The following is a 72089-nucleotide window of genomic DNA, read 5'->3' on the forward strand; positions in this document are numbered from 1 at the left end:
AAACTTCTCTCACAAGCAAAACATGATCACACCTTAGTACTCTTTGGGCGTTAATCACATAGCGATGTGAACTAGATTATTGAATCTAGTAAACCCTTTCGGTGTTGGTCACATGACGATGTGAACTATGGGTGTTAATCACATGGTGATGTGAACTATTGATGTTAAATCACATGGTGATGTGAACTATTGATGTTAAATCACATGGGAGACTGAAGGAAATATGCCCTAGAGGCAATAATAGAGTTATTGTTCATTTCCTTATATCATGATAAATGTTTATTATTCATGCTAGAATTGTATTAACCGGAAACATGATACATGTGTGAATACATAGACAAACAGAGTGTCACTAGTATGCCTCTACTTGACTAGCTCGTTGATCAAAGATGGTTATGTTTCCTAGCCATAGACAAAGAGTTGTCATTTGATAAACGGGATCACATCATTAGGAGAATGATGTGATTGACTTGACCTATTCTGTTAGCTTAGCACATGATCGTTTAGTTTGTTGCTATTGCTTTCTTCATGACTTATACATGTTCCTCTAACTATGAGATTATGCAACTCCCGTTTACCGGAGGAACACTTTGTGTGCCACCAAACGTCACAACGTAACTGGGTGATTATAAAGGTGCTCTACAGGTGTCTCCAAAGGTACTTGTTGGGTTGGCGTATTTCGAGATTAGGATTTGTCACTCGGATTGTCGGAGAGGTATCTCTGGGCCCACTCGGTAATGCACATCATTATAAGCCTTGCAAGCATTGCAACTAATGAGTTAGTTACGGGATGATGTATTACGGAATGAGTAAAGAGACTTGCCGGTAACGAGATTGAACTAGGTATTGAGATACCGACGATCGAATCTCGGGGAAGTAACATACCGATGACAAAGGGAACAACGTATGTTGTTATGCGGTCTGACCGATAAAGATCTTTGTAGAATATGTAGGAGCCAATATGGGCATCCAGGTCCTGCTATTGGTTATTGACCAGAGAGGTGTCTCGGTCATGTCTACATAGTTCTCGAACCCATAGGGTCCGCACGCTTAATGTTCGTTGACGATATAGTATTATATGAGTTATGTATGTTGGTGACCGAATGTTGTTCGGAGTCTGGGATGAGATCGCGGACATGACGAGGAACTCCGGAATGGTCCGGAGATAAAGTTTGATATATGGGATAATAGTGTTTGGTCACGGAAGGGTTCTGGAATTCACCGGAAGGGGTTCCGGATGTTTCCCGAAATGTTTGGGTACGAGAACACTTTATTTGGGCCAAAGGGGAAAGCCCACAAGGTTTTTGGAAAGCGCAAAAGGAAGTTTTGCGGAGTCCATGGGCCAGACGCCAGGGTCCCTGGCGTCTGGGTCCAGACGCCAGGAACCCTGGCGTCTGGCCCTGGAGTCCGAGAAGGACTCTTGCCTTTAGGGTGAAACCGACTTTGTGGAGGCTTTTACTCCAAGTTTCGACCCCAGGGCTCAACATATAAATAGAGGGGCAGGGCTAGCACCAAAGACAGATCAAGAAACACCAAGCCGTGTGCCGGCAACCCCGACCCCTCTAGTTTATCCTCCGTCCTAGTTTTCGTAGTGCTAAAACGAAGCCCTGCAGAGATTGTTCTTCACCAAAACCGTCACCACGCCGTCGTGCTGCCGGAACTCATCTACTACTTCGCCCCTCTTGCTGGATCGAGAAGGCGAGGACGTCACCGAGCCGAACGTGTGCAGAACTCAGAGGTGCCGTGCTTTCGGTACTTGGATCGGTCGGATCGCGAAGACGTACGACTACATCAACCGCGTTGATATAACGCTTCCACGAACGGTCTACGAGGGTACGTAGACAACACTCTCCCCTCTCATTGCTATGCATCACCATGATCTTGCGTGTGCGTAGGAATTTTTTTGAAATTACTACGTTCCCCAACACCTTGTTCCGTTGAAGGCTATTCACGCCTACCGGAACCCTGCACTAGCCGTGGAGCCAGAGCCGGAACCACAAGTTGATCCTTCACGACAGTCTAATTACTAGTGAGATCCGGAGATGATTGTCAGCCAGTGGCAATTGGAGTCTTCTTCTTCTTCTTCTCAGTGCGACCCCAGCTATTATTATGGATATCCGCCAGGCCAGCCGTGGCCATAGACCAACTTAGGCCAAAAGCCTAAGCTTGGGGGAGTATGTATTTCACACACTCATTGCTAGTCGGTGCTCATACTTTTTCATTGTATCATCCATGCTAGTTTAATTTCCTTTTTATGCTTTCTTCTTGTGTGTTTAATAAACCTTAAGAAAAACAAAAAAAAATAGTTGTAACTTTTAATCAGTTTAATTTCCATGCTCGTAGTAATAATTAAAAAGAAAGCCCAAAAAGATTTCCTGTTCTTCTTTTGCTTGTTGGGAGCTTTCCCGTGTAAATAGTTTTACTTCTTTTCTTTTCTTTGGGGGTCGATAGGAGAAGACCATAATTAAATTGTTGAAGTGGCTCTTATATGCATTATTGTTGATCTGACAAAAGAGCCCATATTGCCTTGTCTTCTCCTATTTATTGAATGCTTGTAGATTCCATCTTAGTCCAATGCACGTGCACTATTATTATTATTCACACTATTCAGTCGTGCAAGTGAAAGGCAATTATGATGATATATGATGGACTGGCTGAGATGAGAAAAGCTGGTATGAGCTCGACCTCTTTTGTTTTTGTAAATATGATTAGTTCATCGTTCCCGATTCAGCCTATTATGAATAAACATGTTTGCAATGACAACTAGAAATCATAGTTTCTTATGTCATGCTTGATTTGCTATGAGTTATAATGGTTTACCTTGCATGCCAACACGCTATTAAAATGGTTATGATGTGGTATGATAGGGTGGTATCCTCCTCTGAATGATTTAAGTGACTTGATTTGGTGCATGTTCACGCATGTAGTTGAAACAAAATCAGCATAGCCTTCACGATATTTATGTTCATGATGGATTATATCCTACTCATGCTTGCATTCGGTGTTGATTAATTTTAATGCATGTTCATGACTGTTGTCGCTCTCTAGCTGGTCGCTTACCAGTCTTTTGCTAGCCTTCACCTGTACTAAGCAGGAATACTGCTTGTGCATCCAAACTCCTTAAACCCCAAAGTTATTCCATATGAGTCCACTATACCTACCTATATACGGTATCTACCTGTCGTTCCAAGAAAATTTGTATGTGCCAAACTCTAAACCTTCAAATAAATATCCTGTTTTGTATGCTCGAATAGCTCATGTATCAACTAGAGTTGTCTGTATCTTCCATGTTAGGCGGGTTATTCTCAAGAGGAATGGACTTCGCTCCTCACTCACGAGATAAATGGCTGGTCACCGGGATGCCCAGTCCCATTCTTTATGCAAACTAAATCAAAATAATTGCAAACAAAACTCCCCCTGGGACTCTTGTTAGTTGGAGGCACTCGTTGTTTCGAGCAAGCCATGGATTGATGCTTGTTGGTGGAAGGGGGAGTATAAACTTTACCATTCTGTTTGGGAACCGCATATGATGTGTGTAGCATGGAAGATATCGCCATCTCCTGGTTGTTATGTTGACAATGAAAGTATACTGCTCAAAATATTATTCACCTCTATTTCAAAACCGAGCTCTGGCACCTCTACAAATCCCTGCTTCCCTCTGCGAAGGGCCTATCTATTTACTTTTATGCTGAGTCGTCATTCTCTTATTAAAAAGCACCAGTTGGAGAGCACCGCTGTCATTTGCATTCATTACTGTTAGTTTACATTGAGTATGACTTGACTAGATCTCTTTTACCAATGTCTAGTCAGTCCTTGGTCTTTAAAGGTGCTCTGCATTTATGTTTTGCGGTCTCAGAAAGGGCTAGCGAGATACCACCTTGTTATATCATATTATGATTGTTTTGAGAAAGTGTTGTCATCCGAGATTTACTATTATTGCTCGCTAGTTGATTATGCCATTGATATGAGTAAACTTGAGACCTATGCGTTATTGTGAATATGGTTAGTTATAATCTTTGCTGAAAACTTGAATGCTGGCTTTACATATTTACAACAACAAGAGCAAACAGAGTTTGTAAAAGTTTTTCTTTATCACTTTCAGTTTATCAACTGAATTGCTTGAGGACAAGCAAAGGTTTAAGCTTGGGGGAGTTGATACGTCTCCAACGTATTTACTTTTCCAAACACTTTTGCCCTTGTTTTGGACTCTAACTTGCATGATTTAAATGGAACTAACCCGGACTGACACTGTTTTCAGCAGAATTACCATGGTGTTATTTATGTGTAGGAGCAAACGTTCTCAGAATGACCTGAAACTTCACGGAGCCACTTTTCAGAAAATAAGAAAAATACCTGCAAAAGATGAAGGCCAGGGGGCCCACCACCTCTCCACGAGGGTGGGGGCGCGCCCCCTACCTCGTGGGCCCCCTGTTGCCTCTCCGACTCCAACTCCATATATTGAGTTTCGGGGAGAAAAAAAATCAGAGAGAAGAAATCATCGCGTTTTACGATACGGAGCCGCCGCCAAGCCCTAAAACCTCTCGGGAGGGCTGATCTGGAGTCCGTTCGGGGCTCCGGAGAGGGAAATCCGTCGCCATCATCATCATCATCAACCATCCTCCATCACCAATTTCATGATGCTCACCGCCGTGCGTGAGTAATTCCATCATAGGCTTGGTGGACGGTGATGGATTAGATGGGATCTATCATGTAATCGGGTTAGTTTTGCTAGGGTTTGATCCCTAGTATCCACTATGTTCTGAGATTGATGTTGCTATGACTTTGCTATGCTTAATGCTTGTCACTAGGGCCCGAGTGGCATGATTTCAGATCTGAACCTATTATGTTTTCATCAATATATGAGTGTTCTTGATCCTATCTTGCAAGTCTATAGTCATCTATTATGTGTTATGATACGTTAACCCCGAAGTGACAATAATCGGGATACTTACCGGTGATGACCGTAGTTTGAGGAGTTCATGTATTCACTATGTGTTAATGCTTTGTTTCGGTTCTCTATTAAAAGGAGGCCTTAATATCCCTTAGTTTCCGTAAGGACCCCGCTGCCACGGGAGGGTAGGACAAAAGATGTCATGCAAGTTCTTTTCCATAAGCACGTATGACTATGTTCGTAATACATGCTTACATTATATCAATGAACTGGAGCTAGTTCTATGTCACCCTAGGTTATGACTGTTACATGATGAACCGCATCCGGCATAATTCTCCATCACTGATCCATTGCCTACGAGCTTTCCATATATTGTTCTCCGCTTATTTACTTTTTCGTTGCTATTGCTATCATCACTACAAAATACCAAAAACATTAATTTTACTACCATTACCTTTTGTTACCGTTATCACTACTATCATATTACTTTGCTGCAGATATTAAGTTTCCATGTGTGGTTGAATTGGCAACTCAACTACTAATACTTGAGAGTATTCTTTGGCTCCTCTTGTGTCGAATCAATAAATTTGGTTTGAATACTCTACCCTCGAAAACTGTTGCGATCCCCTATACTTGTGGGTTATCAAGAGGGGGGATCGAGCTTCAAGAAATTGTGAACGGTCTTATCAATACACAACTGTAATTTCCTTAGGAATTTCTATTGCGCCATCACTGTAGGACCTGGGTTTAAGCTTTCCCCAACCCCTTTTCATCAATGGACTCCTGACGTCTACGAAGGAGTGTGGTTCGTTCGACAAATTCCTACCTCTATATCTATCTCTGAGGTGTTTGGGTTTTGGCCTGAACTTGGACAAAATAAAAGGAAATTGTCTTTTCAAAAAACTAATACACCTTACATTTTGGAACTGAAGAAATATTTGGTTTGGCGAGTGGGGAGATGATGGAGTGTGTTTTCTCTTTATTTATAATGCAATGTTTTAGTGGGCTTTTCGTGGTGTGATTATGTGTTATCTGCTAATGAATTCATATTTATGTGGAAAAGTTTTCTGCGTCGGTGACTACATGTACTATAGTAGTGCTACGGTATCGTAGAAGCTTTTTTTTCTAGATGGTGGGAAGGTGCACGGGGTTGATATGTTTTTATGCTGCCAATTGATTTGAAAAAAGTTAACCGGTCAAAATGTGAACCAAATCCAAAATTTTGTACCCCAATCAAAATGGAAGAGCTTAAAGTTAGGAAGCATCGTGAATTAAAAGAATTGAATGAGAGTGCTCACTGAGAAATTGTCCACCCGATCGAAATCCGGTGGCCAAAATTTAAAATTGGAGACCTTAATTGATTGTTAAGCATTAAAAATTAGGAAGCTTACCGAAAAATGCTTTCATCATGCTTTATAAATAAAGCAAATCACCACAGCCACAAGGTACAACAAGGTTCACACACATAGTAGCAGCACGACAGATAGTACAAAAAGGTTCTGCTGAGGACACAGCTCAACAAGCCTAAAAAATAAAAAGAAAAAAAGACAAAGCGGACGAGCCGCAACAAGGAAACTAGTCCGGCTCAGGTGGTGACGGAGGAAGCGGCGACGCCAAGCGAAGAGCCATCGCACGAAGGTCAGCAATTAGGGAGCTTAAGTCTTTGGCTAGCTTAATAACAAGAGGCTATTACACCTGAATGTGTCTTCTTATCGTCTTGTAGGGACTTTGGAATTGCAGGAATGCTCTGTCTTCACTAATCTATTTTTCTCAACATGCAATCATTTAAATCCCCACAAAAGAAAATGCAATCATTTATAGAGAAAAACACCTTAACATGCGAACATTCATGAAAAAATTCGGGTGTTGCTAATAGTGTATGCATCCAAACATATATGCATGACAACGTGCAAATGGTGCATACATCCAAACATGCATGGCAAAGCCCGAATCTGTGAGGGGCCAGCAAAATTCGGGTGTTTTAGCTGCCGCCAACAACCGGTTTGTGCTTGGCCACAAAACACACCAATGCGGATTAGACAGCCCCTTCTATTTACAAGCAAAAATCCAAAGTGCAACAATCGAATTGATAGGACCATTCATGATTCATCACATATCCGAATCAGAGAAATATGAGAGCGCTCCTGTCGCCCATTCGGATCCAATCCAATGCTGCATGCATGCAATTTCCACCCTGTCTCAAGGTGTCAGCTAGCGCACTGCACCATACCATACACGCTACAAATACAGCTTTGTCCGTCTCCTCCTGCCTCTCCTCTCATCCACGCCCCCTCGCCATCCGTGCCGAGCGACGGAACGAGACGAAATGGCGCAGTGGGACGCGCTTGTGGATGGCGCGCTCGCGAGCCTGGCCGCTCGGAGACTGCTGTTCAACACGCGCCTCATCGCCCTCGCGCCGCCGCCGCCGGCGCCCTCCGAAACCAGCTTCGCCGGACCGGGCCCCTGGGACCGCGCCACCGTCGAGATCCAGGTCGACCGCACCTCCATCCAACAATGGCTCGCCGCAAGTCAGTGCCCGTATACCTCTGCCTCTCAGCCGTGCAGGAAAATGCATGCCACACTTTTTGCTTGCTTGGAACCATACTAAATGAACGGGTTACGTACGTCGTACATGCGTTTGTTCTGGTTAGATGGCGAGGTGAGCAGCCAAGAAGACGACGAGGCGAGCCGGGAGCTGATCCTCTTCTCCGGGAACGACTACATGTGCCTCAGCTCGCATCCGGCAGTCCGCGAGGCTGCAGTCAAGGTTCTTACTATTTCATTTGCTATTAGGACTGTAGCAGTACGTACTCTGAACAAGCTACCTGCCTGGCAACTCTAATTTGTGCATGCTATGCTTGTCAGGCAGCTCAAGAGTATGGCATGGGGCCGAGAGGCTCTTCGTTGATCTGCGGGTACACTACTTATCACAAACTGGTGGAGGAGTCACTGGCGAAACTGCAGAAAAAAGAGGTACAGCACGAAACAAAACAGATATTATTACGCTGTTTTATTAAGTGTTTTCTTTACCTTTACATCGATTGATTTTGGTCACTTCTACAGGATTGCCTTCTTTGCCCCACCGGATTCTCCGCAAACACGGCCTTGATGACCGCACTGGGCAGCATCAGCTCTCTCCTGGCCGCTGGGAGGAAACCCGCAGAGGATGAGAGGATCGCGATTTTCTCAGACGCGCTGAACCATGCCTCCACCATTGACGGGATCCGCCTCGTGGAGAGGCAGCACCAAGCAGTGGCCTTCGTCTACAAGCACTGCGACATGTCGCACCTTGATTTCCTGCTGTATGCATGCGTCTTCTCTCCTTTAATTCCATCACCTGGCAGTATGCAGTAGATGCAACATATATATACATACATATTTAGCCACGCCTCGATTTTGTGTACCGTTACGTACAGGTCCAGTTGCCCGATGGAAAAGAAAGTTGTTGTCACGGACAGGCAAGTAACCTGCCACTGAATAAGTACTGTTGATATCTCCGTCAGTATTTACACCTACTAGTTCTTGCTTGTTCATACACATGCATATTGTGAGGGTACTACTGAACTTAAGCCATATTTTTAATTACAATGTGCGCGCAGTCTGTTCAGCATGGATGGGGATTTTGCTCCGTTGCCTCAACTAGTCAAATTACGCAACAAATATGGATTTTTGTTGGTCGTCGATGATGTTAGTATTCATTTTATCCTCTCGGTTCTTAAATTTTTCCAATCTTTCTATTGACAAATAATGGTTATCACTATTGCGTTTTCAAGGCACATGGAACGCTTCTTTGCGGCGAGAACGGTGGTGGCATACCTGAGCTGTTTGGATGTGAAAATGACATTGACATATGTGTTGGCTCCTTAAGCAAGGGAGTCGGTTGCCAGGGTGGTTTCATAGCATGCAGGTAATATATGTTATCTATACTGTACTCTTTAAGCACGTTGTGTACAGATGGATAGGAAACATGCTTATCATCACCAAGAGTAATGCTGCAAATTAGGTTATGCCATACAACTGCAAAATTAGGATTGTAACTGACACCCGATTTTCTCAAAAATATTTATCTAGACCCGACTCTTATGGTCTGAGCCTTACGACTAGCTGTTTGCATTGTGGTGATCGGGCAGCACTAGATGGAAGAGGCTGATTCTATCGCGAGGCCGCTCATTCATATTTTCGACAGCCTTGCCGGTCCCCGTGGTTGCTTCTGTGCATGGTACTGTTTGCCGATTTTCCATGCTTACTGAACTCAACTGAACTGAGCATCCACCATCAGTTTTCCTTTTAACATGAGAGAATAGCAACCATGATTCAGCTGCAATCCACGTCTCGAGGAAGGAGAGATGGCGAAGGTCGGTCATCTGGGAGCACGTGCAGTATTTCGCTTCTCTGACCAAACTCAAGGTAACCAGCCCCATCATCGTCATCCTCGTCGGAAGCGAGGAGGCGGCGGTCAAGGCTCACAGGTTCCATCTCCCGCCGATGTTTTCCTACCATTTGCCTTCATCGATGTGTGCTCCGCTTCATGTTTCTCGATCATGCTTCCCGTGTTTGAAACTCCATGCAGGCATCTTCTGAGATCTGGATTTCTCGTCCAGCCAATCAGACCGCCCGTGGTGCCACCCAACTCAAGCAGGTTTCAAATTTCGCCTTTTTCCCTTGGCAAATATACTGTATGTGAACCAGATAGGCAGAGTCTATTTCAAGAGAAATTGACTGATTGTTGAACTACTGGTAGGTTGCGAATTACTCTTAGCTCAGCTCATACCTCGGATGACATCAGAAGGCTTGTTGACGCGCTCGCTCCCTGGCTCCCGGCTCAACATGCTGAGCAGGGTTGCGCTTCAGTTTCAAGATTATAATTATAAGCAACGACCACTATTCATGATATAATAAAGATATAATCGTGTCACCACTATATATGTTTTATGCTATTCGAATTATGTGTATTGTGTAACACGGGGTGATATAATTGGTTTGATGCCCAAAATTGGCTTACCAATGTTTGGTGTTGTGCCAAATATTGGCTACTATTGGTTGATTATCAAGTTGTCTTGCCTCCTCCCCCTCTCACCCCTGCGCCGCCACCCCCGCGGGCGGCTCGGGTGGCGCCGCCGTCCCCCGCCTCTAACCCCCTCCCCTCGCCCCCTCCCCCCCCCCCCCCCCCGCCGCCGGCGGCCAGATCCGCCAGGGCAAAGCCCCTGCGGTGGCTGGCGGCGGGGGCTTCTTCCTCCTCCGCTCGGATCTGGGCGACGCGGGGTGGCCTGCCCGTCGGAGGCGTCAGGCGCACGTGGGGCCGGGCGGCGCTGTGGCGGTGGCTCCGGTCGGCGTCCTGGCGGCTGCAGCCCGCAACGTGTCGGCTGCGTGCCCGTGGCCGCGTCCTGGACCAGATCTGGGCGAGGTGGGCTGCGGGCGGCTCGGGAGGACCTCTGTTGGTCTTCTCCAGCTTCGGTTGGTTCTCTGGGGGCGGATGGTGGCGGTGGAGCTGAGGCTTCGGGTGGTCGCGTGCCCGGCCTGGTCTCATGGCTGGATTCCGGCGGGCGGCGCGGGGTGGGGCAGTGACCCGTCTTGGTTGCTGCTCCGGCCATGGGCGGCCGCGGTGTTGTATGGTCCAGCGGCGACCGTCCGGCGGCGCGGCGGCTACACGGTGGTTCGGCGGCTCTGCCCGCGGCGACGGCTGGCTTTTCTCCGGCGTCGGCTCGTTTGCGGTCGGACCGTGTCGACCTTTGCGTCATCTCCTCGTCGTTCGGGCTCTACTTCTGTCGAAGGGCTGGCCTTCTTCCAGTTGCGGTCTGTTGGAAATATGCCCTAGAGGCAATAATAAATTGGTTATTATTATATTTCCTTGTTCATGATAATCATTTATTATCCATGCTAGAATTGTAGGAAACTCAGATACATGTGTGGATACATAGCCAACACCATGTCCGTAGTAAGCCTCTAGTTAACGAGCTCGTTGATCAATAGATGGTTACGGTTTCCTGACCATGGACATTGGATGTCGTTGATAACGGGATCACATCATTAGGAGAATGCTGTGATGGACAAGACCCAATCCTAAGCGTAGCACAAAGATCGTGTAGTTCGTATGCTAAAGCTTTTCTAAATGTCAAGTATCATTTCCTTAGACCATGAGATTGTGCAACTCCTGGATACCGTAGGAATGCTTTGGGTGTGCCAAACGTCACAACGTAACTGGGTGGCTATAAAGGTGCACTACAGGTATCTCCCAAAGTGTCTGTTGGGTTGGCACAAATCGAGACTGGGATTTGTCACTCCGTGTGACGGAGAGGTATCTCTGGGCCCACTCGGTAGGACATCATCATAATGTGCACAATGTGACCAAGGAGTTGATCATGGGATGATGTGTTACGAAACGAGTAAAGAGACTTGCCGGTAACGAGATTGAACAAGGTATCGGGATACCGACGATCGAATCTCGGGCAAGTACAATACCGCTGGACAAAGGGAATTGAATACGGAATTGATTGAATCCTCGACATCGTGGTTCATCCGATGAGATCATCGTGGAACATGTGGGAGCCAACATGGGTATCCAGATCCCGCTGTTGGTTATTGACCGGAGAGTCGTCTCGGTCATGTCTGCGTGTCTCCCGAACCCGTAGGGTCTACACACTTAAGGTTCGGTGATGCTAGGGTTGTAGAGATATTAGTATGCGGTAACCCGGAAGTTGTTCGGAGTTCCGGATGAGATCCCAGACGTCACGAGGAGTTCTGGAATGGTCCGGAGGTAAAGATTTATATATGGGAAGTCCTATTTTGGCCACCGGAAAATGTTCGGGATTTTTCGGTATTGTACCGGGAAGGTTCTAGAAGGTTCCGGAGTAGGGCCCACCTGCATGGGGGGACCCACATGAACGTGGATAGTGGGGGCAAGGCCCCACACCCCTGGTCAAGGCGCACCAAGATCCCCCCTTAGAAGGAATAAGATCATATCCCGAAGGGATAAGATCAAGATCCCTAAAAAGGGGGGATAACAATCGGTGGGGAAGGGAAATGAGGGGATTTCTTTCCCCCACCTTTGCCAATGCTCCAATGGACTTGGAGGGCAAGAAACTAGCCCCTCCACCCCTATATATAGTGGGGAGGCGCATGGGAGCCGCACCCTAGCCCCTGGCGCCTCCCTCTCCCCTCGTAACACCTCTCCCTCTCGCTGAGCTTGGCGAAGCCCTGCCGAGATCCCCGCTGCTTCCACCACCACGCCGTCGTGCTGCTAGATCTCCATCAACCTCTCCTTCCCCCTTGCTGGATCAAGAAGGAGGAGACGTCTTCCCCAACCGTACGTGTGTTGAACGCGGAGGTGCCGTCCGTTCGGCGCTTGGTCATCGGTGATTTGGATCACGACGAGTACGACTCCATCAACCCCGTTCTCTTGAACGCTTCCGCTCGCGATCTACAAGGGTATGTAGATGCACTCCCCTTCCCCTCGTTGCTAGATTACTCCATAGATTGATCTTGGTGATGCATAGAAAATTTTAAATTTCTGCTACGATCCCCAACAGTGGCATCATGAGCTAGGTCTATGCGTAGTTTCTATGCACGAGTAGAACACAAAGTAGTTGTGGGCGTCGATTTTGTCAATTTACTTGCCGTTACTAGTCTTATCTTGATTCGGCGGCATCGTGGGATGTAGCGGCCCGGACCGACCTTACACGTACACTTACGTGAGACAGGTTCCACCGACTGACATGCACTAGTTGCATAAGGTGGCTAACGGGTGTCTGTCTCTCCCACTTTAGTCGGATCGGATTCGATGAAAAGGGTCCTTATGAAGGGTAAATAGAAATTGGCATATCACGTTGTGGTTTTTGCGTAGGTAAGAAACGTTCTTGCTAAGAAACCTATAGCAGCCATGTAAAAATTTGCAACAACAATTAGAGGACGTTTAACTTGTTTTTGCAGCATATGCCGTGTGATGTGATATGGCCAAAAGGATGTGATGAATGATATATGTGATGTATGAGATTGATCATGTTCTTGTAATAGGAATCATGACTTGCATGTCGATGAGTATGACAACCGGCAGGAGCCATAGGAGTTTTCTTAATTTATTTATGACCTGCGTGTCAACATAAACGTCGTGTATTTACTTTACTTTATTGCTAAACCGTTAGCCATAGTAGTAGAAGTAATAGATGACGAGACAACTTCATGAAGACACGATGATGGAGATCATGATGATGGAGATCATGGTGTCACATCCCTTGTCTGGTATGACCTAGACTAGCTAGTCATTTGTGCATCATGTTTATATTCCATTTAAATTTGAAATGAGGATTGGTGGAACCCTCACAATCATCTCTGGAAATGACCCAAATAAAAATTGTTCCAAAAAGGTCCAAGGAAATGTTCATGTTGCCTCTGAAAATATTGGACAGAGATAAAAATCAAACCAACATTTTTAGGAGCTCATAAGTATTTATTTTGGCCATTTGGAATTAATGCATAAATATTTGCATTGGAAATATATTAGTTATATATATTAATATATGTCCAAAAATTATGCCACCTGTTGGGGAGCTCTGGAATAATATAGTTAGCTCCTGCAAAAATTGGCATAAGATAATAAAATGATTTAATATTTTAATTAAATCAAAACAAATGTCAAAAAAATAGAAAAGAAAACAGAAATAAAAAGGGAGACTTACCTGGGCCTCCTCCCTGCGCAGCCCAACAGCAGCCAGCGCCGGCCCAGCCCACTGGCCCCCTCCTCTGTCGTCTTCGTCCTCGACAGGGGGATGGGAGCGTGCCCGACGCGCGCGCGCTCCGCCGCGCCACGCCACCTCCCTCTCTGCCTGCCTGCCTCTCCCCTCCTCGTCTGGATGCTCTGGAGACGCCACGCGCCGCCCCGACCTCTCTCGCACTCTCACTCGCCCTCCTCCTCTTCCCCTGCTCTCTCCCTCGCACACCCGAGCGCCATCACCGCCGCCGCTCGCCGTTGCCGCGGCCACCGGCCTCCCCTCGCCCTCCGCCCGAGCCTAGAAGCTCTGCCTCGTCGTCCGCATCATCCTCGACGAGCCAAGTGACCAGGGACGCGCCCCATCGCCGACACCGTCGTCTTCTTCATCGCCGGCCGCCGTGGATCCCCATCGCCGCCCCGCCGTCTCCAGTGCGTCCCCAAGCCCGCTTCGACGCCTCCTGCAACCGCGGGGAGCTCCGCCACCGTTTCCCCCTCTCCGCTTAGTCACCCGCACGCCGTAGCCCTTTCTCCACCATGGCCGAACCTCCGCCGCCGCCGAGCTCGCCGTCGACGCAGCTCCGGTGACCATTTGGTCACCCCGGCGAGTCCAACACACTCGTAAGGCCCCGTAGAGCATCCCTAGCGCTTTTCTTCGCTTGTCTCCGAGCTCCAAACGCGTTTTCGTGCACGACCGAACTCCGGCAGCCGCAGCCGAGCTCGCCGCCGTCGACTCCGGCCACCCCAGGCCCAGCCACGGCCACCGCCCGACGCGCCATCGAGCTGGCTCTCCAACGCGCCTAGCCGCGCGCCATTTGGAGCACCACAGAGGAAACCCGGGGCACAAGTACGCCGCGGACCTCGCCGGCGACTAACCGCCAGCGGGTTTGACTTGTTTGACCTGGGGTTTGACCCCCCCAGGGTCACTGACGCGTGGGCCATGCCCCTGTTTAGTTTCGGTATTAGTTTAGTTAGCGCTAATCAACTCAGTTAATTAGTTGTCTCACTGACAGTGGGCCCCAGCGCCACTAACCTTTTTAATTAGGATTAAACTAACCCTGTTTAACCCCCTGTCACTGACGTGTGGACCCCACACGTCAGGTTTGACCCAGTCAGCCGCAGTTGACTTGCTGACGTCGTGCTTACTCAATGCTGACGCAATTATTTATTTTCTGGAATTATTTTAATTCAGGAAATTCCAGAAATTGATTTAAACTTCAAAAATTCATAACAATTCAACCGTAGCTCAGATTAAAATAATTTATATATGAAAAATTATCAGAAAAATATAATCTATCCATCTGTACTAGTATCATGCATGACAAACCAACTTATACATGCTGAATATGGGAAAACACATTATGGCATATATAAGAGCCTACTTTGGAAGTGCATTTGAGCTTTTGGGTTCAAATGGATTTCAAACCAAATGATTACTAGTTGCATTAGCTCAAACAACATCACAACGTCATGCCATGTTCATGCATCATATTGTTGCATATGCTTGTGTATTGATTGTTGGCACCGTCCCTTCTCGATAGGTCCTGCTCCGGAGACGTTCCAGAGTACCTGTCTGTGAAGCAGTGCCTCCCTTGTTGATTTACCAGGCAAGCAAGCCCCCTTGTTCATTTCGATAAAACCCTACTCTCTCGCTCCTGCTCTCAGTTATTGCATTAGGACAACAATGATTCATCTGCTACTTTGTGCTGCGGTAGTTGAACCCATTCCTCTGCATGACCTGTCATTGCCACAGTAAATAGTTGAAACCCACTAGCATGTGTAGGAGTTGATTGAAGCCACTGTTGTGTTCCTACCATGCTATGCGTGCTATTGCTTAGAGTTGTGTCAGGTCTGATTCATTGGGAATGAATTGGAGTGTTACGATATGTTCTGGTGCTGAGAGTTAAGTGTGTGAACATGATTTGGTAAAGGTAGCGGTGAGAGGCCATGTAGGAGTACATGGTGGGTTGTCTCACTGGAACCGTCCTTAAGCCCTGAGTTCTATGTATGTTGTCCAATGACTCGATACTACCACACATTGGGCTCCGGGCGCTCCAAGCCCTCTCGACTTATTAACCGACTTGATCTCTGTCCAGGAGTCGCAACTAGTTTCTGGTGTTTGTAGGTAGTGCTATTTTTCTACCGAGTGGCACCCGGCAGGGTGGGCTTGGGACAGACTAGGCACAGGTGGCACGGTGTACCAAGTGGCACCCGGATGGTGGGCTTGGGAACCCTGCTCACATCGTTTGGGGCCGTGAGCGACACCCCGGCCGGATCTCCTTGCGGATGGAACCCGAATAGGCGATAAACCTGGACTAGAGTCGTGTGTGGTTAGTCAGGTCGTGGCCGACACCCTCGCCAGGCTTCCGCTTGAAGGTTGCCGAGATACATGACGTGTACATGGCGGTAAGTGGCGAGAGCGTGTGTGAAGAAGTACACCCCTGCAGGGTTAACATGATCTATTCGAATAGCCGGGTCCGCGGATATGGACTTCTTGGATGCTTACATGGTACATAGACAACTTGAAGTGGATACTATGAAATGCTCAAGACAAGTGTGAGGGCTATGGATGGCCTTCTCGTAGGGAGACGGGGATGAATCCATAGTAGTGTATTGTGTGGTGATTAGTGGACTCGTGTGCGCGATATCACCTCAAGAAGTTCTGGTAGTCGTAGAACAGGTTAGCCACAGAGTCAAAGCTGGCTTGCTGCAACTAAACCCCACATTACCCCCTTGATACACATGCATGTATGATAGGATCTGATGTAAGTCTTGCTGAGTACCTTTGTACTCATGTTGCTTTATTTATGTTTTTGCAGCGGAGACTTCGGTCTTACTAGTGTTCTCATGGACTTCGACAAGTAGCTTGTACCTCAGCTACGATCTTGATCGGACGTTATAGATAGTCAGGCTTTCAGCCTTTTTCATTTATAGATGTCTGTACTCAGACATGTAATGCTTCTGTTTGTTGCTTGATTGCTCTGAATGTTGGGTCATGTGACCCCTGTTTGTAATAATGCTATGATGGCTCTTTGAGCCTTATCTATATGAGTTGTTGAGTTATGCTGTGATGCCATGTTGTACAGCACATACTTGCATGTTATGCGTACGTGTAATGTGTATTGCTATGTGTGGGATCTGACTATCTAGTTGTTTATCCTTAGTAGTCTCTCTTACCGGGAAATGTCTCCTAGTGCTTCCACTGAGCCCTAGTAGCTTGCTACTGCTCCGGAACACTTGGGTTGGCCGGCATGTGTCCTTCTTCGATCCTGTGTCTGTCCCTTCGGGGAAATGTCACGGATGAATACCGGAGTCCTGTTAGCCCGCTACAGCCCGGTTCACCGGAGTCCTGTTAGCCCAGTGCTACAGCCTGGATTCACTCGCTGATGACTGACACGTTCGATGTTGGGTCATGGATGCCTGTCCCTGTAAGTTAGTGCCACTTTGGGTTTACGACTAGCCATGTCAGCCCGGGCTCTTTATCATATGGATGCTAGCGACACCATCATATACGTGTGCCAAAAGGCGCAAACGGTCCCGGGCAAAGGTAAGGCGACACCCGTGGGGATACCGTGCGTGAGGCCGCAAAGTGATATGAGGTGTTACATGCTAGATCGATGTGGCATTGAGTCGGGGTCCTGACAGCCTTGGTATCAGAGCCTGACTGCCTGTAGGATTACCAAGCCAAACTGGTCGAAGTTGAGTCTAGAAATTCGTTAGTTATATAAGGGAATTGATTGTGGGAAGGAACGTAAGGCTCTTTTTACTCCTTATACCTCATGGCCTTCTGATCCGAGTCATTCTATCTTTCCTACGGGGTTAAGGAACTAGGCTTTCTCTTCCGTCTATCAGGATCACGTGTTACTACTCCGTAGTCCCATAGGGTTGGTTGATCAGAGTCATACCCCAGTTTTGAGTATTTCCGGTGTAGTCTGTTTAGTATGATCTCAGAACCTTGAGTAATGCTGATGAGTATGTTACCACCCCATTTTTAGTAGGATGTCTCATTCTGAGCATTTTACTGCCGTTATGCTGCCGGAATTTTCCTAGGAGTTCGAGAGATACTAATTCCTTGTCCTACATTCTACAGTCTATAGTTGATGCTGACTCCGTCCCTGGTTTCGTTTCTCAGGATGTCATCAAGTTCTATTATTCGTAGCCAGAACCATGATGATGGTAGGGATGAGGATCCTCCCGACCCGCCTTCGTTGACAGAGTTCATGTTAGAAATGGAGAGGAACAAGCGTGAGTCTAACCGTTTGTTGGCACGTATCGAGGAGAACACCGCACATCGGCCCAATAAGTCTGCGACCATTCATGACTTCATTCGCTTGCACCCACCTACCTTTCATCATTCCATCGAGCCACTCGATGCAGATGACTGGCTCCGTAGCATCACTCATAAGCTGCGTTCCGCGAGCGTAGCTGAAGATGACAAGGTCACCTATGCCACATACCACCTGGAAGGTCCTGGTAGTCTTTGGTGGCAGAACTATGAGGCTATGCTTCCAGCTGGCCAGAATCCTACCTGGAGAGATTTCACTGAGGCTTTTCGCGAGCATCACATTCCCCAGGCCCTCATTGATCGCAAGAGAGAAGAGTTCTGTAGTTTCACCCAGAATAAGATGGCTGTTGATGCTTACAGCAGAGAGTTCGAGAACCTTGCCCGCTATGCCACAGAAGAAGTGTCCACGGACGCCAAGAAGCAGGCTAGGTTCCGGAAGGGTCTCAACCCCAAGTTGCGACGTGATCTCCACCTACATCATTGTGATACATTCCAGGCTCTTGTGAACAAGGCCATTAATGCAGAGACAGCTCAGCTCACTTACGAGGAGTCTCGTAAGCACACCCGTGATTTGGGATCTTCCTCTGGCTCTAGTTCTCAGAAGCGCCGGATTTGGGTTCCAAACTCCGCTCTTCCTTCCGGTTATGCACCGAGGCCATCCCATGTGGTGCCTCCTCCAGCTCAGTCATATGTTTCACCCAGGCCTACTGGTAGACCGCTTGTTAGTGCGGGTCCACGTCCAACCTCAGGGACTTGCTTCACATGCAGGAATCCAGGACACTATGCACGTGACTGTTCTTAGACTAGTTATGCTCCACCCCAGCCCGAGAAGACTGTTGACTGTGTTAAGCCATCACGCAAGATGATCAGTGTCAAGTCAGCCCCCACTGAACGTGGACGTGTGCATCACGTCTCAGCTAAAGACGCTCATGATGATCCGGATGTCGTTCTTGGTACATCCTTGTCAATTGTCACCCAGCATCAGTTCTATTCGATACTGGAGCATCTCACTCCTTCATTTCTGAAAGCTATGCTAACTTGCACAACCTGTCATTTTGTGATATGCCAACTCCGCTAGTCATCCAAACTCCTGGATCCAAATGGCAAACCTCTAGTGTAAGCCATGGTAACGAAATCCTGGTTGACAGACTTGTATTCCTTGCATCACTTGTAGCCCTCAAGTCCTCGGATATTAACATCATCTTGGGTATGGACTGGATGACAGCTCATCATGCCAAGATTGATTGTTACACCAGATCTGTTCAGCTTACACACCCATCTGACAAGATAGTCACCGTCTCCACTAGAGTTGCAAAGCGTCAGCTCTATTCTCTTAATGCCAGCCCTCTTCTAGACCTTGAAGATATCCCGGTAGTCCGTGACTTTCCGGATGTCTTTCCAGAGGAACTGCCAGGTGTTCCACCTGACAGAGATGTAGAGTTCGTCATAGATCTTATCCCAGGAACAGCTCCAATCTCCAGGAGACCTTACAAGATGGCACCCTTAGAACTAGACGAGCTTAAGAAACAACTTGATGAGTCCTTGCAAAAAGGTTTCATCCGTCCTAGTTCTTCTCCTTGGGCTTGCCCCGTCCTCTTCGTCAAGAAGAAGGATGGTACGGACCGGATGGTTGTAGATTATCGTCCCATTAATTTGGTCACGATAAAGAACAAGTATCCGCTCCCCAGGATCAACGACCTGTATGATCAGCTCGCTGGATCCTCAGTCTTCTCCAAGATGGATTTGAGGTTGGGATACCACCAAATTAAGATCAGAAACGGGGACATTCCCAAGACAGCTTTTGTCACCCGTTATGGCCAGTACGAGTACACCGTCATGTCCTTTGGCCTAACCAACGCCCCAGCCACATTCTCCCGCTTGATGAACTCGATCTTCATGGAGTACTTAGATAAGTTCGTCGTGGTTTACCTCGATGATATTCTTATTTACTCGAAGAACGAGGAAGAGCATGCCGAACATCTTAGACTTGTGTTAGAAAAACTCAGAGAGCACCGCCTTTATGCCAAGTTCTCCAAGTGTGAATTTTGGTTGCCAGAAGTGACCTACTTAGGCCACGTAATCTCTGGTAAGGGCATTGCTGTCAATCCCGAGAGAGTTAAGGCCGTTCTTGATTGGACTCCACCTGAAACAGTCAAACAAGTTAGGAGTTTCCTTGGTCTAGCCAGCTATTGTCGCCGCTTTGTTGAAAACTTCTCCAAAGTAGCCAAACCCCTCACGGAACTTCTCAAGAAAGATAAAAAGTTTGAGTGGTCCCCACAGTGTGAATACAGTTTTCAGGAACTGAAAAGGCGCCTGACTTCTGCTCCCATACTTGTGCCACCGGATTTCACTAAAGACTTTATTATCTACTGTGATGCCTCACGACAGGGACTAGGTTGCATTCTTATGCAGGATCGTCATGTGTTTGCCTATGCATCTCGACAGTTGCATCCACATGAGGAGAATTATCCTACACATGATCTAGAGCTTGCAGCCGTAGTCTATGCACTCAAGACCTGGCGACATTACCTTCTTGGTAAACGTTGCGAGATCTACACCGATCACCAGAGTCTCAAGTATATTTTCACCCAACCAGATTTGAACCTTAGGCAAAGACGTTGGTTGGAGTTGATCACAGATTATGATCTAGGAATTACCTACACCCCAGGCAAAGCCAATGTCATGGCTGATGCTCTAAGCCGTAAATCCTATTGCAACAATCTCATGCTGCAGCAAGGCCAACCACTTCTCCATGAGGAATTTTGTAAGCTTAATCTTCACATTGCTCCTCACGGATTCCTTTCTACCTTGGTGGCGAAACCTGATCTTGAAGATCGGATTGTCGCTGCTCAAAAGCAAGACACAGGAATCTCTCGGATCAAGAGAAACATTAAGAAGGGAGTTGGTGGATGTTTCTCTATGGATGATCGTGGTGTTGTTTTCTTTGAGAATCGCTTGGTGGTTCCCAAGAATCAACATCTGTGACAATTGATTCTTAAGGAGGCGCATGAATCTCCTCTCACGATTCATCCCGGTAGTACTAAGATGTATCAGGACCTACGCCAGAAGTTCTGGTGGACTAGGATGAAGAGAGAAATCGCTGAGTTCATTGCTAAATGTGATGTTTGTCGTCGCGTTAAGGCAGAGCATCAAAGACCTGCTGGCACCCTTCAGCCTTTAGCTATTCCTGAATGGAAATGGGATAAAGTTGGTATGGACTTCATCACCGGCTTTCCCAGGACCAAGAGAGGGAATAATGCTATCTTTGTAGTCATTGATCGTCTTTCCAAAGTGGCTCACTTCCTACCTGTTCGAGAGAGTATCACTGCTAGTCAGCTCGCTGACTTATATATTTCTCGAATAGTATCACTCCATGGTGTTCCACTAGAGATCAATTCAGACCGTGGCAGTCTTTTCACTTCTCATTTCTGGGAGAGTTTCCAAACCGCCATGGGAACCCATCTTTCCTTCAGTACCGCTTTCCACCCTCAGTCGAGTGGTCAGGTGGAACGGGTCAACCAAATTCTCGAAGACATGCTTAGAGCTTGCATTATCTCATTCGGTATGGATTGGGAGAAATGTCTTCCTTTTGCCGAGTTTGCTTATAACAATAGCTATCAATCCAGCCTCAAGAAAGCTCCTTTTGAGGTTCTCTATGGACGAAGATGTCGAACACCTTTGAACTGGTCAGAAACCGGTGAAAGACAATTCTTTGGACCGGACATGATCCAGGAGGCAGAAGAGAAAGTTCGCATCATTCGTGAGAATTTGAAAACAGCCCAGTCTCGTCAGAAAAGCCAGTATGATCGTCATCATAAGGATATGACTTATGAAGTTGGCGACAAGGCTTACCTTCGGGTTACTCCTTTGAAGGGTACCCATCGTTTCGGTATCAAGGGCAAGTTGGCTCCTCGTTACATTGGTCCCTTTCGCATTCTCGCTAAACGAGGGGAGGTTGCCTACCAGTTGGAACTACCCCCACATCTTTCTCGAGTTCATGATGTCTTCCACGTCTCTCAACTCAGGCGTTGCTTCTCGGATCCTATCCGTGGAGTGGACCACGAAACGCTTGATCTCCAAGATAACCTCACATACCGAGAGTACCCGGTTCGCATTCTTGATCAAGCAGAGCGTGTTACCCGATGTCAGAACATCAAGTTTCTCAAGGTTCAGTGGTCTCATCATTCCGAGAGAGAAGCTACTTGGGAGCGAGAAGATCGTCTTCGACTGGAGTACCCCGCTTTCTTTCCGTCGACCCCTGAATCTCGGGACGAGATACTTTCAAGTGGGGGCGAGTCGTCACATCCCTAGTCTAGTATGACCTAGACTAGCTAGTCATTTGTGCATCATGTTTATATTCCATTTAAATTTGAAATGAGGATTGGTGGAATCCTCAGAATCATCTCTGGAAATGACCCAAATAAAAATTGTTCCAAAAAGGTCCAAGGAAATGTTCATGTTGCCTCTGAAAATATTGGACAGAGATAAAAATCAAACCAACATTTTTAGGAGCTCATAAGTATTTATTTTGGCCATTTGGAATTAATGCATAAATATTTGCATTGGAAATATATTAGTTATATATATTAATATATGTCCAAAAATTATGCCACCTGTTGGGGAGCTCTGGAATAATATAGTTAGCTCCTGCAAAAATTGGCATAAGATAATAAAATGATTTAATATTTTAATTAAATCAAAACAAATGTCAGAAAAATAGAAAAGAAAACAGAAATAAAAAGGGAGACTTACCTGGGCCTCCTCCCTGCGCAGCCCAACAGCAGCCAGCGCCGGCCCAGCCCACTGGCCCCCTCCTCTGCCGTCTTCGTCCTCGACAGGGGGATGGGAGCGTGCCCGACGCGTGCGTGCTCCGCCGCGCCACGCCACCTCCCTCTCTGCCTGCCTGCCTCTCCCCTCCTCGTCTGGATGCTCTGGAGACGCCACGCGCCGCCCCGACCTCTCTCGCACTCTCCCTCGCCCTCCTCCTCTTCCCCTGCTCTCTCCCTCGCACACCCGAGCGCCATCACCGCCGCCGCTCGCCGTTGCCGCGGCCACCGGCCTCCCCTCGCCCTCCGCCCGAGCCTAGAAGCTCTGCCTCGTCGTCCGCATCATCCTCGACACCGTCGTCTTCTTCATCGCCGGCCGCCATGGATCCCCATCGCCGCCCCGCCGTCTCCAGTGTGTCCCCGAGCCCGCTTCGACGCCCGCTGCAACCGCGGTGAGCTCCGCCACCGTTTCCCCCTCTCCGCTTAGTCACCCGCACGTCGTAGCCCTTTCTCCACCATGGCCGAACCTCCGCCGCCGCCGAGTTCGCCGTCGACGCAGCTCCGGTGACCATTTGGTCACCCCGGCGAGTCCAACACACTCGTAAGGCCCCGTAGAGCATCCCTAGCGCTTTGCTTCGCTCGTCTCCGAGCTCCAAACGCGTTTTTGTGCATGACCGAACTCCGGCAGCCGCAGCCGAGCTCGCCGCCGTCGACTCCGGCCACCCCAGGCCCAGCCATGGCCACCGCCCGACGCGCCATCGAGCTGGCTCTCCAACGCGCCTAGCCGCGCGCCATTTGGAGCACCACAGAGGAAACCCGGGGCACAAGTACGCCGCGGACCTCGCCGGCGACTAACCGCCGGCGGGTTTGACTTGTTTGACCTGGGGTTTGACCCCCCCAGGGTCACTGACGCGTGGGCCATGCCCCTGTTTAGTTTAGGTATTAGTTTAGTTAGCGCTAATCAACTCAGTTAATTAGTTGTCTCACTGACAGTGGGCCCCAGCGCCACTAACCTTTTTAATTAGGATTAAACTAACCCTGTTTAACCCCCTGTCACTGACGTGTGGACCCCACACGTCAGGTTTGACCCAGTCAGCCGCAGTTGACTTGCTGACGTCGTGCTTACTCAATGCTGACGCAATTATTTATTTTCTGGAATTATTTTAATTCGGGAAATTCCAGAAATTGATTTAAACTTCAAAAATTCATAACAATTCAACCGTAGCTCAGATTAAAATAATTTATATATGAAAAATTATCAGAATAATGTAATATATCCATCTGTACTAGTCTCATGCATGACAAACCAACTTATACATGCTGAATATGGGAAAACACATTATGGCATATATAAGAGCCTACTTTGGAAGTGCATTTGAGCTTTTGGGTTCAAATGGATTTCAAACCAAATGATTACTAGTTGCATTAGCTCAAACAACATCACAACGTCATGCCATGTTCATGCATCATATTGTTGCATATGCTTGTGTATTGATTGTTGGCACCATCCCTTCCCGATAGGTCCTGCTCCGGAGACGTTCCAGAGTACCTGTCTGTGAAGCAGTGCCTCCCTTGTTGATTTACCAGGCAAGCAAACCCCCTTGTTCATTTCGATAAAACCCTACTCTCTCGCTCCTGCTCTCAGTTATTGCATTAGGACAACAACGATTCATCTGCTACTTTGTGCTGCGATAGTTGAACCCATTCCTCTACATGACCTGTCATTGCCACAATAAATAGTTGAAACCCACTAGCATGTGTAGGAGTTGATTGAAGCCACTGTTGTGTTCCTACCATGCTATGCCTGCTATTGCTTAGAGTTGTGTCAGGTCTGATTCATTGGGAATGAATTGGAGTGTTACGATATGCTCTGGTGCTGAGAGTTAAGTGTGTGAACACGATTTGGTAAAGGTAGCGGTGAGAGGCCATGTAGGAGTACATGGTGGGTTGTCTCACTGGAACCGTCCTTAAGCCCTGAGTTCTATGTATGTTGTCCAATGACTCGATACTACCACACATTGGGCTCCGGGCGCTCCAAGCCCTCTCGACTTATTAACCGACTTGATCTCTGTCCAGGAGTCGCAACTAGTTTCTGGTGTTTGTAGGTAGTGCTATTTTTCTACCGAGTGGCACCCGGCAGGGTGGGCTTGGGACAGACTAGGCACAGGTGGCACGGTGTACCAAGTGGCACCCGGATGGTGGGCTTGGGAACCCTGCTCACATCGTTTGGGGCCGTGAGCGACACCCCGGCCGGATCTCCTTGCGGATGGAACCCGAATAGGCGATAAACCTGGACTAGAGTCTTGTGTGGTTAGTCAGGTCGTGGCCGACACCCTCGCCAGGCTTCCGCTTGAAGGTTGCCGAGATACATGACGTGTACATGGCGGTAAGTGGCGAGAGCGTGTGTGAAGAAGTACACCCCTACAGGGTTAACATGATCTATTCGAATAGCCGGGTCCGCGGATATGGACTTCTTGGATGCTTACATGGTACATAGACAACTTGAAGTGGATACTATGAAATGCTCAAGACAAGTGTGAGGGCTATGGATGGCCTTCTCGTAGGGAGACGGGGATGAATCCATAGTAGTGTATTGTGTGGTGATTAGTGGACTCGTGTGCGCCATATCACCTCAAGAAGTTCTGGTAGTCGTAGAACAGGTTAGCCACAGAGTCAAAGCTGGCTTGCTGCAACTAAACCCCACATTACCCCCTTGATACACATGCATGTATGATAGGATCTGATGTAAGTCTTGCTGAGTACCTTTGTACTCATGTTGCTTTATTTATGTTTTTGCAGCGGAGACTTCGGTCTTACTAGTGTTCTCATGGACTTCGACAAGTAGCTTGTACCTCAGCTACGATCTTGATCGGACGTTATAGATAGTCAGGCTTTCAGCCTTTTTCATTTATAGATGTCTGTACTCAGACATGTAATGCTTCCGTTTGTTGCTTGATTGCTCTGAATGTTGGGTCATGTGACCCCTGTTTGTAATAATGCTATGATGGCTCTTTGAGCCTTATCTATATGAGTTGTTGAGTTATGCTGTGATGCCATGTTGTACAGCACATACTTGCATGTTATGCGTACGTGTAATGTGTATTGCTATGTGTGGGATCTGACTATCTAGTTGTTTATCCTTAGTAGTCTCTCTTACCGGGAAATGTCTCCTAGTGCTTCCACTGAGCTCTGGTAGCTTGCTACTGCTCCGGAACACTTGGGCTGGCCGGCATGTGTCCTTCTTCGATCCTGTGTCTGTCCCTTCGGGGAAATGTCACGCGATGAATACCGGAGTCCTGTTAGCCCGCTACAGCCCGGTTCACCGGAGTCCTGTTAGCCCAGTGCTACAGCCTGGATTCACTCGCTGATGACCGACACGTTCGATGCTGGGTCATGGATGCCTGTCCCTGTAAGTTAGTGCCACTTTGGGTTTACGACTAGCCATGTCAGCCCGGGCTCTTTATCATATGGATGCTAGCGACACCATCATATACGTGTGCCAAAAGGCGCAAACGGTCCCGGGCAAAGGTAAGGCGACACCCGTGGGGATACCGTGCGTGAGGCCGCAAAGTGATATGAGGTTTTACATGCTAGATCGATGTGGCATTGAGTCGGGGTCCTGACACATGGTGTCATGCCGGTGAAGATGATGATCATGGCGCCCCGAAGATGGAGATCAAAAGGAGCAAAATAATATTGGCCATATCATGTCACTATTTGATTGCATGTGATGTTTATCATGTTTTACATCTTATTTGCTTAGAACGACGATAGCTACAATAAGATGATCCCTCGCAATAATTTCAAGAAAAGTGTTCCCCCTAACTGTGCACCGTTGCGAAGGTTCGTTGTTTCGAAGCACCACGTGATGATCGGGTGTGATAGATTCTAACGTTTGAATACAACAGGTGTAAGCCAGATTTACACACGCAATACACTTAGGTTGACTTGACGAGCCTAGCATGTACAGACATGGCCTCCGAACGCGGAAGACCGAAAGGTCGAACATGAGTCGTATAGAAGATACGATCAACATGAAGATGTTCACCGATGATGACTAGTCCGTCTCACGTGATGATCGGACATGGCCTAGTTGACTCGGATCATGTATCACTTAGATGACTAGAGGGATGTCTATCTAAGTGGGAGTTCATTAAATAACCAGATGAACTTAATTATCATGAACATAGTCAAAAGGACTTTGCAAATTATGTCATAGCTTACGCTTTAATTCTACTGTTTTAGATATGTTCCTAGAGAAAATTTAGTTGAAAGTTGATAGTAGCAATTATGCGGACTGGGTCCGTAGACAGAGGATTGTCCTCATTGCTGCGCAGAAGGATTATGTCCTTAATGCACCGCTCAGTGAGCTGACCCTCGAACGTCGGTTATGGATGTTGCGAACATCTGACATACACGTTTTGATGACTACATGATAGTTCAGTGCGTAATGCTAAATGTTTTAGAATTGAGGCACCAAAGACGTTTTTTAAAACATCGCAGAACATATGAGATGTTCCAAGGACTGAAATTGGGATTTCAGGCTAGTGCCCACGTCAAGAGGTATGAGACCTTTGACAAGTTTCTTAAGCCTGCACACTAAGGAGAAAAGCTCAATCGTTGAGCATGTGCTCAGATTGTATGAGTACTACAATCGCTTGAATCGAGTGGGAGTTGATCTTCCAGATGAGATAGTGATGGTTCTCCAAAGTCACTGCCACCAAGCTACTAGAGCTTCATGATGAACTATAACATATCAGGGATAGATATGATGATCCTTGAGCTATTCGCGACACCGCAAAAGTAGAAATCAAATAGGAGCATCAATTGTTGATGGTTAGTAAAACCACTAGTTTCAAGAAGGGCAAGGGCAAGAAAGGGATACTTCATGAAACGACAAATCAGTTGCTGCTCTAGTGAAGAAACCCAAAGTTGAACCCAAGCCCGATACTAAGTGCTTCTGTAATAAGGGGAACGGTCACTGAAGCAGAACCACCCTAGATACTTGGTAGATGATAAGGCTGGCAAGGTTGAAAAAAATATGTATTGGACATGCATTATATTAAATGTGTACTTTACTAGTACTCCTAGTAGCAGCAGGGTATTAGATACCGGTTCGGTTGCTAAGTGTTGGTAACTCGAAATGAAAGGCTACGGAATAAACGGAGACTAGTCAAAGGTGAGACGATGATATGTGTTGGAGGTGTTTCCAAGGTTGATGTGATCAAGCATCGCACGCTCCTTTTACCATCGGGGTTGGTGTTAAACCTAAAAATTGTTATTTGGTGTTTGCGTTGAGCATAGACATGATTGGATTATGTTTATCGCAATACGGTTATTCATTTAAGGAGAATAATGGTTATTGTGTTTATTTGAATAATACCTTCAATGGTCTTGCACCTAAAATGAATGGTTTATCGAATCCCGATCGTAGTGATACACATGTTCATGCCAAAAGATATAAGATAGTAATGATAGTACCACATACTTTTGGCACTGCAATTTTAGTCACAATGGTATAAAACGCATGAAGAAGCTCCATGTTGATGGATCTTTGGACTCGCTTGATTTTGAATCACTTGAGACATGCAAATCATACCACATGAGCAAGATGACTGAAAGGCCTCATTTTCAGTAAGATGGAACAAGAAAGCAACTTGTTGGAAGTAATACATCTTGATGTGTGCAGTCCAATGAGTGTTGAGGCATGTAGTGGATATCGTTATATTCTTACTTCACAGATGATTTGAGTAGATGCTAAGTATATTTACTTGATGAATCACGAGGCTGGATTATTGAAAGGTTCAAGTAATTTCAGGGTGAAGTTGAAGATCGTCGTGACAAGAGGATAAAATATCTATGATATGATCATAGAGAGGAATATCTGAATTACGAGTTTGGCACAGAATTAAGACATTGTGGAAATTGTTTCACAACTAATACAGCCTGGAACACCATAGTGTGATGGTGTGTCCGAACATCATAACTGCACCCTATTGGATATGATGCATACCATGATGTCTCTTATCGAATTACCATGATAGTTTATGGCTTAGGCATTAGAGACAACCACATTCACTTTAAATAGGGCACCACGTAATTCCGATGAGATGACACCGTATGAACTATGGTTTAGAGAAACCTAAGCTGTCATTTGTTAAAAGGTTTGGGGCTGCGACGCTTATGTGAAAAAGTTTCAGGCTGATAAGCTCGAACCCAAAGCGGATAAATGCATCTTCATAGGACACCCAAAATAGTTGGGTATACCTCCTGTCTCAGATCCGAAAGCAATAAGGGATTGTTTCTAGAATCGGGTCCTTTCTCGAGGAAAATTTTCTCTCGAAAGAATTGAGTGGGAGGATGGTGGAGACTTGATGAGGTTATTGAATTGTCACTTCAACTAGTGTGTAGCAGGGCACAGGGAGTTGTTCCTGTGGCACCTACACCAATTGAAGTGGAAGCTTATGATAGTGATCATGAAACTTCGGATCAAGTCACTACCAAACCTCATAGGATGACAAGGATGCGTACTACTTCAGAGTGGTACGTAATCCTGTCTTGGAAGTCATGTTGCTAGACAACAATGAACCTATGAGCTATGGAGAAGCGATGGTGGGCCCGGATTCCAAAAATGGCTTGAGGCCATAAAATCCGAGAGAGAATCCATATATGAAAACAAAGTGTAGACTTTGGAAGAACTACTTGATGGTCGTAAGGCTATTAGGTACATATGGATTTTAAAAGGAAGACGGACACTGATGGTAAGTATCACCATTAAGAAAGCTCGACTTGTCGTTAAGATGTTTTCTGACAAGTTCAAGGAGTTGACTACGATGCGACTTTCTCACTCGTAGCGATGCTAAGAGTCTGTTGGAATTATATTAGCGATTACTGCATTATTTATGAAATCTTGCAGATAGGATGTCAAAACATTGTTTCCTCGACGATTTTCTTGAGGAAAGGTTGTGTGTGATACAACCGGAAGGTTTTGTCAATCCTGAAAGATGCTAACAAGTATGCAAAGCTCCAGCAATCCTTCTAAGGACTGGAGTAAGAATCTCGGAGTTGGAATGTACGCTTTGATGAGATGATCAAAGATTTTGGGTTTATACAAAGTTTATGAGAAACTTGTATTTCCAAAGAAGTGAGCGGGAGCACTATAGAATTTCTGATGAGTATATGTTGTTGACATATTGTTGATCAGAAATGATATAGAATTTCTGGAAAGCATATAGGGTTATTTGAAAAGTGTTTTTCAATGGAAAACCTGGATTAAGCTACTTGAACATTGAGCATCGAGATCTATAAGGATAGATCAAAACACTTAATGGTACTTTCAAATGAGCACATACCTTGACATGATCTTGAAGGTGTTCAAGATGGATCAGTCAAAGAAGGAGTTCTTGCCTGAGTTGTAAGGTATGAAGTTAAGACTTAAAGCTCGACCACGGCAGAAGAAAGAGGAAGGACGAAGGTCGTCCCCTATGCTTTTGTCATAGGCTCTATACGGTATGCCATGCTGAGTACCGCACCTGATGTGTGCCTTGCCACATGTCTGGCAAGAGGGTACAAAGGTGATCTAGGAGTAGATCACCAGATAGCGGTCAAAATTATCCTTAGAGGAATAAGGATATGTTTCTCGGTTATGGAGGTGATAAAGAGTTCGACGTAAAGAGTTACGTCGATGCAAGCTTAACACCTATCCAGATAGCTCTGAGTAGAGATACCGGATACATATAATGGAGAAAAAATTTAGAATAGATCCAAGTAGAACAGTTATTTGAAATGGCTCCAAATATAGCGTAGTAGCTGCATCTACAAGATGACATAGAGATTTGCGAAGTACATACGGATCTGAATGTTGCAGACCCGTTGACTAAAACCTCTCTCACAAGCATAACATGATCAAACCCAGAACTCATTGAGTGTTAATCACATAGTGATGTGAACTAGATTATTGACTCTAGTAAACTCTTTGGATGTTGGTCACATGGCGATGTGACCTGTGAGTGTTAATCACATGGCGATGTGAACTAGATTATTGACTCTAGTGCAAGTGGGAGACTGTTGGAAATATGCCCTAGAGGCAATAATAAATTGGTTATTATTATATTTCCTTGTTCATGATAATCATTTATTATCCATGCTAGAATTGTATTGATAGGAAACTCAGATACATGTGTGGATACATAGACAACACCATGTCCCTAGTAAGCCTCTAGTTAACGAGCTCGTTGATCAATAGATGGTTACGGTTTCCTGACCATGGACATTGGATGTCGTTGATAACGGGATCACATCATTAGGAGAATGATGTGATGGACAAGACCCAATCCTAAGCCTAGCACAAAGATCGTATAGTTCGTATGCTAAAGCTTTTCTAAATGTCAAGTATCATTTCCTTAGACCATGAGATTGTGCAACTCCTGGATACCGTAGGAATGCTTCGGGTGTGCCAAACGTCACAACGTAACTGGGTGGCTATAAAGGTGAACTACAGGTATCTCCGAAAGTGTCTGTTGGGTTGGCACAAATCGAGACTGGAATTTGTCACTCCGTGTGACGGAGAGGTATCTCTGGGCCCACTCGGTAGGACATCATCATAATGTGCACAATGTGACCAAGGACTTGATCATGGGATGATGTGTTACGAAACGAGTAAAGAGACTTGCCGGTAACGAGATTGAACAAGGTATCGGGATACCGACGATCGAATCTCGGGCAAGTACAATACCGCTGGACAAAGGGAATTGAATACGGGATTGATTGAATCCTCGGCATCGTGGTTCATCCGATGAGATCATCATGGAACATGTGGGAGCCAACATGGGTATCCAGATCCCGCTGTTGGTTATTGACCGGAGAGTCGTCTCGGTCATGTCTGCGTGTCTCCCGAACCCGTAGGGTCTACACACTTAAGGTTCGGTGACGCTAGGGTTGTAGAGATATTAGTATGCGGTAACCCGAAAGTTGTTCGGAGTCCCGGATGAGATCCCGGATGTCACAAGGAGTTCCGAAATGGTCCGGAGGTAAAGATTTATATATGGGAAGTCCTATTTTGGCCACCGGAAAATGTTCGGGGTTTTTCGGTATTGTACCGGGAAGGTTCTAGAAGGTTCCGGAGTGGGGCCCACCTGCATGGGGGGACCCACATGAACGTGGGTAGTGGGGGCAAGGCCCCACACCGCTGGTCAAGGTGCACCAAGATCCCCCCTTAGAAGGAATAAGATCATATCCCGAAGGGATAAGATCAAGATCCCTAAAAGGGGGATAACAATCGGTGGGGAAGGTAAATGATGGGATTTCTTTCCCCCACCTTTGCCAACGCCCCAATGGACTTGGAGGGCATGAAACCAGCCCCTCCACCCCTATATATAGTGGGGAAGCGCATGGGAGCCGCACCCTAGCCCCTGGCGCCTCCCTCTCCCCTCGTAACACCTCTCCCTCTCGCTGAGCTTGGCGAAGCCCTGCCGAGATCTCCGCTACTTCCACCACCACGCCGTCGTGCTGCTGGATCTCCATCAACCTCTCCTTCCCCTTGCTGGATCAAGAAGGAGGAGACGTCTTCCCCAACCGTACGTGTGTTGAACGCGGAGGTGCCGTCCGTTCGGCGCTCGGTCATCGGTGATTTGGATCACGACGAGTACGACTCCATCAACCCCGTTCTCTTGAACGCTTCCGCTCGCGATCTACAAGGGTATGTAGATGCACTCCCCTTCCCCTCGTTGCTAGATTACTCCATAGATTGATCTTGGTGATGCGTAGAAAATTTTAAATTTCTGCTACGATCCCCAACACGGTCCATCACCCGTCTCGCGCCCGGCACGGTGGGACAGACCTCGTCTCGCACACGGTGTCGTAGGACCGAGCTCGTCTCGCGCCCGGTGCAGCAGTACCGACCTCGTCTCACACATGGTGCCGCAGGACCGAGCTCGTCTCGCGCCCGGTGCGGCAGGACGAGTCGATGGAGGCCCGTTTTGGCCAGCCTATTAGGTCTCGGCGCTGGGGGATGTCCAGGAGTGGGAAAACCAAGATCTTTCTGCTCTTCTCTTTGGTTGGGGTAGTGTCGGATCTCGGGTGTGGTGGTGTCTAGGTCTTGGATGCCGGGGCTGCGGCCCTAGGGGTGGTGGTTGCACGGTGCTCTTGGGCCGAGCCCGTGGCTGGGTGCTGCTCGGTGGCCATGGCCGTGTGGGCGGCGTGGTAGCCGGGGTGTGGCGATCGATGGTGGTGAGTGTTGTCCGGGGTGAAAACATGTTCTTTCTTCGGAGGGACCGGCGGCGGCAAAAGTTCCCTTCTTGAAGGTGTCGCCGCGGCTCTCACTACCCTTCGTGCGGCTCGAGGGGAAACTCTGATCCTCGGATCGGGCGGTGGCGGCACTCCGGTGTCGTATCCTTCCTGAAGGCGCCGTCTGGGAGCCCACGGTTCGTCGTCTGCGGTTTCTATCTCTTCACGTTTGTGTTAGGGGTGGTGTTGCCGCGCTCAGCGCCTATGTATCCTGCCTTGGGTGTGTGCGTGTGTTATGGTGGCGTGCGTTTGTACTTGGTGATGTTGATCTTTGCTTTATATATAAAGTGATACGGAAGCCTTTTTCGGTATCTCATATAAAGTTGTCAGTATTTGGTAAGTATTGGTATTGCCAAAATGTCAGCATTTGGTTAGCCAAATATTGGTAGCAAACTAATCATGTTTATAATCTGCCATGCTTCCAAGTGACTGGCAAGCTATGGTCATGTTGTTTAGCCCATGGATTATTTTGTGGGGGTAGCCTAGCAGGGTACATTATTTTGTGGACTATATAATCTACTTGCCTAGATTATCATAAGGCTGTGGTTAGGTCTCAGTCAAGTGATATAACATGTAAGAAAAGAAAGAAGAAGAAACTAAAAAGAAACTTCTGCACGAATCTAAATGTAAGATCTCACAAATATAGCATCAACTAAGGCATAACCAAGTCTCAGTTGACTGAGATTTAGCAAGACTGTTATCGTAATCTTATAAGTTGCATTGGGGGGCTTCATTCAGATTTTCCTTTGTTCTTTTATTGTAACACTTATCCAACATCATGTTATTTACCCATCAATGCCACCACAATATTTGAAACTCTATCTTGCTCTGCCCGACGTGCGACGCACATTCTTCCATCAATGCACTCCACTAATTCTCATTGTTCTCACTTCACCCAAATTGTCCAAACCCTAGTCCAAAATTGGGTAGATCCGGAGATCTGGGGCTTCATCTGTTGGAATTGTTCGGCTTAGCCCATTTACTATTTACAATAATTCCTACAAAAATCCCCGAGGCCCATGTGGCCTATTTATTATCTTTTTTTGTGGGTGAAATAGCATTGTATTACTCAATCACAAGGTCCTTACAATCATTCGATGCTATTTCCACAACTTCAACTAGACCAGCTCCTAACCAAGTCATGGTTCTACCTTGGGTTCTAGCAAAACTAGCTAAACTATCACTAGCTTTATTTTGAGTTCTAGAAATATGGGAAATACAAGTTTTCCTTAAACCCAATAAGTACTTGATCTCTCTAACAATTGAAGAGTAAACCGAGCGATCCGTTCCCGAGCTTGATATGAGAGTGACCGCTTCAAGAGAATCCAACTCCAACGCTATCGGCACGTCACATCGCTGTATCGCCAGGGACAAGCCTTCCATACACGCGCACAACTCCGCCTCGAGGGGGTCCTTGCACGCGTACAACACCCTGCAAGCCGAGTAGTTGATCGCACCCATATGATCACGCAGGATCATACCCGCCCCAGCTTCACCTGACGCAACAAAACAACCATCAGTGTTCAACTTGCACCACCCCGGATCCGGCTTCGTCCATCTTCGTTTCTCCTGATCTCCAGCACTACACCCCCTCTTCCTTGAGATTCGCCATTCAACATATGATTTTCCCTTGGTCGGATCAGATTATGGGTTTTGCTTGATACCAATCAAAGACTCCAAGTAACTCTGCAGAAAATGTACCGAGACTTCCATCGGCGGGGCAGGCTTAGCATCAGTGAGCTCATTCCGGACAAACCAACTTCTCCAAAAAATCATTAGTATCATTGTGCGTTCAAGTTTAGTAAGAGGACTCAGGACATGTAGCAGCCATTCCTTACCATTATTCAGTATAGATGTAATGTCTGGAAGCCTCCATACCTTGGCCATAGCCACAAACAGATCACGTCCGAATTGACACCGAACGAACGGATGGAAATTATCCTCCTCTTCTGTCCCACACACCGGGCATAAATTCGTAGTCTCCAGCCCAATACGATGTTTCCTCTGCCAAGTAGGGAGTGCATCAATTGCCATGCGCCATGCAAAGTGCTTGACAGATGGAGGGGCATCACACTTCCAGATGAAATCCCAGCATGCACGGCTTCCTGAAGGCGATGCGCTGGACGCAGTCGTAGTACCTCGATGATCCTCGTCAAAGGCCAACTCGTATGCTGATTTGACAGAAAAAATACCATGCCGACCAGGACCCCATGCAATCACATCTCCCTCCAATCTGGGTGAGGCGCGAATCTTCAATATTTCATGCACATCTGCAGCCACAAAGTAGTCCTGAAGGAGCTCAATATTCCACGACTCATTAGGGTTCAGAAAACCAGAGACAAACCGAATGCGGCATCGCCCTTGCGGAGAGATCGGTTTATAAGAGAAGGGTCTCGGGATCCAACTATCTCGCCAAACCCTTATGCTTGCACCGTCTCCAACTCTCCATAGCAGCCCTTTTTTCAACAGTTCCAGACCATGACATATAGCTGGCCATGAAGATGATCCGTTTCCAGCAAAAACCGTGTCTTGTAACTTGCCATCAGGATAATAACGTGCTTTTAAAACCCTAGCACAAAGGCTATCAGGCTTGGTTAGTAGCCTCCACGCCTGCCTAGCCAACAGAGCTTGATTAAACAGCCTGAAATCACGAAAGCCAATACGCCCTGTCCTTGGGCTGCAAGAGATAGTCCCAATTCTTCCAGTGTACCTTCCTCTTGCCCTTTGCCGCCCCCAATAAAAGTTCCGCACCATGCGCGTGACATCATCACAAACCGAAAAGGGTAGCTTGAAGACACCCATAATGTAAGTTGGGAGAGCCTGTGCAGCTGACTTAATCAGCACTTCTCTCCCTGGTTGCGCCAAAAGGCCGTCTCCCCACTGTATCAATCGTTTGTTGGGGAACGTAGTAATTTCAAAAATTTCCTACACACACGCAAGATCATGGTGATGCATAGCAACGAGAGGGGAGAGTGTTGTCTACGTACCCTCGTAGACCGTTCGCGGAAGCTTTATATCAACGCGGTTGATGTAGTCGTACGTCTTCACGATCCGACCGATCCAAGTACCGAAAGCATGGCACCTCCGAGTTCTGCACACGTTCGGCTCGGTGACGTCCTCGCCTTCTCGATCCAGCAAGAGGGGCGAAGTAGTAGATGAGTTCTGATAGCACGACGGCGTGGTGACGGTGTTGGTGAAGAACAATCTCTGCAGGGCTTCGCCTAAGCACTACAAAAACTAGGATGGAGGATAAACTAGAGCGAACGGGGTTTTCGGCACACGGCTTGGTGTTTCTTGATGTGTCTTGGGTGCTAGCCCTACCCCTCTATTTATATGTTGAGCCTTGGGGTCGAAACTTGGAGTACAAGCCTCCACAAAGTCGGTTTCACCCAAAAGGCAAGAGTCCTTCTCGGACTCCAGGGCCAGACGCCAGGGACCCTGGCGTCTGGCCCCTGGACTCCGCAAAACTTCCTTTGCTTTCCAAAACCTTGTGGGCTTTCCCCTTTGGCCCAAATAAAGTGTTCTCATACCCAAACATTTCGGGAAACATCCGGAACCCCTTCCGGTGAATTCCGGAACCCTTCCGGTGACCAAACACTATTATCCCATATATCAAACTTTATCTCCGGACCATTTCGGAGTTCCTCATCATGTCTGTGATCTCATCCCGGACTCCGAACAACATTCCGTCACCAACATGCATAACTCATATAGTACTATATCATCAACGAACGTTAAGCGTGCGGACCCTACGGGTTCGAGAACTATGTAGACATGACCGAGACACCTCTCTGGTCAATAACCAATAGCGGGACCTGGATGCCCATATTGGCTCCTACATATTCTACGAAGATCTTTATCGGTCAGACCGCATAACAACATACGTTGTTCCCTTTGTCATCGGTATGTTACTTGCCCGAGATTCGATCATCGGTATCTCAATACCTAGTTCAATCTCGTTACCGGAAAGTCTCTTTACTCGTTCCGTAATACATCATCCCGCAACTAACTCATTAGTTGCAATGCTTGCAAGGCTTATAGTGATGTGCATTACCGAGTGGGCCCAGAGATACCTCTTCGACAATCGGAGTGACAAATCCTAATCTCAAAATATGCCAACCCAACAAGTACCTTCGGAGACACCTGTAGAGCACCTTTATAATCACCCAGTTACGTTGTGACGTTTGGTGGCACACAAAGTGTTCCTCCGGTAAACGGGAGTTGCATAATCTCATAGTCATAGGAACATGTATAAGTCATGAAGAAAGCAATAGCAACAAACTAAACGATCAAGTGCTAAGCTAACAAAATGGGTCAAGTCAATCACATCATTCTCCTAATGATGTGATCCCGTTAATCAAATGACAACTCATGTCTATGGTTAGGAAACATAACCATCTTTGATCAACGAGCTAGTCAAGTAGAGGCATACTAGTGACACTTTGTTTGTCTATGTATTCACACATGTATTATGTTTCCGGTTAATACAATTCTAGCATGAATAATAAACATTTATCATGATATAAGGAAATAAATAATAACTTTATTATTGCCTCTAGGGCATATTTCCTTCATTGTTTGGTTAACCGAGTTTGTAAATTCTGAAAACGTCCCTTAGACATCCGACCCTATGGTGTCGGCAGGCCCAAGTACTTTTCCTCAAAATGCAAGTTAGTGATCTGTAGTACTAACCTTACTTCCTCCTGCATCGCAACGGGGCAGGCCTCCCCAAAAAGAATGGAACAATTGTTAGGGTTTAGGCTCTGGCCTGTCATCCTACCATACATGTCCAGCACAGCTTTGATCTCTCTCGCTTGTTCTCCTGTAGCCTCAAAGAACAACAACGTATCGTCAGCAAACAATAAGTGCGACACACCCGGTCCTCTTCTAGACACTTTCACCGGTGTGATTACACCAGTAGCCAATTTGTTCCTTAGTAAAGCAGATAGCCCGTTTGCCACAAGCAAGAAAAGAAACGGGATAGCGGATCTCCTTGCCGAAGCCCACGCGTCGGTGCAAACGAATCCAAGAGGGTTCCATTTAGTTTGACAGAGTATCTCACCGACGTGACACAAGACATCATCCAGTCAACCCATCGTTGAGAGAAACCCAACTTTTGCATCATTTGCCTCAAGAAGACCCAATCAACTCGATCATAAGCTTTTGATAAGTCCAATTTGTACGCACAGAAACTTCTTGTAGGATCCTTTTCCTGCTTAATGTGGTGGACACATTCAAACGCAACTAGTGCGTTGTCCGTGATCATCCTTCCTGGGATGAATGCACTCTGTTCAGGAGATATGAGATCATCCAACAAAGGCCTCATCCTATTCACTAGGCACTTGGATATCACCTTATAGATAACATTGCACAAACTAATAGGTCTGTAGTCTGTGATTCTCACCGGGTTGGGAATTTTGGGAATAAGTACTATCGAGGTGGAGTTCACTCCCTCCGGCAAGATACCCGTACTGAAAAAATCCCTCGCCGCTGCCAACACACCCTCCTTGAGAGTGCTCCAATTCCGCTGAAAGAATCTTGCAGGAAAGCCATCCGGACCCGGAGCTTTTAGGGGACCAATTTGAAACAAAGCATCTGAAATCTCTTTATCTGTAAAAGGCGCACACAACTTAGCATTATCCTCTTCGGTTACCACCTGGTTTATTAAGTCCAGAATAGGCGCAGCATTAAGCGTCGGATCAACTGTAAAAATATCATGGAAATAAAGGTTAGCTAGTTCCCCCATGCCGGCATGGTCGGAGTGAATTACACCGACGCTGTCCGTGAGTTCACGGATCTTGTTCTTCCTCGCCCTCCAGACTGCCTTGCTTTGGAAATATTTTGTGTTTCTGTCCCCTTCCTTCAACCACGTGATACGCGAATGTTGCAACCAAAGCATCTCCTCTTGATACAAAAGCTCATTCAACTTATCCGTCACACGTGCAATATCTTGATGATCAGCGTTCATACTCATCAACTCCTCTAGCTGGGTTCGCGATTTTGCTAGCTCTCGAGTAACATTACCGAATTTTTTGCTCCAAAGTCAAAGAGTTGTCATCGTTTTGGTTAATGCATCTCTCAGCTGTACCATGTTATGCACACCCCTACAGCCCCCCAAGCCTCTTTGATCACATCCGGTAAAGATCCGTCCCTCTCCCAAAACAACTCATATCTCCTCTGCTCCCCCCCCCCCGTTTGGCCCCTGATCAAACGACCCCTTCAGAACAAGTGCCACATGGTCCGAGCAAGGCGAGGGCACATGTAGAACCGAAGCGTAAGCAAACAAGTTCCTCCACGAGTTAGTTGCCACTGCCTTGTCCAGCCTCACCTTCACATTGCCTCCTCCTCCCCTCTTATTATCATACGTAAAGGGGATCCCAACAAAGCCTAGGTCAACTAGGCCATAGATCTCCAAAGTATCTCGAAAGGCAACCATTTGTGGCTCTCTGATACGTCCATTTTGCATCATGCTTTTATATCAATATTTATTGCATTATGGGTTGTTATTTCACATTATGTCACAATACTTATGGCTATTCTCTCTTATTTTACAAGGTTTACATAAGGAGGGAGAATGCCGGCAGCTGGAATTCTGGGCTGGAACAGGAGCAAATATTAGAGACCTATTCTGCACAACTCCAAAGGTCCTGAAACTCCACGGAACACCTTATAATAAATAATGAAAAATCCTCGCCAAAGATGAAGACCAGGGGGCCCACACCCTTCTCACGAGGGTGGGTGGCGCCCCCCTAGGGCGCGCCCCCCTGCCTCGTGGGCCCCCTGGTGGCTCTCTGATGACCATCTTCTCCTATATGAAGTCTTTCGTCGAGAAAAAAATAGGAAGCAACCTTTCGGGACGAAACTCCGCCGTCACGAGGCAGAACCTTGGCGGATCCAATCTAGAGCTCCGGTAGAGCTGTTCTGCCGGGGAAACTTCCCTCCCGGAGGGGGAAATCATCACCATCGTCATCACCAACGCTCCTCTCATTGGGAGAGGGCAATCTCCATCAACATCTTCATCAGCACCATCTCATCTCAAAACCCTAGTTCATCTCTTGTATCCGATTCTTGTCTTCAAGTCCGGGATTGGTGCTAGTAGGTTGCTAGTAGTGTTAATAACTCCTTGTAGTTGATGCTAGTTGGTTTAATTGGTGGAAGATCATATGTTCAGATCCTTTATGCATATTAATACCCCTCTTATTATGAACATGTTTATGCTTTTTGAGTAGTTACGTTTGTTCCTGAGGACAAGGGAGAAGTCTTGCTATTAGTAGTCATGTGAATTTGGTATTCGTTCGATATTTTGATGAGATGTATGTTGTCTAGCCTCTAGTGGTGTTATGTGAACGTCGACTACATAGCACTTCACCATTATTTGGGCCTAGAGGAAGGCATTGGGAAGTAATAAGTAGATGATGGGTTGCTAGAGTGACAGAAGCTTAAACCCTAGTTTATGTGTTGCTTCGTAAGGGGCTGATTTGGATCCATATGTTTCATGCTATGGTTAGGTTTACCTTAATACTTTTGTTGTAGTTGAGGATACTTGCAATAGAGGTTAATCATAAGTGGGATGCTTGTTCAAGTAAGAACAGCACCCAAGCACCGGTCCACCCACATATCAAATTATCAAAGTACCGAACGCGGATCATATGAACGTGATGAAAACTAGCTTGACGATATTCCCATGTGTCCTCGGGAGCGCTTTTCCTTATATAAGAGTTTGTCCAGGCTTGTCCTTTGCTACAAAAAGGATTGGGCCACCTTGTTGCACTTTATTTACCTTTGTTACTTGTTGCTCGTTACAAATTATCTCATCACAAAACTATCTGTTACCACTTATTTCAGTACTTGCAGAGAATACCTTGCTGAAAATCGTTTATCATTTCCTTCTACTCCTCGTTGGGTTCGACACTCTTACTTATCGAAAGGACTATGATAGATCCCCTATACTTGTGGGTCATCACTCTCCCCATGGCGTAGCTGATAAATGCTCAAATCCCCACATGGCCTCATTGAAATCACCCACGACAAGCCAAGGTAGATCATTCACGACTTTTAGTTGCTCAAGTTTGGACCACATGATGTGCCTGTTCTCAACACGTGGTTCACCATATATACATGTGATCCTCCATTGGGCCGCCCCCTCCTGGACACGGACTAGTGCATCAATAAAATGCTCTTCTTTGTCCAGAATCTCCACATCGTAACTCTCATGCCAATAAAGCGCAAGACCACCGCTCATCCCATTACTATCAACTCCTGCAAAACCCTTCAAACCAATCCTCCCCCGCACCTTCTTCATTTTGTCAGCTCTCTGTCTTGTTTCACACAAAAACACCATGCTGGGGGAATGCGACTGACAGATAGTCGCTAACTCACGAACTGTCCGAGTATTCCCCCCTCCCCGGTAGTTCCAGCTTAGGACATTCATTGGGCCCGGCGGTCCTCCTTGAAGGAGGCCGCCTCTTCCGTCATTGTAATATCAACATCCTCCCTGTCCTCACCTTGCTTTCTTCTTTTCACAACTGGTATCTTGCCAGGCGTAGACGACGGGGCAGACACCTCATTTATCCCTGACCCACTTCCACTCTCCAACAACAAAACCGTGTTCGGGACTTTGCCAGCAAGGTTCGGCACTGGTTGACCTCGCGCCATCACAACTCCATCGTCCCCTATGAGCCTTTTCCGAACTGTCCGAAGATCTTCATCACCAACATTGGGGGCACCTGACACCGCAAGCACCCCACCCCCCGTCTTCCGTCCAGCGTCATCTACTCTCCCAGCCGGCTGACCTTCTGCACCACCCCTTCCTCCTGAGTTTCCTACTCCTCTACCTCCCCCTCTACCAGCCTGTCTCCCTCCTCCCACGCCAATACCTGCCGACACCCCGCCTCTACCGCGCCCTACACCACCTCCTACCATAGCCGGCTCACTACTCCAATGCAACCAGTCCCCCCAATCACACTCGGAAGGATCGTGAAACCCGTCTCCGCACTCCTCTACCACATGCCCCATACAGCCACAGAAAAAGCAGAAATCCGGCAGCTTCTCATAAGTAACGGGGTACCTTTTCGTCTCTTTGAGAGTAATACTCACAAACCTCACCAATGGTTTCTGCACATTCACAAACACCCTGACCCTTAAGTGGCTAGAAGGATTAATCCTCCCCTCATTCACAACCATCGTAAACGGCGGCTCTCCCACCTTCTTAGCAACTTTCTCCGCTAGCTCCCTCTTTCTTGTTAGCCCATCCGGTAAACCTTTGATCCTTACCCACAGGGGATACATATCCAGTGCATATTCGGGGACGTTAGTGAATCCATCATATTCCACAATAACCACCGGATCTCATCGGAATTGCCAAGGGCCTCCCTCCATGACATGCTTCCAATCCCCCAGGCAATGACACTGAGCCAAGAATAGATTTGGCCCTTTGATGTTGAAAGTAACTCCCTGGGCACAAGCCCAAGCGTTCCTCATTGAATTCAGCAATGCCGCGTGGCTAAACGCCCTCATAGTATGGACCCGGAACAAGCACAACCAACGAACATCCTTGATCAACTCCTCTACCTCTCCAGAAAGACCCAGGTCTCCCTCTTCCTCACCATGGAACTTCAAGCCTTCAAAGGCGTCTTCCAGCTCGGGTTCCGGACCAAACTGATCCCATCCATGGTCAACTTCTTCCCGGTCTGCAGCTTCGTCCCGATCTGTGTCTCCCATCTCGACCCCCTCCCTCTCCGTGGCTCCATCCGCAGTCGTACCAGAGGCTGCCCCAGTCTCCCTTCTCTTGCCTCCAACGACGCCCTCATCGACAACAAACCCTAATCCGCCATGATCTCCCGTCTTCCCGCCCCCGCCCTCCTGGACATCCTGATCCGCCATGCAACACCGCTGCCTTGTTCGCGGGGGGTGAGCCCTTGCGAATCGTCTGTCGAGATTTCTAAACGTAACGCTGGAAATTGGTAGGTGGACTCCGGCGCCGCCGCCGGAGGAAGAGGTGGACTCTAGGCCTATTTATTATCTCCATAACTTGTTGTGTATTGTGATGCCCTGTTTGCAATATGCAATCAAATCCCTAGTCTCGTATCAATCATGTGGGACATGGTTCATAATAACACATTAGTGTGATCAAACTCACCAGGTGATATAATCCACCATGCCACAGGGGTGAATAGGCAAGCTATGGCATGTTTGTTTACATCATGTGGGTGGTGGCCAACAAGGCATATTGTTTTGTAGATTATATAATCCACTTACCTAGATTATCATAATCTCATAAGTTGCCTTGGGCAGCTTATTTAAGAGAATATTGTGGTCTTCTAAGCTTATTTCAGATTATTCTGTAGTCTTTTACCCTAGTACACATCCAACATTGTGTTTAGTTACCCACCAATACCATTACAACCTTTGAAACCCTATCTTCTTCCGCCCAACACGCGACGCCATTTCTCTCCCATCAATGCACTCTTCCAGTGCAAAATTGGATAGATTTGGTGCTTCTTCAGCAAGCCATGGAGCCAATTGATGTTGACAATGCGGAGTGGAACCTCCAATGCACTAGTTTTCAGAGATTTGTTGAGCATAGTTGGCACCGTGAGCCAATCCGGCGTAGCACTTAGGGGCTTGCGATATGCAATGCCCATTTTCTAAATGTGCTATGCTATTCTAAACGAGTCCTAATCTCATACCGATATGTGGGACATGGTTCTCAGTAACGTATCGAATTAGTAATTTGAGCCCTTAGGGATGCCCAACATCGACCCCATGGCGCCGAGAGTCCAGCCCGACCATCAAAAGCCGATTTGGGACATGCACATGGGGCACCAGGGAGAAGATCCAAACCCACACATCAAGCAAAAGCAGGGCAAATCCTATGCATCGCTCATTGCAACGCATTATTGGCCAATCGCATAGGCAAAAGCGAGCGAGCGAGCTAGGGTTGGCCCTATCATAGCTTCTTCAGGAAAATCAATTTTGGAACTTTCTAGAAGGTTCTAGTCCAGGTTTCTTCATTTACCTTTGCCTGTTGTTTACTTTACCAATTTTCTTTTTACTTTTTTCTTCATTCGGTTTTTTCTTTTTTTTCCTTTTCCTTTCTTTTATAGGGTGTTCACAAAATCCAATGTTCAACTTAAAAAAACTTGTTAGCATTTCTATAGAAATATTTAAAAAATAAAAAATGTCTTTCAAAAAATGTTTAGAGTTTTTATAATGTTTGTGATAGTTTTAAAAAATGTTTCAGTTCTTCAAGAAAAAGTCTGAAACCCACTCACTGTGCACCTCATAGAGACGGTTAGTAGTTCAGGGTCCTTGGTGGCGTCATGCATCTAGCTCGATTGAAGTCGTCATGCAATGCCGCATCTATATCTATATCTATATCTATACCTACTATTAAAGAGAGGTGATATTCTTGATTTCGTTCCGCTTTGTTTGATCCCGCTTCAATTAATTTCACGTACGCTATTTGGTTTCGTTACTTGCCATCTGTTTTGGCCCAACGGATAAAGCCCACCTGACGACGCACGGTGGCCCATGTCCGGAGAGCTGGCAAAAAATAAAATAGCCGATGGCAGGGTCCGACCTCATAACCCGCCAACCGGCCACGCACAGTTTGTCCAACTAACCCAACTAGAGATATGAGAGGATGTTTTTTCTCCCGTTGCAACGCACGGGCCTTTTTGCTAGTATCACCTAATGCTAAGAACCGGGTACTCCTCATCTAGTGATTTCGTTTTAATTTGCACAAAAAATAAAAACTAGTGATTTCGTTTTAATACGTATCATTAGCCTTCTCAAAGGAAAAAAAAACAAAGCTTCAGAAGACCCGCAGCCTTGCTGGGCTTCAGACCGGTGTCACTTGGGCCAGTGCAACGCACGCAAGACCGAAGAACAAATGGAGACGAAGAAAGTTCTCTCAAAAAAATAGAGAAGAAGAAAAATATACTTCCTCCGTTCGGAAATACTTATCGTCAAAATGGATAAAAGGGGGTGTATCTAGATGTATTTTAGTTCTAGATATATCTATTTTTGTCCATTTTGATGACGAGTATTTTCGGACGGAGGGAGTAGAATGAAGGCATGGCGAGTTGGCAACCGACAGTCCGTCCAGCGCCAACGCTCATTGCCGCTGCCGCTGCCTCTCCATCCGTGCAGACCGTGCGCGTAGTAGTAGTTTTTTTTTTTTTTTGAACAAGCAAAGGCACCAAAAGGTGCCACATATTTCATACAGCTCAAAGAGATTGAACAAAGTGTATTACATAGACCTGCGAAAGATGGAAAGAAAAGAAGTAGAAACTATGAGTAGGAGCTGAAGAAAGGATCCTAGTAGGGCAAAGTGGCCAGAAGCACTATGCCGTGAGCAACATGATCAGAACTAGAGGAGAAAACATCTGAGAAAAAGAAAACAAAGTAGACTCTGATCTCCTCCGAACAAGCAGCCCACAGAATGAATCGTTGGGCAAGAAAACTGCCAACAACATTATGTGCCCGAGACGCTTGACCTGCCTTAGAAGCAATGCACCGTGTGCAGTTGAATATCTGCAAGTTGAAAGTTTGAAAGAAGGGCCACCACTGGACATGGAGAATTTGAGTGAGCATGAGCAAAACAAGCAACTTGCGTCTCTCAGACAGATTGGAAAACCTGCTGAGCCAGATTATGAGCGACACCATTGATTTCCCTGGAAACATGAAACACTTGAGCAGCTAAATTAGACGTAACTTTGAGAAAAGTAGCCAACTGTTTTCTAATGTTCCAATGAGCAGGAGAATCTGAAATATTTCTTGAGGCAGCAGCAGAAGCAAGAGAAAGACAGTCCGTCAGAAATGTGGGATTAGTAATATTAAGCTGAGCGGCAAGGTGAGCTGCACAAGAAAGGGCAACTGCCTCAGCTTGAAGGGGAGTTGACGTTGAAGAGGCCGAAGCTTGAACCTGAATACTAATCTCACCTTGATCCAAAGGCATGGAAATATAAACACCTATACCTGTGCCCACATGTTCTCGAGCGAGTCCTGGGATTTTGGACGATCTAAATGCTGCATCAGAGAAAATTTTAGTCCCAAAAATTAACAAATCCGATTTAAGCGTTTTGCCCTGCTTAGGTAAAATATCAGTAGAATGATGATTAGTAGACAGAGGCTGCTCAGAAGAAGGATTGTGAAGATTATGCAAATGCCCAAAGTCCAAAGTTGTAGCAGCAATATTAACCTGATGAGGAAGATGATTTTTCCTATCAAAAAGAAAATCATTTCGAGCTTTCCACAGGCACCATAAAAAATTAAGAACATTCTGAATAGAGGCATGAGGGTGACTCATATTAATAAGAAAGATGAGAATGGAATGCATAGAAGAGTGCCCTTGAGTAAGAACATCCGCTCGAATAAACCAAGGCGAAGAAAACCATGCTGCTCTCGCGAAGCCGCAGAGAAAAAAGAGGTGAAATTCATCCTCCTGCTGTCCGCATCTACAACAAGATGAAGAGATGTGAACAGAGAAGCGGCCAGCTCTCATGCCCGTAGGCAAAGCCCTCCGAAGAAGTCTCCAAGCAAAAGTTTGAACACGAGGGAGCAAACTTTTTTGCTTCCAAATGAGCTTGAGAAAGTCTTTCAAATCCAAAGGAATATCCAAAGGGGCATTTCTAGGATTATTATGAAGCTCCTGGAGGCAAAGCTTGTAAGCAGATTTAGAAGAGCAAATACCATTTGGGGTGAGATCCCAACACAGCAATCCGGACCATCATCATTAATAATTTCAGTGTTAACAATTTGCGACGCAAGAGGCTGCTGGAAAAGAGAAAATATGAGATCATGATTCCAGCTTTTTTGACCAGGCATCCAAAGCTCCCTAACAAGAAGGGGTAAATAAAACCAGCTTGTTGGGGAATAAGAGAATCATAAATAGTATGCCACAAATTACACCAAGGCATGCTTCATAAAGAAAGATTACCACTCGTGAGTTGATAAAAAGCATGACATGTCAGCTTAGGCAACATTTTCAAAATAGAGGCCCAAAAAGCAGATTTAGGAGGGGTTTTAGTGGCTCTCCAAATTGAAGTGTCAGGGAAGTATTTAGCCTTAAGCACAAGGTATAGATGAGAAGAAGGGGCTTTAGCTAACCTCCAAGCAGCTGAGAGAATGAGGCTTTCATTAACAGCTTTAAGATTCCTAATACCCAAGCCACCTTCTGTTTTAGAATTACAAATATCTTTACAGGCCCTAAGGCAAAGACCCTTTTTAGAGTCAGTCTCTCGAACACCTGTCCACCAGAAGTTTCTTATAACAGACGTGAGTTTAGCAATGAATTTCTTAAAAAACAAGATATTTGCCATGTAATAAACGGGAATAGCCGAGAAAACTGAGTGAATTAGTTCAAGTCTAGCAGCATGAGAGAGCATGTTTGCTTTGTAAGAAGGCAGCTTATTTAAAAATTTATCACAAAATTGTAAGCAGCCAATCTATTATTAGCAGGGAGAATGAGAGGATGACCAAGATGAGTGAAATTAGCATCAAGATTAGAAACAGAAAAAATATGCTTAATGTCTTGAATAGTAGCCTGAGAAACATGCGAGCTAAACAAGATTGCAGATTTGCTCCAGTTGTGAGTTTGGCCAGAGAGATCACAAAATTGCCGAATAAGATTCGCCATAGTTTGAGCTTCATGATGGGTGGCCTGACCACAAACCAAAAGGTCATCTGCAAATAGAAGTGAATGAACCAAAGGGCAACTTGGACCAAGAGAAATACCCTGCAAATGGTTAGCCTGAAGCGCCTCATTAAGAGCAATCGAAAGTTCATTAATGGCAATAACAAACAAGTAAGGGGACATGGGACAGCCTTGTCGAGTCTCTCGAAAACTTTTAAATTTACGAGAAGGTTGCCCATTAATAAGAACAGAAAAAGTGGGAGAAGAGATGCATGCATGCACTAAGTTAATGAAATGAGCATGCAGCCCTTTACGAGTAAGCGCAAGAACAATGAAGTCCCACTCAAGTCTATCAAAAGCTTTAGCAAGATCAATTTTTAACATGAAGGCATCATGTTTCCAAGATTTGAGAGAGAAAGAGTGAGCTATCTCTTGAGCAATTATAATATTATCACTAATTCTTCTACCCTCAATGAAAGCCTGTTGGGCAGGATCTATATAATCAGGAAGGTGAGGTTTAATCCTGTTAGCAAGAGATTTAGCAATGATCTTATAAACAACATTACAAAGACTAATAGGCCTGTAATCCATAGGCACTTGAGGAACAAGTTTTTTAGGAATAAATAGTAGTAGTATTATTTCGTTCTTGGTGCGACATTGCCGTCCGCCAGCGGTTCCCTTTTCCCATCATCATGCGGCGGGCACCCCGTCCAAACTATCGCCCATTTAATTATCGACCGACGGATCGGCGAGACAGGGAAACGAGACCCACGAGCACAAATCTCAGCGATCCATCACAGAGAGAGCATCGGACGCGGCAACCACCGGCGCCACTACGTACCCACAAGTGGCAACGGGACAAGGGGGCCTCCCACCGGCCTTTTGACAAACAAAACGGAGGGTGCGGAATGATTGAGCATAAGATCCACGGGATTACGCCCGGAGATATAAACATTAGGGTTAACATGCACGAATGATTGCAGCGCTAATACAAGGCCCGAGTCAACCCACCGAGCTCTACTGCCTAGAGCCCTAGGCCCTGCTGAAGCTTGCACCGCAAGCCCAGCAATCTGGCCGGTCGATCAAAAAAGCACCCATAATACAGTTACTCTATCTGAGAACCCCTGGAGCCGAAGTCTCTGTATTTTTCCTTTTTTTCATTTGACCGAGGACAGAAAAGAAAGAAGGAATTTACTCATCTCCTGAAAGAATTGCAAAATTTACTTTACTCCGGGGAGGACAAGGATTTCCGTCAGGGAAGGGGGAAAAAATCATGTAAAAGAGATAATTACATGTAAAGAATGACCAAAAAGAATGTTAATGAAGGTCTTGTACCGGCCGACCGACGCCTGTTGTTCACATCACAGGTCTCTCCGGCTCCTCCAGCTGGCCTGGCTCAGCTCGTCGCTGCACTCCCGGCTGCCGAACTCTCTCAGCTGGAACAGCCTGATCTCCTCGGTCCGCGGCTCCAAGAACACCTCGCTGCGCCCGGGCTGAAGGCCGTTGTTTAGGTTAGAGTCGGCTAAACTATCCAGTGCTCTTACCACCTGGGATATAGCAAAGGAAAATACATGGGCATACATCTTAGTCCTGTGCTGTCATTTAAAAAAAAATCAGGAACGAGGTAAAATGAATGAAATGTGGTTTATTATTTAGTACCTGCCCCATCCGTGGTCTCATCACCGCAGAATGACGAATGCATGCAGCCGCAGCCCCTATCATATGATACATCTCATTTTCTTCGAATTTGTTTTCCATCCTCGGGTCCGGAAGATCCCCGAAGTCTCGATGCTCGATTGCTTGCGAGAGAAAGGGCCGAGCCTGAAAAAATTTCAGCAAGAGCAGAGTTTGAGTTTACATTATGCACCATCTATCAGTCATGATGAAAATTGAAGAAATGCATTTAGACAGTAACCAGAGAGGAATGCATTTAGAGCAATGAGGTGTCATCTGTGTGATGCATTCATCAGTTCCATTTATGCTTATGTTCGCTAATATATTAGGATAATCGGTCCCTGTTTTCTCAAGTTCTCATTTAGCTTCTTTCATGACTCACCACAGCATGAAGAGTGCATTAAATAACACTGTATCCACTTTCTGCGTGCCACCCTGGAAGAATAATCAGGTTGCCCACTTTCTATAAAAGCGAGCTCCAATAGTTGGAACTTTTCAGCTCACCTAGTTCTCTCCAGATCACTTTCTCGGTCAACATGCTATGGAAACGGGTCCAATGGAAGGGGCCAACATAATACAACAGCTAGCATCAGCCACCTTGTAACCTTGTAATAAAAGAGCCCAACGGTTCAACTTTGGAGGGAAAGAGGTGATCTAGAGAAGACACCGCTAGATGCTGCATGATATCAGGCTCTAGAATTTGGAAATCACCTCAACAGCTATATTGATCAACAAAAATTATCTAGTACTACTATGGACAGGAAATCAACCAAATCTTGAAGCATCTAAGTAACATAACCAAACTTCAACTAAAATTTCCCCTCTTAATTAATGAATGAGGCAAGTCTTTTGCCTCCTTTCAAAAAAAAGTAACATAGCCAGATAATACGATAGGTCAATTATTAATTAAAAGTGAAAAAAGATGTTACTTATATCAATCAAATAAATATTTTACGAACGTGAAAAAAGAGCATAGTTTATGACCTAAAGCGAGGAGCATGCAACAAGTACAGAATATTTTAAGAAACTCACCCATTCGACAAGACTCTCATCTCCAAGCGGCTGGGAAGAATCAACAGGTTTTCTTCCGGTAATAAGTTCCAAAAGAACAACTCCAAAAGAATATAGATCAGACTTTGCTGTCAACTTCCCGGACAATGCATACTCTGGAGCCAAATACCTGCAGAGGACATACTACATTTATACTGGAAACTATATATAGATCACAGATTATCGGAAAAAATTGACTGAAGATTGCAATGGCTGTCTTTGGACCATTACTCACCCAAATGTTCCCATGACACGTGTCGTGACATGCGTGTTGGAGTCGGCAGCTAACCTTGCAAGTCCAAAATCAGAAACCTGGAGATTGGTTGGAGGTACATAGCATTTTTTTAGAAAATAAATACAACTGAAAAATCGCATAGAAACAAGTGGAAGCTGGAACTAATACACCAAGTAAAAGCATACCTGAGCTTCGAAGTTGTTATCCAATAAAATATTAGATGATTTAATATCTCTATGAATAATCCGTGGATGACCTGATGAATACAAACAGAGCAATGCTTAGTACACCACACTAGTTCAGGGGATTAATGTGAAGAGACAATTTAGTCACAAAATATTACAATCTTCGTGCAGGTAAGCAATTCCACGAGCTGCTCCGGCCGCAATCTTGACCCTCGTACGCCAATCTAGTGGTACTTCATTTACTGAAATTCCATGAGCATGGTTAATGACCAGGCAACATATGAGCAATCTAGCTGCCTCACTAAAGCTAAAATTGATGCAAATAAAAGAACCACTATGATTGACAGGGAGTTCTCACCATGGAGATGGTAATAAAGCGTGTTATTGGGAACAAAATCATATACAAGCATCCGCTGGCCCTCTGATACGCAATAACCTACTAGTGAAACCAAATGTCTATGATGTACTCTGCTGATAGTATCAACTTCGGCCCTGAACTCACGCTCTCCCTGCCCATTCCCAATCTTGAGCTTCTTGATAGCCACAGGGCGACCATCTGGCAAGATGCCCTTGTACACACACCCAAATCCACCTTCTCCCAAGAGGTTCTCATCCGAAAAGTCATTTGAGATTCCTGCCAAATTCTCCGGCGTGAACAGCATCCTCGAGTACCCTATCCCGGAGTCTGCCGGCGAGTAGGGGAACCCATGGCTCCCGGTACTGGACCTCATGAAGGGATAGCCCGGTGATCGTAAGTAGAACCCATCTGGCCAACACAAATACTGTAATGAGCATCGTCTAGGACTGGCTAAATTTAGAAACTGCAGATATAGAGATACATTTAACACTCGGGCGCTTATGTTTTCTAGTACCTGATGCTAGTGAGGATCCTGCAGATGAGGGGATGTAATTGGGTGGTGGCGGCGGGGGAGCTGGTTGCTGCTGTGTCGGCAGTGCTGAGGGAGGCTCTGCCCGCCGTCGCTTCTTCTTGACAAGCCAAATGGTGGCACCGATGAAGCTGAGCATTGCAAGACCGGCAATTGCTACAATGGTGGTGGCAGTTTCCCTCGATATTTCGATGTTCTTGCCGCTGCCATTTGAGCGGGTCGAGTTTGAGTGTGGCCTCCCAGGCGAGCGTGGCGGCGCATAATGTGGCTTAAAATGATGGCGCGGCGGCGGCGGGGGAGATGCAATTCTTGGCGGGGGAGGCGAATAGACTGCAACCGGCGTGGGTGCTGGAGCTGGAGCTGGAGTAGGCGATGGCGATGGTGGGTGGGATGGAGGCGGGGCTGGTGGCGAGAGGACTACTGGCGGCGGCGGGGGGAGGGACGGGGGCGGCGGCGACGGGTACACGCGGGGCTGTACGCGTGGCTGGTCGGCCGCCATCGGTGGCGGTGGCGCCTGAACCTCGGCGGGAGGCGGCGAGGGCGATGGGGACGGCGGTGGAAGCGACGGAGGGGGCGCGTCGGGCGGCGGAGGCGACAATGCCGGCGGTGGCGGCGAGGACGGCAATGCTGGAGGAGGTGACGGCAATGGCTCGGGTGGCGGGGAGGCCGGAGGGGGGCTACTTACCGGCGGAGGGGACGCCGCGGGGGGCAAAGAATGGTAGGACGTGGAAACCGGCGGGGCCGAGGCGGAGGAGGAGTAGGGACAGCCCGGCGGGCGCGGCGCGGGCTGCGGCTGCCCATGCCCGCCCTGCGGCACGGCGTAAGACGACGACGAGGCCGGCTGCGGAGGCATGAAGGGATCCGCGTAGCCGCCCATCCCCACCACCACCGCCGCCCTCCGCAGGCACCTCCACAGCAGCGAGGCGTGGGCGCGCGCTGGCAGTGGCAGGCAGGGGATCTGCAGGTCCTCGCCGACGGCCAGATCTCCCGCCCGGCTTCGCCCCAATCAAGCAGCTCAGCGAACCACCGCTTCAATGGAAGGAAGCTGCCACCCACCCTGGCCTAGAGAGAGAGCCTCTCTCTCTCTCTCTCTCTCCCGACAGCGACGTAGAGAGGAGATCCGAATCCTCCCGCCCACGCAAGTGGCGGCGCGCGCGCAGCAGATCACGCACGGCACGGCAGAGAACCCAGCGGCCGCGGAGGCCCTCGGGCGGGAAGCCGATCCTCCGTCGGCCAATGCAATGCAGCAGAGCACCGCGCACCGCTCGCCTCTCTGTGTGTCTCGCCTCAGCTGAGCTCACCTCACCTCAGCAGCACGCCGAGCTCATCTCTTTCTGGCGCCTCCCTCCCGTCCCTGCCCGCCTGCCTTGGTGTCCGTGGCTGCCTGGCTGGACAGTAGAGCATCACTAGTGGTGGTACTAGTATAATTTCCCCCCTCTATTTCCCATTGCTTCTTTTCTCAAAACAATTTTCTTCCTCGGGTGTGCGCGACCGGGGGAGGGGTTGGTGCCAGGTCCATATGGGAAATAGCTGGACTGCGAGGAGCAAGCGGTACTGGCGGTACAGTGCGGCAGCATAGCATAGGGAGCTGAGTCGGGCGAAAAAAGAAGGCTGGGAAATTGGGCATTTCCCGTGCAGACTGTCGCTTGCGGCCCCCGCCCCTCGCCTCCCCGCGGGTGGTGGAAACCGGGAAGAAACCGCAGAAGGAAGGGCGGCTGGCCTGGCCGCGACGACGCGCAGCACGCTCGGCCGGCCGGGCGGAACGACGAGGCAAGTTGCGGCTTGTTTTTTTTGGCTCGCGGCGAGCGTATGGTTCATCCTGCGGCGTGCGACGGTGGAGGGTGTACTCGTTATAGTTTACTGGGTACGATGCTGAGGGCAACGCTGACGGCTGGCTGGATGGATGCCTCCTGTCCTGGGTGGAGACTTTTTTTGGTGCCTACTAGTCTCTACTCCTAATGAAGCAGTTGGTAGTCTCGCTTCCAGGTTTTTTTTCGTCCCACCTCACCCGGTTTTTTTGGTACTTCTTTGGTACTTCCTCCCACCTCCCATCCGTTTCATTTCGCTGGTTTTTTTCGTCCCTCCCCTACCCCACCGGTTTAGTTTCGCGTCACCCTCTCATACAACGAAAAAAATCTTAACGGATCATAACTTTCCATGCGTCACCCTCCCATCAATGCAATTTGATTTAGGAAACATATAATAAATTTTAAGGAAACAAAATAACAGACTTTAAAGAAAAATCCAATTTTAAGGAAACAAATCAATCGATCCATCCAAATCAAACGATCCATCTCATCAATGCAATTTGCTTTAGGAAACATATAATGGATGTGAAGGAAACAAATAATAGACTATCTAAATCAATCGATCCATCCCATCAATGCAATTTGATTTAGGAAACATATAATAAATTTTAAGAAAACAAATAACAGACTTTAAAAAAAATCCAATTTTAAGGAAACAAATCAATCGATCCATCCAAATCAAACGATCCATCTCATCAATGCAATTTGCTTTAGGAAACATATAATGGATGTGAAGGAAACAAATAATAGACTATCCAAATCAATCGATCCATCCCATCAATGCAATTTGATTTAGGAAACATATAATAAATTTTAAGAAAACAAATAACAGACTTTAAAGAAAAATCCAATTAACTAATCTCTACTCTTAAAGGCCCCTCGATTGATTTTTGTCCCTCGCTTCCTTTCCCAGCACTTATACAATGGAAGGAATTATAATCCACCTATTTGTTCTCCTATATATCCGTGCAGGCAACACAACATAAACCGGTGAAAAAAACACTCACCTCACACGTCCCCCTGCCTGCAATCCCGAAACGCCGCCATCGCTCCAGGCTCCAGCCTCCGCCGTCCTACATCTTGCCCCTCTCCAACCTCAGAGACCTCCGCCACCGCCGCCATCTCGGAACCCCAGTTCAGGGCAGGACTCAGAGAGGGTGTGGCTGTGGACGACGCTACCGCCGTCGCAGAACCCTAGGGCAGGGCGTGGTCGCGTTGCGGGCAGCGCGAGCGGCCGTGCGTCTCCCCCGTCAGGCTGTCCTCGGCAGGAACTCGGGACCTCCTCCTGACAGAGCTAAGGCCCTCCGAGGTCCAAGTCGCTGTGCGGCGTGCACAGTAATCTCCCCGGCCTACTATGTCTTCACGTCAATGCTCATGTGCTCCGACCCTCCCCGACCCCTCCCAGCAAGCAGCAGAGTCTCTCGGGTTCGAGCTCCACCGGGCCGCCGGCGGCGGCGTCCATGTTCGTTGGGCGGAGCACAACGCTAGGTTTGAAATTCACCATGATGCTACTGATGAGGCTCTCCTTCTCCTTTGTTTCGTCTGGGTTTTTTCGTCCCCCCTCCCACCACCCCATCTCGTCTGGGTTTGAAATCAATAAGAGCAACACAAAGTCTAGGTCCCTGTCTCGGTGGCAGACGAAAGGAGAAGAAGGATTGATATGTATGAGAATATTAATATTGAACTCTTAAAGTTAATGTGGCCCCGTTGCAACGCACGGGCGTTCTTCTAGTAGTAGTAGTAGTGTGGTTTGAGGTGGGACGGGGCTGTCAAGGTTTCGGATTTCGGGTGACTTTTTGTTGCCCACGTCTTGCCATTTGTTGACCTTGGCTGGAAAAACAAACGCTGCTACGCGGTTTTTATCAGGCGAGGGGATGTGACGGCGGTACGAGTTTTCGTGGTTCGCCCGTTTCGATCATGCATGTCTCGTCGTGGTGGCAGTACGCAGCCATGGAGGTTAGGGGCGTGTGCGTTTCACTCGGTCAGATTCATAGGGTGTAATTTTGGGCTGTTAGGTTGCCTAGGCTGCATCAAATTTCTTGGCTGTACGAATCTCAGAGAACTTCCGGGCCAGGTTGAGTAGGAACGGCCGAATGGCTGTTTTTCTCAGACCCGGGCCCAAGCGAGTCCCGCGTGGCTACCGCTTGCACGTATGGAAAAGCGCGGGAGATGGACGTGACGCTTCATAACTCGTATGCGCTCTCTCGCCTCACCGCCCACCCTCGGTTACACACCACACTCTTACTGCTCTCTCTCGGTTTCTCTCATGACCGACCCTCAACCCCGCCCCCGCCCCTACTCCACTCCCACCACAATTGGTGGGTGGACAGCATCACCAGGTCGGGGGGCAACATCTTGGCCGCTTTTCGGTTGTCGCCCCCTTTCTGCTTCCGGCGAACACGGTCCGCAATCACTGACACGCCGGCTGGGTATGTGCTTGAGGGTGTGGCTGCTGTCGGCGATTCATCAGCTACAATGGTGAATAATAGTAAGTCCCCGATTATATTTTCTTCACTAAGAATGCCACGGTATCTTTCCTTCACGAAACTTCACATGTGAGTAGGATGATCGTCCAAGGTTGATAACCCAAACTTTTAGAATTTCATTTTTTTTCTAGTATTTTTTTTCAATTTTACTATTCACGTGAGTGCATATGGAACTATGTTTACCTTTGTATTTTTAGTTAGAACACAAAGTGAAGACCAACCTCCTAAATATCAAAACCAGAATCTAGTTAATGTTTCGTATAGCACAGGCTATGTCATAATCGTCGTATAAGTACTCCTAGTAAAGTAGAGGATGTTGTTGAGGCAACACATTATGTCAAGAGACGACACCAAGGCAAACTCTGAATTACACACATGAGAGCTCCAACAAGGAAACAACAAACTGTCAATGGGTAAATATTGCAGTAGTAAGATCAAGGAGATGCGCCATTACCAATCCCGTGCAATCTAGCACTCGTCTTGAGGGTGGTCATTTCCAATGGATGAAGTGATATTGAAGACAAAATAGACTTTTGCTTGTCGAGAATGCACGAAAGGATTGCACAAATTCTCCACTGCAAGGGTAGACCCCCCCCCCCCCTTGGGAGTGTGATGAAAGATTTACGACAATGAAGTGACATGATCTCACAGAAGACACTAATGAAATTATCTCCAGGAGGAGTTGGTCAATGTCCATGGCCGAATGTAAATAAAGGACACTACACATGACGAGAGAAACAACAATAGGGGTTACCCAACGGCAGCACGACGAAGATTTTGGGGAGAGCTCACAGAAAATGCGCATCATTGACTTCGGGGGCATGAATGGGATGAAGGTGGCGGCGTTGACATGGAAAATGGCATGAACATATCGTTCTTATCATGGATCGATTGTCCGGATAGGGATTTCACCCACCCATAAGCCAGCGTGGAGGTGGAGGAGGCTAGACAACCTCACACATGTCGTTGTCAGTGCAGCGCCATGTAACATCCTACGTGCAAACATCAAATAAGGGATAGTGTAAGTGAAAGAGGTGGATCCTTTTTATCTGAGGGCGGAAAGAACATTACAGGCACGGAGGAAGGTTGCACATGACCTCGCCGCCACCGTCCATTGTGTGGCTTACACTACAAAAAAATATACTTCCGTGATGATACGTGTTTGTCACAGTAGGTCACGTTTTTTGTCATGCATGTACATCCATGACGATTTTATGACAGAAACAAGATAGTCATACATGTGCTGTCATAGAAGTGTTCCATGACATTACCAAAATTATCATCACGGAAGTGTCCACTTCCATGACGATAAATCGTGCGTCACAGAAGTGCTTTCGTCAAGGGTGACCGACACGTGGCATCCACCGTAACGGAACGCCGTTAAGCTATCGGGTCGGATTTTGGATCCGATAACCCGTTAACAGCCCTGACCAGTGGGAAATTTCCACGTGTAAAATTCTGATTGGCCGAAGGGAACACCTGTCAGCTCGTCAGTGGGCCAGATGTCACCTGTCCATTGGAGGAGACATGCCTATGATACATCGACACGTGGCTGGGCCCAACAAAGGCCCATATAGGTTAAAAAGGCCGGCCCAGTCAAAGGCCCGTAGAACTTAATCAGGTACTAGTGGGCCAGTCCAATAATGGCCTGCTTAATAAAGGCCCATTTACGGTCCGAAGCCAGATCTGGCCCGTTAATTGTTCGCCCAATATTTGGTCCCATTTACGGCCCGAAGCCATATCTCGCCCGTTAATTGTTCGCCCAATATTTGGACCCATTTGCGGCCCGAAGCCAAATCTGGCCCGTTAATTGTTCGCCGAATATTTGGGCCCAACTACAGCCCAGTGACTTTCAGCCTGTTAGAGGCCTGATGTAGACATGGGCCCATTTCAGCCCGGTGTGACTTTCGGCCTGGGAATGGCCCGTGCTGGCCATGGGCCATATATGGTCCGATGGGACATCGGGCCCACTAACGGCCCGTGCTAAAGGTGGCAACAGTTAAGCCCAACGTGACTTTGGGCCTGTTAAAGGCCTGTCCTGTAATTTGGCTCATTGATGCCCGTGCTAAGCTTTTGGCCTCTTAAAGGCCCATGATATCAGTGGGCCAACTAAGGCCCGAGATATGTTTCGGCCTGATAACGACCCGTGAGCTAACTGTGCCCAAAACGGCCCGGTCTACATTTCGGCCTGCTGAAGGAAGGCCCGTCGACGACTAGTGAAAATTGAGGCCCAACATGCATTTTGGCCTGCTAAAGGCCCGTGGTTTCATCTCGGCCGTAACAGGCTAATACAATATTCAGCCTGTTAATGGCCCAAAGCTACCTGGGCCAAACTAAGCGCTGGGTCGACAAAAGGGCCAACTAAAATATAGGCCTGTGTAAGTTTGGTCCTGGCGCAATGTGTGAAGGCCCCAATCATTCGGGCCCAAGAAAGACGCAGGCCGGCCCAATTGTGGCCCGCTAAAAACCTGGCCCGTTAGAGTCGAATGTTTTGGTCCGGTCAACTACATCTGATTTTTTTTTCAGATAGCGAATGATGGCAGTAACTAGTAGGAATTAAGAACAAACCTACTCTATACAATAAAGAAATTATGGCATAGTAACTAAAAAGAAACCTACACTATATAATAAAGGATTTAAGGTATATTACATCCACTGGGCATCGAAGTTCGCCACCAGTGATCATAAAGCGCAACGAAGAAGTAGATTACAAAAACTGGGCACCATTGCAGCGTAACAAAATAATACTGAACCGAGACCACTTCCAAGACAGTTCAAGAAAGGTTAGCCTTGCGGGGGAACTGCTGCGCAAGCTGCTGAGCAAGGCTGTGAGACCGGCCTAGCATGTCGGTCATAGCTTCCAGGTGTAGCTATTTAGCGATGAGGTTCCCATTGGTGTTCTCCGCAATCTTTCTTAGAGATAGGATTTCAAGTCGAAGTTGAGTTCCAGAATGCCATTTTGCTAGAACTTGGGACTGAAGAAGTCGAACTGATTCAGACAACGAATTCTGTGAGCTTGTCAGACTGTTAGTCTCAAGTAACTTGAACACTACATCAAGACAAGACTTTAGGGTTGTCTCGCTATCTTCAAGATGTTTTGCCTTCTTTGCTGCAATATATGTTGGGTTTGTCTCACAGCCTTCAGCAGACTTGTGCATGCCATCAGGCATATCACCCTGAAACAAAGCAGAGAGATGACAGGTTTTGCACGTGTATAAACAAAGAGGATAATTGTTTTGTCAATTCTATCCAATTTCAAATTAGAAAATAAAGAGTAAGTTCAAAATATCAATAGCATAATTTGGCATTGTTCATAATACGGGGAGCTTCTCCACACTACTGGATTACCATGTCAACATAACAAGCATAGATGAAGGGCAAAGAAAATCATTGTATCTATTTTGGATAATGTGCATGGCATGTTGTTCATATCATCAGCCACATCGGTAAGATAAAACAGGAGATGACAAGGTGCAAACGTGGGCTGCTTCACCACACACTAGATTATAGATCCACAAAAATAAGCATACATATAGGGAGTATTAAGTAATGTGCATGGTATGAATAATGAATTTGGTTTCACAAGTAAAACTTAGAACTTACGATTCTTACAAACATGCATTTTGGTAGAAACAGCAAACTAAACAGCAGTAAATGATAGGGAGTATGAGCAAATTAAACAGCAGTTGAGGATAAAGACTTTAGAAGGACTGACTTACATTAACAGTTAATACTGTCTTTATAATGCCCTTCTCCATGTCACGGGAAGGATAACTCAAGAATTTCAGCACAGAATCTTCTTCATAAGCATTGTCCGTACTCTATTTTTTGTAAAGAGTAATTATAGATATGATAATACTGGAAGGGATAGAGGATAATGAAGATAAGATGCAGATTGATGCTACATAATCAACTACCAATCCCTGGAAGTACAAGCGTTACAGGACAAAATATACTGACAAGAGCAATGGGCTACACTTCTCACTAGCATTGTCTGTGTATTCTACTTGTTGGTAAGATTAAATATAGATATGATCTTTTTTAGTAAATGGTGGGCGAGGGAGATAAGATGCAGAATGCTACAAAATGAACCAATCACTCTTCCCATAATACAAGAGTGTTTTGAACATTGGTGTATTGTACAAAATGTTCTTATATTATGGGACGGAGGGAGTAGCTGTTAATGTAAGTACACTGATAGACCACGTTCAGTCCTTACAAGAGGACTGCAAAGCTAAACCTCTTCAAAAGCATTGGGTTGATTCTAAATTTATTTAAGAGCCCATACGGATCTTATAATGTCCACCAAATGGACGATTACGAGGCTAACATGTGCAGTGATGCTACATAATCAAACAACTATGAAAGTAAGTATGGACATACAGGGTAAGAGGTACTTATAAGAGCAATGCAGTGTGCAGTATAGTTGCGAGATTCTATGGTCCCTTGAGAACGAATGTTCTTCTGCTAACAGTTTTCGTACAAGTGAGACATTAAGGCAAATGCAGAAATGTAGTTCAAATTGTGATGGGATATCATAGATAGTACCTTACGCTGCAGCCGAGACCAATGTGTAACAAGATTATTCCAGTCACTATCGGATAAATGTAGCACCGAAGACTTTACAGAAATTTCGTTCAGAGGCTTGTCATCGAAGTGCGCTTGCCTCAGGTAGGAATGGTACTTCATCAACGAGTGCTTGAAAAGCGCAACCAACCCTTGCTCTTCATCACAATCCAGTTTGCTCCTCGCCTATTTAAAAGAATGAAATTTTGTGTCTTCTGTCAGCAGAAACATATGCAGTTGAAGAAAATATGCCCTAGAGGCAATAATAAAGTTATTATTTATTTCCTTATATCATGATAAATGTTTATTATTCATGCTAGAATTGTATTAACCGGAAACATAATACATGTGTGAATACATAGACAAACATAATACATGTGTGAATACATAGCCACAATTGCTTCATCTACCAGGACACTGTTACTTTTTTTGCTTCAACTAGTTTGCAAACCCAGGGGTCATTCTCTTCATGTGGTAACCATCACAGCAGCTTCCCTAGGCATGTCGCAGCAGTGTGATCGACTGAATCACAGATGCTGCATTTGTTCTTTTTCTTGGGGTGTAGCTCTAGGGCTGATTGGAAGCGCCTGCTGCGGCTGCGCCCTTTTGTAACTGACTGAGGTGGATCCATAGGAGCAGGGGCAGGAGGTTGGCTTGAACCACTTGGGGCATTAGGGTTTGATGCTTCCCTAGCCCAAGATGCTTCTCGGGCTGCCTTTAGCCTCTTCTTCCTTAGTTTATTCAGCTTAGTGACCTCGACATCTGCTTCTTTCATGTGCCTCCTAACTACAGCGGTTGCCTCATCACTAGTCATTGCCTTCTTGGCTAGCTTTGCAAAATCCATTGTCAGAGTCACTTGCTGAACCTGGTTCTCCAACTCAGCGGGCAAGTCCGGTGGAGGGCCCTCGTTAGTTAGCGCCGGCGCACTTGGCACCGCATCCTGCGTCCAGCGGCGCTTGATGTAGTGTGCAGGTATGTCATTAATGCCAAGGTGCGTGAAGATTTTCAAGACATGGCAACGAAGTATGTCGTCCCTATGCCACTTGCAACATTCACAGTCATAGATTGCTGGTTCTGGCCTCACTGTGACTAGGTACTTCCTTGATTCATACCCTGGAACTTCTTCTGTATTGGGCTCAAGGTGATAGAAGTTGATTCTAACGGGGCGCTGATCGTACTGGCCAATCATTTGAAACTCAGTTCTAAATTTCACATAGATGTCCCTAGTGTATTCCTTGTAGGCATGCCTCTCAATGGGGAAACGCGACCATTTTTGTGTTTCTAGATGCTCTGTTCGGTAGTCTTTCCCGCCCTCCCACACGAGTATGTGTACCTGAATCTTCTCGTATTGCTTGATGAAGTTGAGAATTGACTTGTGTGGGTTCACATAGCGCTTCAAGACAACATTGAACCCTTCATTGCATTGCGTCGACTGAAGGAAAGGGAAGAACCTGAATTTGAAGTAACACGACACCCATGTAGCCCGATATTCATAGAGTTTCTCAAAGTGTCCATGCATAAGACCTTCATACTTCAACTGAAGCGCAACCCATTTCCTTTCAAATTCAGCCAGGGTGAAACTAAAGTCAACGCATTCATTGAAGTATTTGACCAAATCTGGGTTCCTAGCCAACACAGGACCAAGCTTCTCTTGTGCTTTCTTCATTATATGCCAACGGCAACACGGTGAATCGTTGTCGGGAACTTCCTCTTTGTAGCTTGTGCCATAGCAACATCTTGGTCCGTGATGATGTTATCCGGAGCCAAACCATCCATTGCCTCCAAGAAAGCATCAAACAACCAGTCATAACTTGAGGCTAGTTCCTGCTGCACAAATCCACATCCAAGCATAATTGACTGCCCATGCATGTTAATGCCAATGACGGGGGCAAACGGCATATTGGACATGTTTGTGAGATAAGTTGCATCAAATGATATGCAATCCTGATAAGCCTCCGCGTAAGCTTTCCGCGCCGCACCATCCACCCAAAATAAGTTTTCTGTCCTGCCTTTCACATCCGTTTTGCATTTAAAGAAGAATCCTGGGTCGTTTTCCATCATCTTGCAAAAGTAGTTTAGTGTTTCTTCAATGTCAATGTCCTTAGTTGGGGCATTCAGCTTCGAACAGTGGTTATGGATGGCTTTAGCTGTGTAAGGGACAATTAACTCCGAGCCGTAGTATGATGACATTATCGTCATCATCTTTCCTGGCATAAATAAAAAAACAGAAACTTGTGTTTCAGGACAAACTAACCACAATGTAGCGAGCAACTTGTTTTTATAGAGAACATAAAGCAACACTTATGCATAAGTACAACAAGACCAGGTATGTTTTCAACCAAGTTTTTTCTGTTGGGTGATGCTTTTTTATTATTATCAGAGTTGCATATAAAATGAACATAGTTGCCTCATATCACTGTTCAAGTTGTCAGATTTTTTCTGATCAGGGTTGCCCATGAACCCTAAGCAGCTTATACTAGGATAGGAAAGAAATCCAAGTACTTGAGGTAGGAATAGGTAACACCAAGTTTTTTTGCTGGGTCATGCTTTTTTTTATTATCAGAGTTGCATAAAAAATGAACATAGTTGCCTCAAGTTTACTATTCAAGTTGCCAGGCTCTTTCGACCACGGTCCTCCATGAATCCTAAGCAGTTTATACTAGGATAGAAAAGGAAATCAAAGTACTTGACACAAGAATAAGTAACACTTCTCTAGTAACAAGATTTAATTCAATGAGAAGGAAGGGGGAAGGTGGTGTGGGCAGTTCTTTTTTTGTTCTACCCGCTGTCAAGTTGCAGTCGTTAAGGTGAGTCGAAATTTTTTCCCTCTTCCGGCGGGATGACTTGGTGAGAACGGAGGTATTTCGAAAGTGATGGCTTGTCAAGCAGTGGGTGGTTGTGATCTGCAATAAAAGTGATAACCTCCCATCTGCCATCTATAAGCTTCACCACCATCTTAGCACGACATTTTGTTTGCTTTACAGTTTCTCGCTTCCTCTTCTTCTTGTAAGTGTGTTCTTCGCCATCCTCTTCAACATCTTGTTCAGGTGAGCTCGGGCATGTAGTGTTTTTGCTTGACGAGACAACATCCGAGACCCCAACCCTCTCCACGGGGCTGCGGAACTTTTTACAGCAAAATTGTTACTTTTCCAACACACCCGTGTAGGCTGACCTATAAGACGTATTCGACTTGATTGAAAAACCCACCATCAAAGCATAGCGATTGTAGTGTTCCCTCGCATCATCTAATGTGTCGAAGCGCATGCCAACATAAGGTTGTTGTGGCTGTGACCCAGCTTCTTCGTCTTCCAACTCATGTGCCTCATCAACTAAAGTATTAGCATGAGCAACCATAGGTGGGGGAGCAGCAACATGATTGTTTGAGACATGAGTAGTGTTAGAGCCAACGTTGTGGTCAGGGGACTCACCAACCCCCTCCTCCAAATGGTGATGCTCCTGCTCATCCCCTGCATGCAAGAAGGGTGCACCCAACTCGACTGAAATGTTGATGGACTCTACGCCAAGCGGTGGTTCATTCAGATCAATCATCATGAACAATCAACCTGCAACAAACTGTGTGTCAGCTCACCACAAAAACATGAATCGTCTTTTTTAACAAACTAGTTCAAGAATAAAAGGAGCAATTGTAAGCACTTGTTTGGGAAACTATAAAGTTAAACAAAGGCGATTTCTATGTTCTTTTTTCTCAAAAATTTCTTGTTTTCTCTTTTTTTCATATACCCTTTATGTTTCTACCACTATGACCCACATATATAGCAGCAAAGGTTGTTTTACATGATATGCGTTTTTTTCATTTGTGCTTTATGGAAACAATGTGCATATCTGATGGAGAGCATACGAGGAGCAGAAGGCATATCCTTTGGTGTAGTTTATGCCTTTTTTATTTTTTTAGTGAGACCATATGCAATGTAGCAAAGTTCCTTAGTGTGGGATTATTCGAATCTGTTTTTACGTGTCCTTTTATGCGTTTGTCATTTGTGTCTTAGCGAGAACCATACTGATACGCAAAAGCTTTGTTTTAACACATGCAAGTTACTACTTTCTACCCGCTTCTAACATGAGTTTTATGTTTTGGTAGCACATGCTTCATGCACAAGGAGTTGCATGTGTTTAGTACTAGAGTTGCCCTGTTCTTACACCTCATAGAGGCAACTCTAGACTTTTTGCACAACTATGATGCGCAAAGATGTGCAATGGTCCTGCACATTGCATAGCTCTTTTTTATCTGCATAGAGTTATTTCAATGCATACAATATAGAGAATTAGGTTTTGGTGTTGCAATGGTCCTGCAAAGCCGTGCAATGGTCCTGCATATTTTTGGCACTAGAGTTGCCCTATTTTTGTATTGGTGTTGCTTTTTGTTTTATTAGAGTTGCTCAAGATGCATGCCATATATAGGGTTGGCTCAAAGCAGTCTACAAGTTGCTCTTTTTTTCACCAAATCAAAGAACAAACTAAAATAGTTGATACTCAAGCAGGCAGGCTTGGGGTGGTTGAGTAGGAAAGAGTTGATCGAAGAGCGAGGAAGAGAGGGTCGGGGGAGGTGGTGCTTACCTTTTTGGGGGGAGGTAGGTTGTCCTTTTTTGTCTCCAGATCTGATTTTTGGGGCAAGAAAGGGGAGGAAGGAGGGGTTCCTGCGTGGGCTTGTTCTTCAAGACGCCATTGATGGGGCATATCTAGTTTGGAGGAAGAAAGGAGGAGCAAGGAGGAAGAAGGGGACCCCTGTGTGGGCTTGTCCTTCAAGGAAAAGGGAAGAGGGGGTCGCGTGAGGCGCGTGAGGGCGCTAGGGATAGGAGCGACTAGCTGCGTGGGCGAGGGTGCGGGGGGTGGGAGGGGGGCCTATGACAGGAAAGCGTGATTAACTCGATCAGGTGAAGCGACCAGGCGTGGGGCGCACGCTTTCCTTTTTTGCGTGTCCTCGTCAGAGCGCTGAAAATTCGTTCCTTATATGGGAGGGCGCTCGGGCGATAGCTAGCCACGTCCTATAAAAGATGCATTTTTTTCTTTTTTGCGGTAAATGAGGGGATACACTTCTTTGAATTGGACAAAAATTAGAAAACGAACTTCGTATAACCTTCCATGCCATGGGGACGGAGTGGATCCCGGCCCTTGCCGGTGGGAGGGCTCCGTTTTTAGATTTTTTTTCAAGAGTTGTTAGGGTTTGTGTTCTATTCAGGAAGACGAGACGGTGGCGGCTCTCTGAAGATGGAATATAGGTCTCCCGTCTAGCCCCCGTTCCGATGATGCGTCTAGCATCGTCGGTGGGCGTGTGGAGTTGTGTTTCTGATGGATCTGTCTTTGGTGGTTTTGCTCGGATATGTTCATCGTTCGTCTTTGTTCGTGTGTCTTCAGGTTGGATCATTCTTATCTACAATCTTCATCGACGACGGTTGTTGTTCTGGTGTGTTGGTTCTATGGGGCCTTAGCACGACGACTTCCCGACTGTCTACTACAACAAGGTTTGCCCGGCTCCGGCGAGGAAGGGGCGATGACAGCGGTGCGTCATCGGCTCGCTTCAATGCTAATAGTCGTCGCTAAGTGGTCTACGGATCTGGATATAATTTTTATTATTTCTAGAATTCGTTATACTATCATGATTAAAGATGAATAGATCGAAAGTTTATTAAAAAAGAGTCAAAGACGACGACGCTTTGTGCTGGAACTATAGGGCGGCCGTCGGAAATCATAAGCACATGGAGCATTTTTTTTTCTTCTTCCTTGGAAACATAAACTTCATCACGAGGTACGGCCTTGCTGTCATCCTTTTGGATCACAGCCTTTCGTACTTTTTTTTGTTGTTGAGAAAATAATAACAGCCTGCGTGCTTGCCCCTCATGAGAGCGTATGGCGTGAATGCGTGATCCATCTACGCGCACCGCTAAGATATTGGCCATGCAGCACGCATTTGGGCTGAGATGGACGCTCTGGTCTGAAGTTAAATCCTGCCGATTTTTCAGGCGACAGAGTCGTCCACGTACGTCGTGGCTCGCAGCCTTTTCCCACCCGTGCACCACCATCACATGCGCCATGCCGTGTTCGTCTCCTGGCGCAGTGTGCCACCACCCGCATGACAGTCTACGATCTGAACTTTGGTTTCGCAGCGCGCAGTACTAATATGAATTTAATAACAAGGCTGCATGCAGGTTCTGAAAATTCTCTCGCACGAGAAACACATCTAGTAGTATTAAACGAAGAACTTGTATGATTCTATCATTGTGCAGTAGAGAGGCACAGTAGCATAATGTTCAATAACCATCCGATTGAAGTTTTAACGCACTGGAGTAAATTATCACAGCATCATTGCTACCACGGCAGAGAAGAACACGGAGAGAGTATTGTGGCATAACTTGTACGACCGCTGAAAAGAAACACGTCGCCGGAAAGGAATGCGTCTTTTGCAAGTATACTTGCAAACATTGTGGCCGAAAGAGCCATCAAGAGAACGCCGTTTCCAATATTTGGTACGGCACGTATATATGAGAATAATATACTATCTTCCACGTCCGTGTACGTATCCTGAGGCTTTGTCAGCTCAATTCTGTGGCCCTGTCTACGAGCTTTACGCGATCCTTCTCGGCATAAAATAGAGCCGACTGAATGCCGGACCTGCCCATCTCCCCCGTGTTTTGTCAAGTGAACCCAACCGCGTATGCAACACAATCATGGATGGACGGATGCATGCATGCATTGCATGCAAAGCTGCAGGCAGGTACAAAGCACCCTTCCGAGCAGAAAAAGAAAAGAGTTTTTTTTAACACAAGAGTGTGCTATAGCACCCACTATCCGGGCAAGAATTAAGAAACATCCGGCGAGTAGAACAAACGAGAATGATCGGAAAAAAGAGAGAGAAAACATGCAGGGGAAAACAGAAGGGGGGTGATGGGCTCCCTTAGCTCTAGGGTGGTGGGGTAGCAGGCAGGGTGCCGGGTAGGGTAGGCAGGGCCCATCTGCGGTAGACAAAAGGGAACGCACCGACCGCCCGGTTGGTGGAGGCGACGACCCGGTCGACGGCCACGGCCTTTCCCGATCGAGAGCCAAGATTCTGGCCATCCAGCGTCCTCCTCCCCGCGCGCGAAAAAGCAGAGCGTGACTGCGTGAGTGAGTGAGTGAGGCGCCGACCGATTCGACGGACAGCTGCGCTGCGTGCTCTACGCAAATACCATTTTTGTTTTTTGTTCTAAAAAAAAGATGTACGCACACACAACTGGCTACTACCAACGTAGCCGATGTTCATACGCAATCTGCACAGTCACGTCGTGATTGTGACGGGAGCAGCAGGAGATCTTGTTGTTGTTGTTTATCGAGGCCAGCAGTACACTATGACTACGGGGTGGTAGGAGGATGCACGCCCTTGCGCAAAATGCATGCCAGAATGGGACGCTGTCCACCGCACCGCACCAAGAAGAAACCGCGTCCGATCCGTCCGGCCGAGACAAAACCCGACACCACTCTCTTGCAAGCTAGCCAACCACCTTCCGGGTGTTGGAGCCAAATCCGGCAGCGCATGCGGATAAAAATGAGGTCAACCGCGCGCGCCCGTTTCAGGCTCATGGCCGCCCGTGGACCCGCCCCACCTTCTGCCCACGCGTACCCGGGTTACCATCTTTTTTTTTAAGGAATGGTTACCATCTTTTTGTCTTGGTTTTGGCCACGAGCGCTCCTCACGTCCCGTGGCTCGCAAAAGGTTGGAAACGGTTGAATATATGGTTCGTGCATGTATACTAGATTGAGGGTGTCGGTCCTAACGATATGGTCAACCGATGGAAGATCAAATGGTATGATGTATCAGTATGAAGGCAAGTTTTAGCACATGTAACAGAACAACCGATTATCTGGCCGGTTCAAGAGTAAGAAGAAACATTCAATATGTACCAGAAGAGTAACATCGATCATCAAGTTAAACATGAGCATGAGACTATCAAAGCTAACCCGTGCCAGAAGCAAGGCAGCATCCACTACGGTCATACGAATAGAAAAACTAATTAGCTAACATTAAGTTCAGTAATATGAGCAGAAACATAAGAGAGAAAAAGCCAACAATGGCAATGGAGGCGATAAAACTACGAAGCCATAGTTAGGCATACAATAGATAGCTTGGCTCAATTGCCTTCATGAGTGCCATTCCATATAAACTTGATGTGAATAGTTTGTGAGATAGATGACCACAAAATTATATTTGTATAGCCAATGCACTTGAGATTTGCTTTTAAAGCATATGGACATTGAGCGATGGTTTCCCCCTTCTAATCTTAGAAGGCGAAGACCCAGATCTGTTATTCTTTGATCCCTGCCGCCTCGACAAAATTTTTAAGACCAAGAGGATTGTTGTCAGCTTGGACCTAGCAAGATATGTCGTAGTAATCATTAAGCAATCACATTGGTAAGCAACACTGGAGGGCACAGTAGAACCAAATATATACATGTTGACCATATCTTAATCATGATAGATCCAGTTTTTTGAAAATATAAACAACCAAGCTTCTATCAAGCCTAAACCCACTACTGGAAGCAAAGTAAATTTCCTTATATACAGTGACTCTACCGGCAGTTTGGTTTGTTTGCCTGTGTGGGTGTTGACTTGCTTCAGAAGTCATAGATACAAATAGAAGCATAATATGTGGTTTTAGAAAATATATCAAGTTCTAAAGATAAATAAAACTACTTTCAGTATATATATAGTAGATGCCATTGCAGATAGCACTCCAATACTAACATTATAAAAGGTAATCTGGTTTTGGTCACACCATCAAAAAATTAGATAAACACCAGATGGCAAACAAAATACATGTTAAGCCTCCATCCTTGTGATTATTGTTTTTCTTGTTCCAGAGCTCCTGTACAAATGATTTACATGGTGATCCGGAAAAAGTTGAAGCAAGCATATAAATAGTGACCCTCCTAGTGAGTGAACATAATGTAAAAAAAAACTCATTTTCATTTAGTGCAAACTATGATTCAATCTTTCTTCTTTTTCCAACAAAAATGTTAATATTCAGAAGGTAGTTGGAGACAGGGCTACACCTTATGAAGGTTTTAATCTTACGGTTCAATGAATTGCATAGGCAGAGCACACAGTCGATGGATTCAAACTATTTTTAAGAGATGATGTGGCAAGGCTAAGAAGATGAAAAATAATTAAGAAGAAAAGTTCATGCTCAACAACTTACGAAGATTTAACTGGGTAGTGCCTCATGGCAGTCATCAACCTTTGAGCCGTAGAACCGTAAGATCAAACTGAGACTCAAGCCTGCATAACCATATGAAGAAAAGGATCATCAACAAAGAGGACAAAGTGAATCAGGAACCAGTTCCTGGTTCCTCTAAAAAATCATTCTAAATGACAAACTGTGAGAAGAAAAAAGAACTGGTCTAATGACATAGATGTGTTAAACGGCAAACACTACCAAGTCAGATCAAATACTCAGCTTATTTCTGTCCCTTTTCAATATTAAGAACGATTATTAAGTAACCAGGTACATAACAAAAACAAATAATGCCTACATAGTAGCTCATCTCTCTTAATACATCTACACTAATTTCGATGTACAGTTTAGGACCAATGGAAAACCAGAAAAACACAAACAACTCACACAATAAAGCTAAAACTAAATACTGCACGCCGTTGAGACCTATCTGGCGTGCAACATCTGTCACTACAGAAGGACATCGGCGTCAATCACAGCGGTAGGGCCATCAGCATAGCCAACAGGAATTGCAGGCCGAACCACGGTCGCAGCTACTGACTCCAACATATTTTTGAACGTAGATATGATACATGATTGAGAATACCTAATCAGTAAAGCACCACTACCCAACCATAAACATAGAGGAAGTAATATGAGCCGAAATCTCTAATGGCATGAAAAAATTAGAGCATGTTTGACATATCATTTTGAAACTACAAATATGAAATAAACTACAGCCAAGAAAGAAAACTAAGTAGCTAGAGAGCATACACTGCTTTCTAATAGGAAAGAAGGCAATTTAACTGGCAAGGTATTGCCACTGACTCCAACATGAAAGAACGAAGAAAACTTTTGTAATCAACCTCTGCCATGCTCATGTTTCTTTTGTAATCAGTAGAGTAGTTGCAATCATGCGCATATCACTAAGAAAAAAAAGAGAAGGTCACGACTTACTTAATGTTTGACGGTGGCAAGAGCCACGATGGCATCGGCGGCGGTGGTGGCGTCCGATCGCCAACAACCATGCATATATCAAGTGCCATGATATGTGAGGCAAGACATAGGAATGCAAGAGGGAAACAAAACAGAGGCACACATGATGCATACTTTACCATACAAACTTAAGGCAGCAAGAGAGGCCCCTATAACTTGCTGGGAGCATGTCTTTCTAGTATAACAAAGTGCAGCTTACTCTTAACCAGATTAAATCAAGGATCAACAACAAACAATAAAAGATCAAGAACAACTCATATGCAATAAAGGTATGAGAGAGAAGAAATCTTTCCATAAGACGACTATAAACACCTGAGCATAAATAAGCAACACCTTTAAATACAAATAAAAAGGATGAAGGGTTCATTGCATAGTGGGCTCAGATCTGACTTTCCTCGATCATATAACCTACCCCCGTCTCTTATCACCAGATCAATCTTTTTATACAGTGGAGCTGCCCTGGTTATCACTCAACAAGAATGACCATCCAAGGACAGAGCAACAAGTATCACAGGATCAAAAAGGATTCTAGAGACAAGAGGGAGGATTCAACTTGATACCCATAGGTGCCTCGATTGCTCGAAGGCACACTTATTTCAGACACGGCTAATCATCATCGCCCCAGCACGAAAGCCATCGGAGCATAAATAAGTAACACCTTTAAGTATAAATAAAAATAGTTCAGGGTTCATTGCATAGTGGGCTCAGATTCGGCTTTCCTCGATCATATAACCTACCCCCGTCATCTCTTATCATAGATCAATCTGTTTATACAATGGAGCTTTCCTGGTTATCACTCAACAAGAATGACCATCCTAGGACAGAACAACAAGTATCACAAGATCAAAAAGGACTCTAGAGACAAGAGGGAGGATCCATCTTGATACCCACGGGTGCCTCGATTGCTTAAAGGCACACTTATTTCAGTCAAGGTTAATCATCATCGCTCTAGCACGAACACTACTGGTCAATTTAGCAAATCCAGGAGCATAACTATACAACCAGAGCATCCACATGTAAACCAGATCATCGCAGGAACTCCTATGATAGAAACCAAACATGAACTCAGCCTGCAAACCCTAGAATAGCATGCATCTACAACTAAAGAGCTCAAGTAGGAACCGATGCATGAGCAGGGAATAGAGCATCAACCAGACGAGCACCACATCAATATAGCCACGGCCATGTCCAATGCAGTAGCCGAAGCAGATGAGCAGGAGGAAGATGGAGCTCACCAAGGGAGGTTGTAACCGAGGCAGTACTCAGTGGGCACCGGGTTGCGCCAGAACACCGTCCAACCGGCGAGGAACCACGTCGGAGTTACGCCTTGCACTGCCCCGCCGACGAGCCTGCATACCATAGGAAGAAAAGGATCATCAGCCAAATTAGGAACCAGTTCCTGGTGAAGAAAAAAGAACAGATTTTGATTCCTAT

The 72089-nt window shown here is 46.4% G+C and overlaps 2 protein-coding genes across 3 annotated transcripts; one reads left to right on the plus strand and one right to left on the minus strand.

Moving 5' to 3' along the window:
- The first annotated feature begins 7150 nt into the window (after window positions 1-7150).
- On the plus strand, window positions 7151-9896 carry LOC123058524 (8-amino-7-oxononanoate synthase). The gene is made up of 11 exons (XM_044481238.1): window positions 7151-7419; window positions 7543-7658; window positions 7757-7864; window positions 7955-8193; window positions 8308-8349; window positions 8491-8578; window positions 8665-8798; window positions 9022-9110; window positions 9210-9360; window positions 9462-9530; window positions 9633-9896. The coding sequence occupies exons 1-11, from the start codon at window positions 7218-7220 to the stop codon at window positions 9754-9756; spliced, it is 1362 nt and encodes a 453-aa protein (XP_044337173.1). The 5' UTR covers window positions 7151-7217; the 3' UTR covers window positions 9757-9896.
- A 38782-nt stretch (window positions 9897-48678) lies between these two features.
- On the minus strand, window positions 48679-53138 carry LOC123061972 (proline-rich receptor-like protein kinase PERK9). 2 transcript variants are annotated; one of them, XM_044485267.1, is made up of 8 exons: window positions 51582-53119; window positions 51068-51475; window positions 50868-50951; window positions 50710-50780; window positions 50525-50601; window positions 50272-50419; window positions 49225-49386; window positions 48679-49112 (listed from the first exon to the last, which is right to left on the minus strand). In XM_044485267.1, the coding sequence occupies exons 1-8, from the start codon at window positions 52471-52473 to the stop codon at window positions 48927-48929; spliced, it is 2028 nt and encodes a 675-aa protein (XP_044341202.1). In that variant the 5' UTR covers window positions 52474-53119; the 3' UTR covers window positions 48679-48926. The 2 variants fall into 2 exon arrangements, with proteins under 2 accessions (XP_044341202.1, XP_044341203.1); XM_044485268.1 differs by lacking the exon at window positions 48679-49112 and adding an exon at window positions 49744-49844 and having other exon boundaries at window positions 51582-53138.
- Window positions 53139-72089: the final 18951 nt, after the last annotated feature.

This window comes from Triticum aestivum, chromosome 3A (genome assembly GCF_018294505.1).
Source record: "Triticum aestivum cultivar Chinese Spring chromosome 3A, IWGSC CS RefSeq v2.1, whole genome shotgun sequence".
In the NCBI taxonomy this organism is placed as follows: Eukaryota; Viridiplantae; Streptophyta; class Magnoliopsida; order Poales; family Poaceae; genus Triticum; species Triticum aestivum.

Coding starts and splice junctions, on each gene's coding strand:
- LOC123058524 (XM_044481238.1), top strand. CDS start 7,218: ATGGCGCAGTGGGACGCGCTTGTGGATGGCGCGCTCGCGAGCCTGGCC. Junction 7,865..7,954: donor CGAAACTGCAGAAAAAAGAG/GTACAGCACGAA, acceptor TCACTTCTACAG/GATTGCCTTCTTTGCCCCAC. Junction 8,799..9,021: donor GGTGGTTTCATAGCATGCAG/GTAATATATGTT, acceptor GTGATCGGGCAG/CACTAGATGGAAGAGGCTGA.
- LOC123061972 (XM_044485267.1), bottom strand. CDS start 52,473: ATGGGCGGCTACGCGGATCCCTTCATGCCTCCGCAGCCGGCCTCGTCG. Junction 51,476..51,581: donor AGGATCCTCACTAGCATCAG/GTACTAGAAAAC, acceptor TGTGTTGGCCAG/ATGGGTTCTACTTACGATCA. Junction 49,113..49,224: donor TGAGACCACGGATGGGGCAG/GTACTAAATAAT, acceptor GCTATATCCCAG/GTGGTAAGAGCACTGGATAG.